This window comes from Fundulus heteroclitus, chromosome 8, assembly GCF_011125445.2.
Source record: "Fundulus heteroclitus isolate FHET01 chromosome 8, MU-UCD_Fhet_4.1, whole genome shotgun sequence".
Taxonomy (NCBI): domain Eukaryota; kingdom Metazoa; phylum Chordata; class Actinopteri; order Cyprinodontiformes; family Fundulidae; genus Fundulus; species Fundulus heteroclitus.
The window spans coordinates 32,980,464-33,052,552 of record NC_046368.1 but is presented as its reverse complement, the minus strand read 5'-3'; the positions used below and the strand labels follow the sequence as shown (position 1 = coordinate 33,052,552).

The window sequence follows — 72,089 nt, the reverse complement described above, 5'->3', positions numbered from 1 at the left end:
TCTAGTAGTTTCTTTGGGGGGAGGGGTTTCTCAGAGCCTTGGTGTAGCTAATAGAGGTCCCTGAAGCATCTCAATAAGAATTCAACCTCAAATTAAAGTCACCTTGGCATATAACTAAGCCATGGGCCCTGGATTTGATTAAGTCAAATATTTCTTTATAGAAAGACAAATTTACCCCTGGTGGAGCGTAAACATTCGGCAAAGTGATGTCCAGACCTTCCAGTCCACCAATAGCCATAGTAAACCTGCTCTCCTTGTCATTGTACTCAGAAATATTCTTATAGACTAACTTGGATGAAATGAGAATGGTAACCCCTCGTCTTCACCCTGCTTTATATAATGAAGAGGATACCATTTTGTCGCCTTATCTGTTAAGCTTAATATGTTCCAACTCAGATGTGTTTCCTGTAAAAATGCTATTTTGACCTGATCTTTTCTTAGTTTTCCCAAGATTTTTGTTAGTTTTACAGGGTTATGAAGGCCCTTGATATTATATGAACAGAATTTATTAGATTCCGGTTTCTGCATTGTTTAGTATAACATGTATCTCTTGTTTATCTCTCCATGCTGCTACTTGAACAAACAACAATGTAAAAGAACTTAGAACAATGAACAGAACTTGAACAATTAGGAAAGAGTCTTCCTAGTGTGGGGTCTGTGATGAAGAGACCCTTGAAGAGCCAGGTTGTTGTATTGGCTCTGAGAGAAGGTCCCCATGATGGACTTGTGGGGGCACTTTTTTACCGTGTTAATATGGTCCATGTTCTTTAGAGCAGTGATTTTCAACCTTTTTTGAGCCACGGCACATTTTTTACACTTACAAAATTCTGGGGCACATCACCAGCCAGAATGACACTCAAACACAGTACATACAATACATATAGTTAATAATGTAGTTTCTAAATGTATTTATACTCACATAGTGTGAAACCTGGGCCTGTTTTGATGAACACAAAATTGATATCCTGGCAGGAATTGTAGAAAAACACAAACAACGCTCTTCCTCAACAGCTCTCAGTCTCTCTCTGTTTTTCGTTTTTATTGCAGTCAAGCTTGAGAAGCTCAGCTCACATAGATATGTGGTTGAAAACGGAAGCAATGTCAAAATAGCTTTGTTGACCAGAATGGAGAACTCCTTGGCAACAGATAACCAAAAACTGTCCAAAGGAAGATCAGCAAAGTTTAGCTTTAAACCACAATCTTGTTTCACTTCAATGAGTTACTCTTGCTCCTTTAAAGTCATGTCCTTTCCAGCAATGGACACTGAGCTGTATGGGTCCCTAACCCAGTCAAGGAATTCTGTGAAGGCTGAAGAGAAATAAAATGACAACTTCTCCTCTGAGTTTTCGAATGTGTGCCAATCACCTCGCACATTACAGCAGTGTTGCCATCATGACGTTTGTCAGTGAGCAGGAACATCTCAAGGTTGCCACGCCGCACATGTTGTTGCCAGAGCTGCACCTTTAAACAGAATCCGTTCATTTTATCAGTGCTTGTAAACAGGTTTTCATTTTGGCCTTGCATCCGTGTGTTCAGTTCATTCAGATGATGAAATATATCAGCCAGGTATGCCAGCTTTGCACACCCCTCATCACTTGCAAGCCGCTTTGAGTAATTGGACCTCTCGTTTGTCAGAAATACTTTAAGTTCCTCTCCCAGCTCATACACACGGGCCAGTACTTTGCCGCGCAACAGTCACCGGACCTCCGTGTGGAGCAATAAGACCTTATGTTCCGCTCCCATTGTAATGGTTTGTTTAGAGTGAACCCGTTATTCAACCAGACTCGGAGGTGCGCTCAAAGAAAAAAGGTTTATTAACAGACTTTGGGGGGAAAACAGGAACACAATCCGGGGTTAACAGGTGCTAGACTCCAAAAACAGAAAACAGGTCGGGCAAAAACAGACAGGACATCAAAAATATAGCAGAGGCTGGGAAGCTCTTACCGATCACTTCAGTGTAGGGACTGAGTTGAGACGTTCTTGCAGAGTGCAGAGAACTAAGGCAGGAATAAATAGGCGTGCAGACAGGTGAACAGGGAGGGACTAATCAACGACAGGCAGGTGGAAACAATAATGACACTGACAGATTGATAAAACTAAGACCGAGAAAAAACTCTAAGCACAGAATAAGAACTAATACAAGGACCGGATTACTTGAGACACTATAGACTAAACCCTAAAACAAGACAGAAACTACAAAGGAAATAAACCCAAAGGCATGAGAGAAGCAACATAATCAAAAACCAAAACAGAACATTACAGAGCCCCCCCCCCCCCCCTCAAGGGCAGATTCTAGACACCCTCCATGTGTACAAAAGTCCAAAACAGAACAAAATAAATAAATAAGCCCGGGTTCCAGGACGGAGGGTCAGGGTCTGAAACAGAAAACTGTTAATAAAGTCAAAAAAGTCCAAACAGAAAACAACCCACATTGGGCGAGTCCAAACTAACAGTCTCTAAGAAAGAATAAGAGTCTGGTGGACGTCCCGGCGGGCAGCCCCGGCGTGACAGGTTCTCCGGCGCGACAGGTTCTCCGGCGCGCGGCCCCGGCATGACAGGTTCTCCGGCGGACGGCCCCGGCGTGACAGGTTCTCCGGCAGACGGCCCAGGCGGAGTAGGGCAACAGAAGGCCGTCGGCGGAGCAGGAACCTCATAGGCCGTCGGCGGAGCAGGAACCTCATAGGCCGTTGGCGGAGCAGGAACCTCGGACCCCGACTCCTGAAGAGAGAGAAGACAGAACCGGGTGCCGGACTACAGGCTAAGGGAGGCGTCGGACTACAGACTAAGGAGGACGCCGGACTACAGGCTAAAGAAGGCGCCGGACTACAGGCTAAAGAAGGCGCTGGACTACAGGCTAAAGAATGCGCCGGGTTAAAGGCTAAGGGAGGCGCCGGGTTAAAGGCTAAGGGAGATTGCGCCTGCTTAATGGCTAAAGAAGGAGCCTGGCTACAGGCGACTGAAGAAGGAGCCTGGCTACAGGCGACTGAGGAAGGAGCCTGGCTACAGGCGACTGAGGAAGGAGCCTGGCTACAGGCGACTGAGGAAGGAGCCTGGCTACAGGCGACTGAGGAAAGAGCCTGGCTACAGGCGACTGACGGGGGAGCCTGGCTACAGACGGCTGAAGGGGGAGCCTGGCTACAGACGGCTGAAGGGGGAGCCTGGCTACAGGCGGCTGAAGGGGGAGCCTGGCTACAGGCTGCTAAAGAGGGGACCTGGCTACAGGCTGCTAAAGAGGGGGCCTGGCTACAGGCTGCTAAAGAGGGGACCTGGCTACAGGCTGCTAAAGAGGGGGCCTGGCTACAGGCTGCTAAAGAGGGGGCCTGGCTACAGGCTGCTAAAGAGGGGACCTGGCTACAGGCTGCTAAAGAGGGGGCCTAGCTACAGGCTGCTAAAGAGGGGACCTGGCTACAGGCTGCTAAAGAGGGGACCTGGCTACAGGCTGCTAAAGAGGGGGCCTGGCTACAGGCTGCTAAAGAGGGGGCCTGGCTACAGGCTTCAGGAGGCCCCGGGCTACAGGCTTCAGGAGGCCCCGGGCTACAGGCTTCAGGAGGCCCCGGGCTACAGGCTTCAGGAGGCCCCGGGCTACAGGCTTCAGGAGGCCCCGGGCTACAGGCTTCAGGGGCTAAAGTCAGACCCTTAGCAACCAGAAGTCTTAGGACCAGCTTCTGGAGGGTCTCGGAAAGCGACATCCAATATAGTCTCTCCCAAAGTTGGCTGTCCATGAGGGTAAGAAGGGGTCTTGGCTTACACACAACTCTGAGAGGCTCAAAGTCTCCAGGGGGCCCCGGTTGTTGAATCCCCTTCTGAGGCCCCGGGTGCCCGAAGAGCGAAGGATCCCCCTGGGTCCCCGCCTCACAGGTCAGCGACGGATCCCTCTGGGTTCCCACGTTGCATGTCTGCGACGGACCCCTCTGGGTTCCCACGTCGCAGCTCTGCGATGGACCCCTTTGGGTTCCCACGTCGCAGGTCTGCGACGGACCCCTCTGGGTTCCCACGTCCCAGGTCTGCAGGGGCAGGTGCTCCTGACCCCTCTCACAGGACTTGGGCAGGGGCAGATCCTCCTGGACCTCCTCTTGTGACTTGACGGGAGCCGAGGCGTCGGCCGGACCCTCGGGGACAGACTCAGGAGCCGAGGAGTCGGCCGGACCCTCGGGAACAGACTCAGGAGCCGAGGTGTCGGCCGGACCCTCTGGGACAGACTCAGGAGCCGAGGAGTCGGCCGGACCCTCGGGGACAGACTCAGGAGCCGAGGAGTCGGCCGGACCCTCGGGGACAGACTCAGGAGCCGAGGCGTCGGCCGGACCCTCGGGGACAGTCTTAGGTCGGCAGTAGAAAGCCTGGAGGGCTGATCTATAGTGTCCCTCAACCTCTTTTAACTTCTCCTCCAAACCCACGGAATAATGACTGAGAAGAGCCTCCCTGAGGCGTTTAATTATTGGGGCAAACGTTCTTATTTTACTCTCCAGGACCACATACTCAGGGTCATTAACACCACCAGGGGGAGCTGTGGGCAACTCCAATGCGGGAGGAGAGAGAGCGGGGTCTGACGAACAGGAAGTGGCCTGTGGTTGAGGTTCGGCCGCAGTCAATGGCCGAGCTGGCTCCTCGACCCGCTGCGCGGTAATAGTGGAAGGTAGAACAGCAGGTAAACGCCTCCTCCTTCGGTGGCGAGACGGCGGATTTGACGGGGATGCTGATCCCTCCTGACGGAGCGGAACCGTCGGAGCGCGCGGCGATTCCTGTGCCTGTTCTTCTGGGGAGGGGGAAAGAGTCGGTTCGGGAAAAAGGTCCGGGCGGAGATCCCGCACCACCTCTGCTTCGACCTCCAGAAAAAAGGGTGGGTCTGGAAGACATCGCTGCGGGGAAGTGCCGCTGATGAGGAGGTGACGTCTGGGTACGACACCGGGGGGACAGATCGCTAGCCGGGTTCCCTCAAAAGAAGATCCCGGCATCGATCCCTCATCTGCCTCCAGGAAAAGATCCGGTGAGTGAATGGCGTGAGCCGGTAAACTGGGCAAGGGACCGGCTTCGCCGAGCGTTGCTCTTTCAGAACAAAAAGGACGAGTCGGTGAAGGGTTCATGGTACTTTTGGCGAGAACGTCCAATTGTCGTTCAATTGTCAATTGTCCAACCTCTAATGGGGCTTTCCTTAAATGACGTCACAGAGTCCCATGGACTACACCTGAGGACAGACTGTTAAGAACGTGAATCAGGCAAACCCAGTATTCAAACCAAACAAGTGAGGTGAAGGCAAAAAACAGAATTTAATAATAAAACAGGGACAGGCAAGGCTCAATGGTCAAAATGGCAGTCCAAAATCCGGTACACAAAAGGCAGTCCAAAATAGGCAGAGGTACAAACAGGGCAAAGCAAGCTCGGATAACCATGGGACAGAAACAAGTCGGTAAACTGGTAAATCAGTCAGACAGGGCAGGAAAAACAGATCAGGGAACAGGCTGGCTCAGAATCAAAAAGGCTCTCGGGTTAGCATCAACAGGTCAATCAATAAAGGAACGCTGGAACAAAACTCACCGTGGCTCGTTAATGATCTGGCGGAGAACTAAAGACTGAGGCAGAACTATATAGTGAAGTGCACAGGTGAAATAGAGTGAAAACTAATTACCGGGAAACAGCTGGAACTAATCAGAGGCAGGGAAGTGACTGACAGTGAACTGAACTGATAGGTTGGTGACTGCTGACAGGGGAGTGACAAGCTAATAGGGTAAAAACAGGGAGGTGAGCTGGCAGGTGAACAGAACTGAGCTAAAAGCTTACAAAACCCTAACAGATAGTATAAAACAAAGAACAAAATCAAACCACAACAAAACTCAAACTATTCCATGATTCAAAACTAAGACAGAACCTAAAATCATGACACAGACTGATATCCACAAGAGCATGAACTGAAGGGCCTACAGTATAGTAAGAAAAACGTCTCTAAATAATCAGTGGAACAGAATTATTTTGAGAACCTCTTGATTTTAAATGACTAGCCATATCCTTCAGAGATGACAGAGTCACAGGTTCAAAGCTATCAAAAATGTGCAGATCAGTGCACAAAGACTGAGGGATCATGAGAAGAAGGTGAGATCTGGGCCCTGATGGAAGTGACTTTCTCAACAAAAATGTGCAAGAAGTTTTCACATATAACAGATGAGGGTTCAATACAATATGTGTGTGTGTGTGTGTGTGGGGGGGGGGGGCATTCGGAACAAAATCAATGGTTTTAAACAGAATTACTACTGTTGGATACAATTAGATTAGACAGGTACTTTTGTTTGGTGTGTTCACAATTTTTGGCAATGACACCAGCAATCCTTTAACATTTGAAACATCACCTGTAAATTTGTCCATTTTCCATCTACACTCTTCTGGGACAGTTTCTCCTCGCAGCCCATGTGTCCTTATTTAACCAAGGCTCAGACATGGTTCTAGGATGCCTAATGTAGAGTCGCTTTAATAGTACAGCCATTTGCTGAGATCCTCAGTTTTTTTGGTCAGTGTCTGGGATGGTACATTACTAATAATTGGTAAACTTTAAATGGGAAAACTCCAAACAGAAGGCATGGGTTTATTATTCTAATCAAATCAGACTCTATGACAGGCAAAAGAAATTTAAAGCCAGCTGTGGGTAAAATATCAAGACAGTAGAAGGAGGGGCTTGATGTATAATTTTATCTAAGTTTTTATAGTACATTTGGTAAAATAGCATATAATTCCAGAAACCGAGGATCCAATAAGTCAGCCAAACACGGGCATTTTCAAAGACTTAATTAAAGATACATGTTTTGATGTAAGACTGGAAACAGCCAGGAGTGCACTTGGGAACCACTGTGAGGGAGAGAGAAAGGTTAGTGATTGTGAGCAACTCAGTGGAAAATAGTGAACACTGAATAAAAGCACCAGAGTTCAGGAGGTTGCTCTAGATCTGAAAAGTAAGTCCTGGGGCAGATAGTGGCACAGCGGGCAGGGCTGCGAGTGTGATTCATACTGATTGTAGACAGGGCTGAGGCAAAGGGGAAAACTCAGCTACATTTACATTGACAAAAGTAATCAGAATAAAGGGCCAATCAGAATAAAAATACATCATGTAGACAAGCCGATCGGAATATGATGATTAGATTAAGCTCAATTGGATATTGTCAGGTGCATAAAAACACACACCATGATCTAATTATGATTGTGTGCCCATATAAACGGTACAATCCGATTATTTCATCCGAATACATTTAATACAGTCATGAAATTTTGTGCATGTAAATTTAGCTATTATTAGGGTGGAATTCACATTTTAAAGACTCATGGTTTTGTTGATAATTTCAGGAAAGAAATCTAGTCCTCCTCTCAAATGCGATCAAAAGAAAAAAAGAAGACAAAAAATCATTTATTGCACTCCATGCAATTGTTGAGGTTAACACAGCTGGACCAGAAAAGGAGGGAATGAGGAATGAATGAGGATTATTTGGTGGTTCCACAAACGGGGACATATACACATAAAATCAATAGGTGGAAGAGCAACAACACACTGAAGACTGATTGTTTCCAGCACAGTTGCCAAGGGGAGGGGTAGCTTTCTTATTGAATCACCGTCAACCTGCTACTCCCCTTACCACAAACTGTATGCTTCTTATCACAGTTACTTGGTGTTTGTGTCTGTGTGTAAGGGGTGGTGGGAGTATGATGGAGAGAAATTCTCAATCAAAAGCATCAGACACAATTTAATCTCCCAGAGCTTTAATGTTGCCTGTTCTCGTTATATCTGTAATCTGTAAGTTACAGATATAACTTACAATTGAAAAATGCAAGGGAATCTTTCTTCTCTGAGATCATCAAGAAAAACATTAATAATGCTTGTGTCTTATTTGCCAAAGTCGACGGGTTAACAAATCCTCCTGGGTCCGTGACTTCCGAACTCCACTCCACTAGGGCCTGCAATGAATTTGCTAACTTCTTTACTGAGAAAATCCTAAAAATTAGAGGATCACTTTGTACTTCCATATCAACACCAGAACCAAACATGTATTCAGATGGAATTTTTTCAGACAAAATGTCCCAATTCAGCCAAATAAACCACAAAAGCTTAGAGCAGATCTTTCAGCAGCTAAGTTCCTCTTCCTTCTGCCTTGATGTTCTCCCCACAGCTTTCTTTAAAAGAGTTTTGCCTGTCATAGCGTCTGAGTTGACTCAGATAATAAACACGTCCCTTCTGTCAGGTGTTTTCCCCTAGTCCCTAAAAACAGCAATTATCAAACCACTGCTGAAAAAAGAACAATTTAGACAAACTTCTACTCCAGAACTACAGGCCCATCTCAAACCTCCCCTTTATCAGTAAGATTATTGAAAAAGCCGTGTTTCAACAATTAAACACCTTCTTAACAACGACCAGCTGCTTTGACGTTTTCCAGTCTGGCTTCCATGCCCACCACAGTACAGAGACCGCCCTTATCAAGGTGTTTTTTTTTTTTTTTTTTTTTTTTTTTTTTTTTTTTTTCCAGTGTCCTGTCTACCAATATGGCAATAGGAATTGATATCTCAATGCCAGGTAGAGCTCGACAGATTTTGCTTTTACAAGTGGGGCAAACAGCTTTCGCCATAGTGCTCCACTTGATTTATGCTTGTAAATAGCTTTATTATGATTCCTGGAAAGAGAATTTCAAATTATATGGACATGACAATGGGAGAGTAAAGGAAGAATTATCAAGGTGTTTAATGACATCCATATAAATGCAGACTGTGGAAGAACCACTGTGCTGGTTCTATTGGACCTCAGTGCGGCATTTGATACTGCCTATCACTCCATTCTGTCATAATGCCTGGAGAACTGGGTTGGCCTCTCTGGTACAACTCTCAACTTGTTTAAATCCTACTTAAAGGACAAGGAATCTTTTGTATCAGTAGGTAACTTTACATCAAAGATGACAATAATCACATGTGGGGTTCCCCAAGGATCCATCCTGGGTCCCCTCCTTTTCAATATCTACATGCTCTCTCTTGCTCAGATAATAAAATACAACAACATCAGCTACCATAACTATGCAGACGATACACAGCTTTACATCACCATGTCACCAGGTGACTATGAACCAGTTCAGGCACTGAGTAAATGCCTAGAAGAAATCAATGCCTAGATGTGCCAAAACTTTCTTCAATTGAATAAAAACCAAACTGAAGTAATAATATTTGGACCAATAGAGGAGAGATCAAAAGTTAACACACAGCTTCAGCTGCTTCAGCTAAAAACCACTGATCAGGCCCGAAATCTGGGAGTAGTGATGGACTCAGATCTGAACCTTTAAAAGCATCTAAAGACAATTACAAGGTCGGCTTTCTATCACCTGAGGAACATTTCCAGGATTAAAGGACTAATGTCTCAGAAGGATCTTGAAAGGATCTTTAGTCGAATTGATTACTGCAACAGTGTCTTCACAGGCCTGCCTAAAAAGTGGATCAGACAGCTGCAGCTGATCCAGAACGCTGCTGCCCGCATCCTCACTAAGACTAAGAAAGTAGAGCACATAACCCTAATTCTAAAGTCATCACTGGCTCCCTGTATCTCAGAGAATAGACTTTAAAATACTTCTGTTAGTCTATAAATCCCTGAATGGCTTAGCACCTAAATATATCACAGACTTGTTATCAGTGTATCAACCCTCCAGACCACTAAGGTCTTCTGGCTCCAGCCTACTCTGCATACCTAGAACCAGAACCAAACACGTAGAAGCAGCATTTAGTTCCTATGTCCGCTTATCTGGAACAAACTTCCAGAAATCTGTAAAAGTGTGGAAAGCCGGAGTTCTTTTAAATGAAGATTAAAAACACATTTGTTTAGGATTGCCTTTGACTGTTCTAGTTAAACTGTTTTACTGTTTTTAATGTTCTTTTTTGTTTCTACATTTTATTCCTACTTGCTTTTATTCTGTTTTATTTTCCTATATTCTAATCATGTAAAGCACTTTGTATTGTCTCTGTACTGAATTGTGCTATATAAATAAATTTGCCTTGCCTTCCTGATAGTAAATAATTACAATAGTCCTGCTTTGAAATAACAAGTGAATTGACTAGTTTTTTAGCATCACTCTGAGACAGAATATTTCTAATTTTGGCAATATTCTGGAGGTGAAATAGGAAAGGTGTCTTTCTTCCCTTGCTGGATATCTGCTGTAATAGGTGTGCAAAAGCCGGAAAAAAACTTCCTACCTCCAGGCTGGAGGGGGGCAGGTGTCAGAAAGCTTTGCCCGTGGAGGGTGACTGGAGCTGGGCTTCGAATACCAGGTGGTTCCCTACCCTTGCTGGAGCTCTGCCATACCAGGTCCACGAAGACGTTTTTGAATGGAAAGGATACGAAATCAACAGGAGTATCCCTAAAGGAACTGCTGGACGTTCAAGTAACAGCCAGCCTAAATGTAATTTAGACTCTCACTCTATAGACATTTTAGGATTTACAGATATCTGAGTTGTGCATGGGATTTATTGATGCTTTTGCTTGTAGTCATTTGGTATTTATACAGTTCTACTATTCTCGGGTGATGTACAGAGTGAAAGGGAATGGTGAGAATACAGTGCCCTGTGGTGCCCCAGTGCTGCTGAAACACCTGCCCCTTTTTTCTCCGTACCCACAAGTGTCCTTTTGGTGAAAAATAATATACATATTATTTATAAGCCCACCTTTGACACTGAATGAAAGCATTAATAATGTTATTAATAATGTTGCATAAAATAAATTATATGCAATGCCCCCCAGTTATCCCATCACTTTTTATCGCTGTGACATGCCCAGTGAGACAGTGAGACTGTGGCGCTTGAGCCTGGGCTCTCTGTCAGTATGTGGGCTTTGTGTTTCAGATTCAAAAAAGGTTTCAAAAACGATAAGTGAGAGGCATGATGAGATATGTGTACTTGTAAGACAACATAGCAATATTGTGTCATTTTTGCTTTAGGCCAGAGGAGCAGACAAGAAGATAGGAGTTAAACACATCACACGCACTGGAGGAGAAAGAAGCCAGGCCTGCACTGTTGTGACGTAGTACTGAGAGGGAGGAGAAGACAGATAAGGAGAAACTATTTTTATCCGGCTATGATCATTCAGACAGTAGTTTGTTTTTGTATCATGAGGTAGCAGTTAGTTAAAGACTTTTAACGGAAGAGACTAAAAAGGCTCTTCCGCCTTTTCCGCCCTTAATAACAGCTGACTCAAATCGGAATTACTAATAGCAGTTTTAGGATATGTGTAATGATAAGATGCATTGGTTCAGCATTTATTTAAAAATATTAAATTCACTACATATGTTATCTCAAGACACTATACAAAGTCAAATCCTATCAAATCATACAGACAGATTGGACAGCAAGTTTTAAATCTAAAGAAATTGAGCTGATTGCATCAATTTGTTGACTTGCACATTCACTCCTCCTGAAAAAAAAAACACAGAAGCAAAGATCCAGGAATGATTTCTATGTTATAATGGGTAATCGCAGACTAGCTCCATAGGTGGCTTATCTAGGAAAGAAACAGTAGTGTTGATAAGTGCTGAGCAAGTTTTCAGGGCAAGAGTTCAAAGGAGAGTACATAAAGTTAGTCACAGTTAAAGCTCAGCCATTAGCTATGTCTAGGAGAGAAACAAAGCTAAACATTGAAAGACAGAACCAAGCCATCATCTATAACATGCATTTGTTCATAGCAGTAGCTCAGCCAGTGTGCCACCTGGGATGTTGTCACAGATAAATAGAGTGCCAGGCCTGGTGTAGCTACAATGAAGGGGGAACATAAAGTTTAAAGTTGAAATAACAAATAATGCAAAATTGGAAAATTGTAGAAGGCAAGTTTATTTGTATAGCACAGTTCAGTAACAAAACAATGCAAAGTGCTGTACATGAACAGAACATAAGAAAAGAAAACATTACAGAGGGAAGTATATAGCAGTACAATAGTAGCAGCAGATCAAGATATAAGACAAGTTGGACAACAAACTTTAAAGGAACTCAGAGTTTGAGTACTTTTACATTCTACTGGGAGTTTGTTCCAGATAAGTGGAACATAATGCTGCTTCTCCGTGTTTAGTTCTGGTTCTGGAGATGCAGAGTAGTTGTGAGCCAGAAGACCTGAGTGGTCTGGAGGGTTGATACACTGACAATACATCTGGGATGTATTTTGGTGCTAAGCTATTTAGTTTAGATTTACAGACTAACAGTATGTTAAAGCCTATTCTTTGAGATACAGTGTAAGGATTTTAGAACTTGGGTGATATGCTGTACTTTCTTAGTCTTAGTGAGGTTGCGGGCAGCATCCTTTGAGCAAGCCATCAGAAGCTGGACTGATCTGAACAGCCGATATCATGAGGGTGGCCAGAGGAGCAGTGATGAGATCACAGAGGGCCTCTTGAAAAGATTTTTCCAACAATCGAATGGAATGAGAAAGCGGAAAACTGCAATGTAAGAAATGAGCATGAATTCCAGAACAGTATGACAGCATGAATTAGCCACAGAAATCAAGGTAGGAAGAAACACAGGAGAAGATAGGCCTGATTATCTCACATGAGAGCAAAACAATCCGGCATCTTCCAAAGGGAATATGGTCCTTTTTAAGTTTCTCGTGATTAGTCTTGATGAGCTGCAGCTGCAGGGACCAATCAATCACACCCTGGAATAAGAGGAGGTGAAGACGCATACACACAGCAACCTGCACATAGATCTGTGGGTATGACAGATGATGTTAATGCCAGGTCAAAACATGGCCTACAAAACAAAGAAAACAACAAAACCATAGGAACATGAAACGCTAAAGAATTTCTGTCAACACTATGTGTTAAAGTCTGACTGATTTATTCCATATGTTCATACATAAACATCTTTAAGAGCTTGTATATCGAGTATAAAAGAAGATGTTATTGGGTTCTGAATCGTCACGTATTCATATTCTGAAAGAACTCTAAAAGAAAAACTATAAAATAAAACATATTTTGCCTTCTCAAAGCCTTATTTCATAAGTGAAAGGTATAAACACTCAAATTATTGCTGACAGAACATTAGATGGAAACAAACTTGATAACAAACCCACTTTAACAAGTGACTGAAAGGTGCAGCTCAAAGCCAATGTGTCACAGTGAAAGCCTTTTCCATCAGACTGTTAAGTTTGTTGTTTGTGTTTGTTTGTCTTACTTAGAGGACAGGCTGTATTTTTGCAACCACTCATCATGTTCTCTTTAGCTGCAGTCCCCAGAGAGGCAAATGACAGCTGGTGAAATGGAGAAACAGATATAAGACGAGACCTTTCAGCTCTCGACTTGGTTAAAGTAAAAAGCTTGATTTCTGCCACATTTTCTCCATATAATTTTTTCCTTTTTTACAATAATCTCTGACTTTACTCACATTTGCATACATATAAAAAGTAATGCAAACAAACAGCACTAATACACACATCCCTTTAAGATCAAAACTCAAAAACTGTAAGGACTCCTGAGGAGTTTCCTGAGATTAAGGGGATTAAAAGCCATAAACGCTCAACAGCAGACAGCAAGAAGAAAATTGTGCACCTGACACACTTCCTCTGCCTCATCTAATGAGCCCCATTAACTTCATTCTAACAACCTTAATCTACTCAAAACCTCACTTTGTCCAAATACAGGTTCTGATCCACCTTCCTGATGGCGTGGATGATACCTGCTCCATAATCTTTTCATCCAATAATTTCCTGAAGCTTCCCAAGCTGTCCTCCAAAAGAAAAAAACAAAAAAGGAAAATAACTCCAAATTAACAAACTACTGAAATACATGTAGGCAAATGAAACCATACATAAAGTTCTGAAATGCTTAAAAGGGTGAATGAAAAAAAACATATACAGTGCCTTGAAAATGTTTTCTCCCCTTAAACATTTCTCCGGTTTTTGATTGTTAAATAATGAATAAACTGTGATTAGCTAGACTTGTGTTAGCTTTACCTAGTCATACCCAAGCATGATCACAACCTAATATATAGATAAATCAACAAATGACATGAATAAAACTGGTCTAACAATATGAAGTAGGCCAAAAGATCTCATAAATGGTAAATGAACTGAAATTGCCGCAAGAGCAGGCAGCTTATGACAGTGGCTCCATATTTTATGAAGTTTGTATGCTTTTTATCTTTTTTATGCGTGTATGTGTCAATGTCTTTTCACCTTGTAGACTAACAATATTGAACTAGCCATTTTGTAGTGAATATTGTTGCACATTTTATTTTACACAGAATTTGTTTTTTGTAGACAACGGAGAGCAACATGTGGCCATTGTATACACAATGGATCAGCTGCTAGCCTTTGCTAATAGCCTAGTCATAGTGGCAGCAACTTGGTCAGATATCCCCTAGGAGAAAAGGAGAAAGCGTTGAGGTAGATGGGCAGGGAAAAGGTGGTGTCCCTGTGGGGGCGGGGGGGGGAGGTAATTCAATTAGGAAAACAACCAACTACACCATCACCATCACATGTGCCCCTTTGAAACAAAGTACTACATCACCTAAATAATTTCTTAACTGTATCCCTTTTTCGCTTTAGGAGGGCAAAAAGAAATAAGAGAATTCCCTTGTCATAGAACATTAGGTCACATTTACTGTACGAAAAAAATGAGAAAACATAACATCCTTTAATAAATGGGTCTCTGCTTAAAACTGTGGTGAGACAACATTTTTCCATATTCAGTCCAAAGTTTTATATAATCAAGTCAATAGGAGTAGCTGTCCAAATCTATGCTGGTTTATGAAATGACTAGTTTTGTACAATGGCTTATTCATAATCCTGATTTCCTCCCTTTTCCCCCTATGTTCATAAAATTCCTGAAAAGATGAATCCCATAACCTTACAGATCTTTGTAAAAGAAAAGGTTATCCACAGCTTCCTCGGGATGTGCACAGCAAGTGGGACCAACAGTGGATCTGCAGAGGCCATCTTCAACAGAAATATCCCAAACTTTGGAAGAAAAGGCCATTCTATGGCATAACTGCGTGGGTTTGTCAGTGGACTATGCAGCAGTAAACAGAGGCCCACACAACTCCATTGCCTCAAGAATCTTGAAGAAACACTCCAACATCTATGTCCATGCCAATGTCACACGGTGCACAATACCACTAAGCGGACAGGGGCTGGGTTTTCAGATGTGAGTACTGGCAAAATTTGTATTCTAATCCCATGCCTTAATTTAATGTGTCTTCTCTCTACTATACAAGTTTCTAAATTTGATCTGGAGGACCTAGTGGTGGATGTTAGCTATTGGTTTAAAAGCAAAAACCGGAACGGTTACCTGATAGGTATGTGCAAGTTTATACAGTGCAGTGTTTCAAATACAAGTGAATAATTAAATGTCTTTAACAGTATTTACTAAAATTTTCTAAAATCTCCTGTTTTTTTTATTCAAGATGAAAATCAGGCAAGGTTCAAAAGACTCCAGAAGACATTCTCTGACCCAATTATGGAGCTATCCTTATTTTCTTTCAAACCAATCTCCCTACATTCACTACTCTTAATCTCCTGCTCCAAAGGGAGGGGGCATCCATTTTCTGTTACATGATGAGTTAAAATCTTTTTGTATATTTATATTATCTACTGTAAGCCTTTACAGGTGCCACCTATTGTTTTACACTGGTATGTGTGTTGTAGATGATGAAATTGATTCGTAAACTTTGTTAAAGGTTTAGGCTTCCTGCAGTGCTGCAAGGCAACCATCCATCCATCCTCTTCTGCTTATCCAGGGTCGGGTCGCGGGGGTAGCAGCTTCATTATTGAGGCCCAGACTTCCCTTTCCCCAGCGAGTTGCGCCAGCTCCTCCGGGGGAATACCAAGGCGTTCCCAGGCCAGCCAAGAAAAAGTCCCTCCAGCGTGTCCTGGGTCTTCCCCTTGGTCTCCTCCCGGTGGGATGTGCCCGGAACACCTCACCAGGGAGGCGTCCAGGAGGCATCCTAACCAAATGCCCGAGTCACCTCAACTGGCTCCTCTCAATGTGGAGGAGCAGTGGCTCTACTCTGAGTCCACCCGGATGACTGAGCTCCTCAGCCTATCTCTAAGGGAGAGTCCAGACACACTATGGAGAAAACTCATTTCGGCCGCTTGTATCCGGGATCTCGTTCATTCGGTCATGACCCAAAGTTCATGACCATAGATGAGGGTAGGAACATAGATCAACCGGTAAATCGAGAGCTTTGCTTTTTGACTCAGCTCTCTCTTTACCACAACGGACCGGTACAGCGCCCGCTCCACAGCAGACACAGCACCAACCCACTTGTTAATCTCCCACTCCATCTTCCCCTCATTTGTGAACAACACCCCAAGATACTTAAACTCCTCCACAAGAGGCAGTACACCCCCCTAACCCGGAGAAGGCACTCTACTCTTTTCCGGCTCAAGACCATGGTCTCGGATTTGGAGGTACCGATCCTCATCCCGGCCACTTCACACTCGGCTGTGAACCGCTCCAGTGAGAACTATAGATCACGCCCTGATGAAGCCAATAAAACCACATCATCCGCAAATAGCAGAGACGCAAATCTAAAGCCACCAAAACAGATCCCCACAACACCTTGGCTGCGTCTAGAAATTCTGTTCGTAAAAGTTAGGAACACAATCGGTTATGAAGGGCAACCTTGGCGGAGTCCAACTCTCACCGGAAACGAGTCCGACTTACTGCCGGCAATGCGGACCAGACTCTGACACCGGTCATACAGAGACCTGACAGCCCTTATTAAAGGGCCTGGTACTCCATACTCCCAGAGTACCCCCCATAGGATCCCTCGAGGGACACGGTCAAATGCCTTCTCCAGGTCCACAAAGCACATGTAGACTGGTTGGGAAAACTCCCATGCACCTTCCAGGATCCTGCTAATGGTAGAGCTGATCCAGTGTTCCACGGCCAGGACGAAAAACACGCTGCTCTTCTTGAATCCGAGATTCGACTATCCGACGGACCCTCCTTTCCAGAACCCCGGAATAGACCTTACCGGGGAGGCTTAAGAGTGTGATTCCTCTATATTTGGAACACACCCTCTGGTCCCCCTTTTTAAATAAGGAGATCACCACCCAAGTCTGCCAATCCAGGGGAACTGCCCCCGATGTCCACGCATAGCTGCAGAGCCGTATTAACAAACACAGCCCCACAACATCCAGAGCCTTAAGGTACACAGGTCGAATCTCATCCACCCCCGGGGCCTTGCCACCGAGGAGCTTTTTAACAACCTAGGCAACCTCAGCACCAGAAATGGGAGAACCCAAGCCAGAGTCCTCCGGCTCTGCTTCCACAATGGAAGATGTATTGGGAGTCCTTGGACCAATTCTATTTACTATGTATATGCTTCCGATTGGCAAAATTATAAGACAGCATGGGATTAATTTCCATTGTTATGCTGATGACACTCAGCTATATTTATCTATAAATCCTGATGAATCCAATCAATTACTTCGACTGCAGTCATGTCTTGATGACATCAAAAGCTGAATGACTTTAAATTTCCTGCATTTAAAGTCTGACAAGACAGAAGTTGTAATCTTTGGGCCAGAGTCCTCAAAAAATAAAGTTCTTAATCAATCACTTAATCTGGATGGCATTAAGTTGGCCTCTGGTAATAAAGTTAAAAATATTGGTGTTGTTTTCGACCAAGACATGTCATTTAAATCCCATATTAAACAGGTTTCCAGAGTTTCCTTATTTCACCTCAGGAATATCGCCAAAATTAGAAACATTCTGTCCAGGGGTGATGCTGAAAAACTAGTCCATGCATTTGTTACTTCAAGGCTGGACTATTGTAATTCTTTACTATCAGGAAGTCCACAAAATGCAGTTCGAAGTCTTCAGCTGATCCAAAATGCTGCGGCAAGAGTTCTGATGAAAATCAACAAGATGGATCATATTTCTCCAATTTTAGCTTCCCTTCATTGGCTTCCTGTTAAATCAAGAATAGAATTTAAAATTCTCCTTCTAACGTATAAAGCCCTTAATAATCAAGCTCCATCATATATCAGAGCTCTGATTACCCCGTATATTCCTAACAGAGCACTTCACTCTCAGACTGCAGGTCTGCTGGTGGTTACTAGAGTCTCTAAAAGTAGAATGGGAGGCAGATCCTTTAGCTATCAGGCTCCTCTCCTGTGGAACCAACTTCCAGTTTTGGTCCGTGAGGCAGACACTATTTTTAAGACTAATCTTAAAACTTTCCTTTTTGACAAAGCTTATAGTTAGAGTGGCTCATGTTACCCTGAGCTACCTCTATAGTTGTGCTGTGATAGGCATAGGCTACTGGAGGACATCAGGGTCTAATTTTCTCACTCTACTGATTTCTACTTCAGTCTACTGTTCTCCAGTTTTGCATTGTATTACATTGAAATGACTGTCGTCATTTCAGCTTTTAACGTTTTGCTCTCTCTCTTTTTCTTCATAGTAGGCACACCTGGTTTGACGTTCTGTTAAACTGTGACATCATCCAGAGAAGACGGCTCACCCGCTACTACCATCTAATGTAGAACCGATTACTGGATCAATGTGTGCTTCTGTGCTTTTTTGTCTGTCTTGTTGTGTCTCTGCTCTGTCTTCTGTAACCCCCAGTCGGTCGAGGCAGATGACGTTCATACTGAGCCCGGTTCTGCTGGAAGTTTTTCCTTCCCGCTAATGGGTGGTTTTTCTTTCTACTGTCGCTTCATGCTTGCGCAGTATGAGGGATTGCTGCAAAGCCATGGACAATGCAGACGACTCTTCCTGTAGCTCTACGCTTCTTCAGGAGTGAATGCTGCTTGTCGGGACTTTGAAGCAATCAACTGGTTCCCTTATATAGGAAATTTTTGATCAATCTGTATAATCTGACTGATTTTGACTTTGTAAAGTGCCTCGAGATGACATGTTTCATGAATTGGTGCTATATAAATAAAATTGAATTGAATTGAATTGAAATAAACAGTGTTGGTACTGCACTGCTTCCCCTCCTGAGACGCCGGATAGTGGACCAGAATCGCTTTAAAGCCGTACGGAAGTCTTTCTCCATGGCCTCTCCAAACTCTTCTCATGCCCGAGTTTTTCCCTCAGCGACCAGCTGAGCCGCTTGCCGCTTTGACTGCCGGTACACATCAGCTGCTTCCGGAGTCCCACAGGCCAATAAGGCCCGATAGGACTCCTTCTTCAGCTTGACGGCTTCCCTCACCGCCAGTGTGGGTTTCGAGGGTTTCCGCCGCGACATGCACCAACAACCTTGCGGCCACAGCTCCGACTAGCCACCTCAACCATAACCATTAATCATCATGGATGATGTGTGAGTGAATGTGCTATTCTTATTTATTAGTTGTTATCAGTTATTTGTTATTTATTTCTTATATTGTGTGTAAATTGTGGTACAGTGATTTTTTTATTTTTTAAACATATGCACTGACTGATGGCACTTTTTTAAATTTCGTTGTTCTTGTGACAGTGACAATAAAGATTAATTCATTCAACATTCAACACTAGAGGCGCTGAACATGGTCCATTCAGACTCAATGTCCCCCTACCAGGTAGTGGTCGGTGGAGAGCTCCGCCCCTCTCTTCACCCGAGTGCCCAAGACATGTGGCCGCAGGTCAAATGAAACAACAACAAAGTCGATCATTGAACTATGGCCTAGGGTGTCCTGGTGCCAAGAGCACATATGGACGCCCTTATGCTTGAACATGGTGTTTATGATGGACAATCCATGATGAGCACAGAAATCCAACAACAGAACACTACTCGAGTTCAGATCAGGAGGGCCATTCCTTCCAACCACGCCCCTCCAGGTCCCACTGTCATTGCCCGCGTGAGCGTTGAAGTCCCCCAGCAAAATGAGGGAGTCCCCTAGAGGGGCACTCTCCAGTACCCCCTCCAAGGACTCCAAAAAGGGTGGGTAATCCGAACTGCTGTTTGGCGCATAAGCACAAACAACAGTCAGAACCTGTCCCCCAACACATATGCGGTGGGAGGCCACCCTCTCGTTCTCCGGGGTGAACCCCAACATGCAGGCACCGAGATGAGGGGCAACAAGTATGCCAACTCCAGCTCTGCGCCTGTCACCAGGGGCAACTCCAGAGTGGAAGAATGTCCAACCCCTCTCAAGGAGACTGGTTCCAGAGCCAGAGCCATGCGTCAAGGTGAGTCCGACTATCTCTAGTCAGAACCGCTCAACCTCGCGCACTAGCTCAGGCTCCTTCCCCACCAGAGAGGTTACATTCCATGTCCCAAGAGCCAGCTTCTGCAGCCGAGGATCGGAACGACAAGGTCCCCGCCCTCGACTCCCACCCATTTCGGATTGCACCTGACCCCTTTGCCCCTCCCATAGGTGGTGAGCCTATTGGAAGGGGGAACCCATGTGTCCTCTTCGGGCTGAGCCCCGCCAGGCTCCATGGGTAAAAGCCTGGCCACCAGGCGCTCGCCAACGTGCCCCACCTGCAGGCCTGGCTCCAGAGTGGGGCCCCGGTGACCCGCGTCCGGGTGAGGGAACATGATGTACATTTATGTAATTCATCATAAGGGGCTTTTTGGGCTGCTCTTTGTCTGGTCCCTCACCTAAGACCTGTCTGTCTTGGGTGACCCCACCGGGGGCATAAAGCCCCTGACAGCATAGCTCCTAGGGTCATTAGGACACTCAAACCCTTCCACCACGGTAAGCTGGCAGCCCAGGGAGGGGGAACATACAGAGTTCTCTGTATGTTCATTTCAAGTTCAAGAATTGTTAATAAATTCTTGAACTTGAAGAGAAGTTGTTACTCATTTATTCTATATGTGTGCAGAGTTTGCTGTTAAAAGAACGCCAGTGCTCAAATAGTCCCTTTCAAGTATTGTCCTGATATCAGCTCGTTATTCACCGGACAATACCTAACAGACAGTTATTTATTAAACATTAAATAACTTTAAACAGTGTGTAATAGCACAACAGTAGGAACGTAGATCGACCGGTAAATCAACCAGCCTCATGAAATTCCTTTCCACGAACAGGACAATCATCTTTCAGGTTAGTGTTTAATCATAATCAACTACTACATTCTTTGTTTATGTATATACAATCAGTGGACTACAGAATTTCTCTTTTATGCCTCGTTGGCATTTTGGATGTTTACACACCTCAAAATACCTGAAGTTTTATTGATTCATTGTAATATGTGATATGTCTTTAGAAGAAGACACCATCTATCTATATAGTGTACTTGAGTACTCAAGCTATTTCCCTTTTTGTTACAGACGGGCAGCTTAATATTAGCTTCACTACCAGGGCCAAAATCAACAGGCTATTGGATGGAGAGGACATTACTCCACAGCAAGTTGACAAGTCTCACGCAGGTAGGCTACATTTATATGGCGTTTTTTTCAGCGGAATGAAAACTTCATGCAATCCATGAGGGGTGTTCATGTGAGCTTCAGTGTTGCATAGTTCACTTATTTTAAACAACTTTGGGTTTGTTTTTCTTTATAGTCGCTTGCATCTTTCGTGAGTCAGCGGTTGTGACATCTTGGGTATTTTTGAATGTGAAATTGCTTTTTTGGGCTTGGCTTTTGTCCGACTGAACACCTTTTTCTGGTTATCGCGCTGTGCAAAAAGGGTTTCTTGCTCGCATTTGATCCATTATGCGAGAGGAGAGGACAGCCTCTCCTGCCTTTTTACTGGTACTGCTTTCTTTCTGCTCATTGATGCTTCTACATTTCAACCAAGGTTTGAGCTGTTCTATTCTGGGTTTCTCGATAAAAGCATGTTTAAATGAAGCTCCTGGGACGTTGTCATATTCCAAAATGATTAGTATTGACGTTTTTGCCATTCTAGTTTGCACTTTACTTGTCCTACCGTTCGGGAAACCTGGGGTGCCTCTGGGTAAATGTGACATCATTTGAGGAATGCCCCATTGTAAACCTATCAAGACAAGGCCATCCACCTAAACTTACAGGCCAAACAAGGAGAGCACTGATCAGAGATGTAGTCAAAAGGTCCAAGGTGACTCTGGACAAACTGCAGAGATCCACAGCTCAGGTGGGAGGAATCTGCCCACAGGACAACTATTAGTCGTACACTGCACAAATGTGATCTTTATGGAAGAGTGGCAGGAAGAAAGCCATTGTTAAGGGAAAACCATGAGAAGTCCCATTTGCAGTTTGCCAGAAGCCATGTTGAGGACACCACAACATGTGGAAGAAGGTGCTTTGGTCAGACGAGACCAAAATTAAACTTTTTGGACAAAATGCAAAAAATGCATGTGTGACTCTGAACACACCATCCGCAGTGTCAAATATGGTGGTGGCAGCATCATGCTCTGGGGTGCTTCTCTTCAGCAGAGACAGGCAAGATGGCCAGAGTTGATAGGAAGATGGATTGAGCCAAATTTATGGAAATCATAGAAGGAGTCTGCAAAAGACATCAACTGGGGAGGAGGATCACCTTCCAGCAGGACAATGAACCGATACATAAAATCAGGACTACTATAAAATGGTTTAAAACAAAACATATTCATTTGTTAGAATGGCCCAGTCAAAGTCCAGACCTGCAAGAAAGAATGTGCAAAAAATTTCAGTCACTAGACGTGCGAAGCTGGCAGAGACATACCCTAAAAGACTTGCAGCTGTAATTGCAGCAAAAGGTGGTTCCATAAAGTATTGACTAAGGGGGACTGAATACTTTTCACAATGCCCATTTCAGTTTTTTTATTTATAAAAATAAATAAATAAATAATCATCATTTTCTTTCTACTTCACAGCTGTATACCACTGTGTTGGTCTTTCACATAAAATTCCAATAATTGTGTTTGAAAGTCAATAAAATCAATTTATGTTTGTGGTTGTAATGTCACAATATGTGGAAATGTTTAAGGGGAATGAATACTTTTGCAAGTCACTGTATCTGTCCTTTTCTGTTTGGGGTCCCTTTTTTGCCTCTTTCAGCAGATTATCTATCTGTTTCTTGTTGAAGCTCAGATTGTCAGGGATGATAATACAATTGTTGTTACATCCACACATGTGCAGGCATGTGGTGTAAGAAGTCAGCAGAGTATTCAGTACATATCAAAGTTTCCCAGCAGGTGCAAAAACAAATCATCAGGACCTCATGAGGTTCATCTTGTTTCTTAAGTTGTGCTGCTTGGAGTGAACAGTGCATCTCCCCCGTCAGACTCCTTCGCATGTGTGTGACACACAGCACACATGCTTTTAAAGCAGCTCCAAAGAGAGAACAGTGACTGCAGTAGAGGATTAATCTTCACATAGAACTGTATTTTATGCTATGCTAGAATTAACTACAACTAACTGGTGCTGACTACCTCCAGGCTGTGCTCAGCTACCTCTGTTTATGGGACTATAACAACCATCAGCAGAGGTGTAACTAAGCCCTTCCATTTGTTTTTGTGAAATTCATCATAAACTAAAGTCAAACAGAAGGCTAATTTGGGTGATGTAATTGTCACACAGACACACACACACACACACACACACACAGACACACTGAAATCTAAACAGCTGAAGAGTGTGATTATTTGATTCACACATGATGTTAAGGAGCAAACAGAAGATGATGTTCAGGAGTTGCCACCTTCTTTTATCTGTAGCCTGAAGTCAAGAGTTGATACAGTCTCTGATCTGCCGCTTCAGCTCTATCATGTCTGACGATGATGCAAAATTGGACTAAAAGTCAGTGTCGAGGAACACAGTGAAGCCTCTGAGAGATCTTCTTTTTTACTGGGGAGGAGGAGCAAAGATGGTGCATACTCCATTTGGCAGGAGCTGCAAGGAAGCCAAACAGTTGGTGTCTGTTTGACTTTGTAAAGTGCCTTGAGATGATGTGTTGTGAATTGGTACTATATAAATACATTTTTATTGACTTAAATGTTGTTTAAAACTCAGAGGTGGTCCACCACAGTTTCATTTTGAGAAATAAATGTTTTCTTCATTGGAAAACGACAGGCTTTTAGTGTCATCATTTAAGATGCAACACTTTCTAGACCAGAACTAAAACATTTATTTAGAGATCCCAGTTTTATGAATAAATACTTCTCAATTTTCCATCTAGTGGAAACAAACTGAAGTGGAATTCCTCAGCAGACTGTACGTTGAATAATACAATAAGAGCCAAAAAATGGCACTGAGGTACTAACCAATAACAATCTAATGCCAGAAATAAACTTTTTTTTGCTAAATATCCTGAGAATACAATGATATTATGCAGCCAGTACATGGTCTTGAACATTTTGTTGTACAGTCCTTCATCATAAAACAAATTCACGGTCATTTGGATAAATATTGCTGTGTTTTTTCTTTCTTTGTGCAGCCCTTTGGTCAATGGAACAAGCCTGAGTTCAGATAACAGACAGATGTTGGTTTGTTTCTACAATTTGCTGTAGTTTTGGTCTGGTACTTGACAACATATATTGTTGAGCAATAAAAGCAGCGTGTTGATTTCCTCAACCTGTCCAATATAAGACTGAGGATTAAGGGGAAGATTTGTACACTTCTTTTGGCAAAGGTAGCTCCCTTGGCGCCAGGACATATAGAAATTCACCCAGATTTACTTGTGGCATTTATGAGCGTGGTGGTGTTATGGTCCTCTGGACTTTAGTTTTGACTTCACTCTCGAGGTTTTCCTATACTTTCAATCAGTGATGGAGTCAAGACCGGTTCTTCCAAGACCAAGAATGGGCCTTCCAAGGCTAAGACCAAGACAGAATATTTACAATTATGCTTTGTTCAGGCCAAATGTTATTTGAGCATCAAAAGGCTGTCCAATACCTCAACTTGGACGCATGTGCACATAAAGGTCCCGTTGGGAGAAAGTACCCCGTTCTTTTCCTCTGCCGGACTCTTTGTAAAATTTGCGGATGAAATCAAGAGTGTTTTTTTCTTTAATTACTGTATAAAGCTAGAAAACCTCGTTGTTGGCCTCTGCGCCGAGTCTGGATTCACCAGATGATACAGAGACCTTTAGAATTTAATGAGTTTCACCACGTACTGCAGGAGCTGCACGTAGTCTAAGGTCGCTTTCAGTGCTATTTACGTTTCACCCGAGCCCAGTTTGACAACCTGCTGACCAGCATCGGTGCCTGCATCTCCAGCCAGGACAACTACAGGCGCCCAATTTCAGCTGAAGAGCATCTGTCCATCTATCTCAGGTTATGGGCATCATTCAGGAGGCTTGATGTTAAAATGTATTAGTGATAAGAAGAAGCAGTATTTTCCCTGTCCGAAAATCTGCAAATACGTCACATACGTCTCTCTGATTGTAATGTAAACCCGATGCCCTTGAACCTCAGAAAACGCTTGGTCTAAGCGCAGAATTAGACTTATATTTTCGGACACTGTTTGTTTTGGGTTTTTTTTAAAAAGTCCCAACAAAAAGTAATAATTTAAAGCACGAAATGCAGAATTAAAAAAAGATCCATTCTTCAACAAAACTACTTCTGGGTATTAAATAATCATCAAAAAAACTAATAAGGATATTTGTAACCTGGTACAACATTTGTAATGAGGGTCAGGGAGGAGTTCTTTTATTATATTGTTTATGCAATCAGTGTATTGAATACCTGATTGCATGAACCTCTGAGTAAATTGTGCATCTACCATGTCTAGGATGCAGTAAAATCCCGGAGCTGATTCAAATGGTAAACTTGGTAGCTTTGTAGTCACTGGTTTTTAGTGCAGCACTTACTGTGCATTAAGTTATGGCTTTATTTAGTCTTGTAATGTTTTTATTTTTGATGTTTTTAACTTTGGATCATTGTTGTAATGGGGATGGTGTGTTCAGAATGATGTGCAGATGTGTCAGTGAGTTTCCTGCAAAATCCTGTGGAATGTTGGTGCCAGAATATTCCAGAATTCTTTATAAAACTCCACTGGATATCCATCAGCGAGGCCATGGTGAGGCGCACCTGAGCTGGGACCTGTCGCTTACGTTGCTACGCATGTTGGCCGGATGGAGGCGGACCCATCCAGGCCAGGGACGAGGGCAGGATAGAGAAGAGGCTCAGGTAGGCGCTGACCCAACCGGCTTGACTGCTGGATTGATAGCTCGGGGGTGGACTGCAGAAGGACGCCAAACAGGAGTGGCTGATCTTCACTACCTTCTGACTGCTGAGACCTCTAGATGTTTTAGTTTTGGTGCTGGACCTTTTAGCCATTTCAACATGCGGTTGCACTTTTAGTAAAGGTTTTAGGGATCATGCACTGTACAGTTTTTAGGGGTTATTTTTATCATAATAGAGTTGTTGAACTTTTAATCTTGTTAGTTTGAAATACACTGCTCACCCTTGCGATATCGAACCTGTTTCATATTCCTAGTTTAACTAGGTGCCGTTGTTGGACTCATTAGTTTTCTGTTACTTGAAATAACATGAAAACTACTCGGCCACAAATACAGGGTCATCATATGATTATCTGATAATTTGGATGTATTATTTTATTCAGCAATTTGTCAATGTCATTATCCGATGGGTCTAAATGTAATGTGTATAAAGCTTTGTAGAAATCTCAGGTGATGTTTATAGTTTCAGGATCATATACTGTATTCCCATTTCAATCTGTAACTGCAAATATAGTTGTTGTTTCTTTATATATTTTAAGTTTATTAGCTAAGAAGCTTCCTGACTTATTGCCATGTTCAAAGTTTTCTTTTCAAAGTCTTGGTGTTAAAATTCATTTTGTAAGTAGAGTCATTAACACCTCCGTCCTCCCCGACAGTTTTCAGAACAGGTGAACGAGAATGTCCAGTGCTGAAAACAGTGGAAATCTACAATTAGTGGGATTCATGGCAGTTTACAGGGACAAAAATCCCATATTTCGCACACAGAAGGCCCCTTTCCTATTACTAAGATGGTGAACCCCAACTTCAACTCCCGCGGCCTATGAGAATCCACTCTACATGTCGGACCCTGGGTCAGACTATTGGTTTAGGCTCATTTTCAGTGAAGACATCTTGATTTCTCTGTCAATCACCTTTTGTATTCAAGCTGAGCCCCAGGAACCGCTGATCAGGATTCCCGCCCCCTCCTGGATTCTGAGGGGGTTGGTGGCTTGTTTTCTGAAATCCTCTCCACTTATTTGTTTCATCACAGTCATTAACCTGTTTCAGTCCCTTGCAGCTGCTTCCTGTGCGAGCTCCCAGCAGATTCCTGGTTCCCACCAGAGATCTCTTTAAATAAGTATCTTAAATATCTGTGTACGACAGAGTTTTTGGATTTGTTTTTTTTTTTTTGTCAGTCGTATTACAGGAATTTGGAGTCATTTGTGTGTGAGGTTATACTCTGCTTATAACTACATAGTTTTCTATTGTGCAAGTTCTTCTTAGGATCTCCCCAGTTTATGTTCACCCCCTTGTCTTCCTTCATAGCTAGAGCCTGTTCACAATCAACCACCTGCTTCTTGTTCTCTAATTACTGCCCCCTGTAACCCACAGTTAACTCTGTTCTTTGTCACATTCTCCTGTTGCCCAGCCTCTTTATGTTCCTGTTTCACTCCTGGCGATGTTCCCTGGAAGAGTTATGTGCTTTTCTGTACTATTTTTAGCTCAGTTGAACACACAGCATTCAACTCAACTCCCTGCTGCATGAATGGGTGATGATAACATGACAGTTTGGACACTGTCTACTTAGAAGAGATTAAAGGAATGAATAAAATAATGTCTCAACAGACAATAAGGTTTTGTGTCCTTGTGGTTCCTAAGATTAATTCTCCAAATGAGGAGAGTAGCAGACCTGCTCACACGTTAACTTTTAAAAACAAGCGCCGTTGTTTGCGGCCAGCCTTCAGAATGGTAGTTGCAATGTCTTTGTCGGTGTGCACAGTAAGCATGGTCAAAAAAATAAGACATCCGGAGAGTCTGTGTGGGCTCTACTGGGTGGTCACAGATGATGACATTTATGTCATCATCTATGACCACACATAGAAAGGCTTCACGTTTAAGCTGACCAAGATATGAATAGGGCAATAAGAACACACACACACACAACATGGTCCTCCCCCATTTTAGGAGTAACAGCTTGCTGTCATGATTGGGTTTGCTACCCCAATTACTGTTCCTTTTATTCTGACTTCCCATTTTCCTTTTATATTTACACTTCATCCAGCCATTACTTTTAATACATATATTTCCTCTTGCTGATTCAATGCTTTCATGTCTCTTACGGAAACAGCGTACAAACATGTTTTTCACGTGGAAAAAAAACAGACTTTCATCTTCTGACTTCTGTCATGTCAGAGCATCCTCCTGCTCTTTGCTCTACTGCGTCCTGCCGAGAGCCACTGTTCTTTAATAAATTACCCAGCAGGTGAGTGGAGACCAACATACACCTGCACACACTGTGGAAACCGTGTGTGTGTGTGTGTGTGTGTGTGTGTGTGTGTGTGTGTGTGTGTGTGTGTGTGTGTGGTTAGGGCCACTGATGTCTGAAGCAACAATGCCCCCTGCAGCCTGTTCTTCTTTGAACTGCAGAAACTGTTTCAGAGTAGTACGTATGTGTGTTGAGATTCACTATGCAAAAATATAGTGGTGGGGCATTGTGAGAGTCACATCAAAGAACAGATTTAGATGCAGCTTTACCTCAAACTGCAACTGAGTGCAGTGAAGAACCTTTTTGTGATGATGAAATGTTAAACTTATCGGAGCAACATGACAGCAATAGGCAGCCAGTCAGCTGGAAGAACAGAGCCAGACAGTCTGGCTGATGTGGGATCAGCTGAAGCTACTCAGTAAAAAAGATGGTTGTGTTACACATGTGGAAACCAGTGTTAAAGTGACAGAAGCAGATATAAAACACCACTAAATGACAAATAAAAAAAGGAAAACTACTGAATTATTAGTGAAAATCAAGAACAGAAACGTTACGTTTCTGTTCTTGATTTTCACTAACTTGGAACGTGTTGTTTTTCAACCGACCTATATGTCTGGAAGAAGAAAACGCATCCTGAAGGTGTGGCTTTAAACCGCCATACCACATCTTCTTTGCAACATTAACATTTTAAGGAAATCTGTGAAAAACAGTAAAGGATAAAAAAAAGTAAATGAATCATTATAAGTAATATAAATTAAACAAAAAACTACAAATAATGTTTGTATAATAGAGAGAGAGAGAGAGAGAGAGAGAGAGAGAGAGAGAGAGAGAGAGACTGATCTGTTTCAAAGTTTGCCTTATGGAGTTAAAATTTATGAGGAGGCTTTATGAGGAGGTTTTTGCCTTAGCCATGGAGGGCGAAAAGTCCACCGTTTAAAATTAAAACAGCAGAATGTTCCTGCAAAACAACTCTTGAAACAGACCAAATGCCTGTATCTTAATGAAAATAAAATTCTGACATACTTATACTTTTGATCGTATCTTTAATACTTCATCGGCTGGTTGTGCTGTTCTTCTTACATCTCTCTTTGCAGGTGAAGAACCAGACTGAGGATGTATCGTTCTCTCCCTTGTTTGTCCTCTTTTTTCACCTTTTCTCCTTTTTTTCTCTTCTACCTTCTTGTTTTAGTGTCCATCCATCCATCCATCCATTTTCCGAACCGCTTTATCCCTCATGGGGTCGCGGGGGGTGCTGGTGCCTATCTCCAGCGTTCACCGGGCGAGAGGCGGGGGTTTTAGTGTCCATATAACATTAAATATTCCCTGCATAAATTATAATAAAGCTACTTGTATATATAAATCAAGCGGAGCACTACAACGAAAGCAGTAAGGCTCCACTTGTGAAAGTAAAATCTGTTGGGCTCTATTTGGCATTTAGACAAAAATTCTTATTGCCACATTGCCAGACAGGACACTATTAAAAAAAAACAGTGTGTAATTGCACAACATTATTATAATCCAGACATTTCCGAGCTGACACATTTTCCCATAATCATTATGTCCAATCGAAGTATCTCAGACTCTGTGCCTCCAGAGCCCGTTGTTTTCTATCTGTAATTTCCATGGTAACTGACTGAAAAGTCAGTTACCTGCCAGACCATAAAATATAATAATAGAAGAAAAAAAGTTGGTTGGGTGGCTGACTTCCAAGTCAATAGGATGAGTTTCTTTGCCACCACCATCCCAAGGTGCACAGCCATATGAACATGGAACGGCAGCTGACGTGCCTCCAAGGAACATCCAAATATTGATATGTTTTGGTCTGGTACAATGTCATAGGAAGATAATCTGAAAAACCACTGAAAGATTGCCAACCAAAATACAGTCAGAGTAGGGCAGAACCAAAATAAATGGGCGAGAGACCCCTCAGTCGAATGGCAACTGTCACACATAGAGGAAATTGTGGGGAATATTGGATTTAGCTTAACTTTAAATAATGGAGTCTGTGCATAACTTTAAATTGTATCAATCTGTATCAAGTATTAACAGAGCAAGAATGGACTCATGACGTTGCTTCTTCCCAAAACTCTTCTGTTATTACTGAACCCAGGTCTCCTGCCCAAGCTTCCCTTATTGAGGATGAGGAGATATTGATGCCAAAGCAGGTATCAAACATTAAGACTAAGTGTCTGGAATCTGGAGAGGATCTTAGGTTTTCATAAATTGGGTTACAATGGGGTTTACATTCAAATTTTGAGAAATGTTTCTTAATATAATGCCTGATTTAGATAACGGAAAAACATGTAATTTGGGACACTAAAGTTGCTATGAAGCTGAGAGAACTGTGGAAATCTACTCTGGGAGTAGATATCTGAGAAGATGACAGAACCTTTCTCCTTCCAGACAGCAAACACCCCATCCAACTGCCCTGGTCTAAATGTGTGGTTCTGGCAGACAGGACCAAATATGGAGACATTAGGGATGTTGCAGGCCTTTCTAATCTGGCTCAAGATTCTTAATGAATGCTTTAAGGTGAAGCTAAGTTTAGTTTGTTATCAGCTGGAAGAGGGCCAGAAAACTGTAGTGCAGAGGGGGATAAATCTTTCCTAAAACAAGCTTCTATCTGTGGCCATACCGGACGATCACCCAAAGCTGGATCAAACGATTTAATCTGGTACAGGTAAATCAGTTCGCTGCCCAATAGTAATGTTTCAGAATGGGGAGACCAAGGCCACCCTTTTTAACAGGTTTATGAAGATAACTCTTAGAAATTCTGTGTGATTTGTATCCACATACAAACGTCACTATGATGAAGTCTAACCTTTGAAAGAATGATGACCATAAAAACACTGGTAAATTCTGAAAAATATATAGCAACCTCTGCGATAGACTGGTGACCTGTCCAGGGTGTACCCTGCCTCTTGTCCATTGACAGCTGGAGATAGGCACCAGCACCCCTCGCGACCCCACAAGGGATAGACATGTTAGAAAATGGATGGATGGATGAATGGATATAGCAACCTTGGTAAGCATAGCATCTTGACAGAGTTAATTCGCCCTATCATTGAGAGCGGCAGGACTCTCCAACTTTCAATACAGGCCTTAACCTTCTCTACAGCTCCAAAAATAATTAACTCGTAAAGAAGCTTAGGCTTCCTGGCCAATTTAAGGCCCCGATAGGTGAAATGATGATTAGTCACAGTGAATGGCCGTGTCTTTAGAAATTCCTCTGTTAAGGTTGCAACTAGTGGCATAAACTCACATTGTCCCCAGTTTACTCTGTAACCAGATATCGTACCAAACAAGTTTACATAGTATAAGAGAGTGGGAACAGAAACCTGTGGCTCATCCAGGCAAATTAATAAGTTGTCTGCATAAAGAGTCACAAGAATTTCATGCCCACCAACTTGAATTCCTTTAATCTCCAGATGCTTTCTGATACCAATGGCCAAGGGCTCTAGTGCTAAATTGAAAAGAAGCGGAGACAAAGAGTCCCCTTGACGAACTCTGCATTTCAGGGAAATAGGTTTAGACTTAGTTCCGTTTGTGATTATGGAGGATTGTGGGTGTGCATACAGCATTTTAACCCATTCTTTAAAGGTGTTACCATATCCAAATTTTTGGAGGGTGGCAAACAAATAGGGCCATACAATCATATGAAATGCTTTGTGGGCGTCCAAGGAGAGTATTGATGCTCTTGCAATCACTGTGTGGTCTGTGTATAGAACATTAAGGATTTTCCGCACATTACAGAACGAATATCTACTAGAAATAAAACTTGTTTGGTCTGGGTGAATTACTTCACTTTCCTAATCTTGTTGCTAGTAATTATGTTATAACTTTGAAGTCATAATTTAGCAGAGCAATCGGTCGATAGCTTCCCTTATCCGTTTCATCTTTGCCTTTTTTAAATAGGAGACAGATATTAGCATCATTGAAAGAAGGATGAACAAGCTTATTTCTGACTGTATCAGAAATTATTCTATGGAGTAAGGGAGCGAGAATAGCCTGGAAAGCCTGATAAAACTCCGGACCAAATCCATCTGGGCCAGGAATTGCCTCTTTTATTTCAACTAGGGAAAAACCTTGTTTTTCCTTAAAGTCTGGATTTATTTATTGAAAAGGCAGATGATAATAATTCTTCAAAATCTTCTTGTTGTGTAAGTGACTTAGTAAATTATGGAGTAAAATTACCTAAAAGGTCCATCAATATCCTCAAGATAATGCATGATTTTGATTTTAACCCGTGTATAGCCCATTTAGTTTGCTCTTTCTTTAATTACCTAGATAGTAGTTTTTGAGGCTAATCCCCCAGTTCAAAATGTTTTTGCTTTAACTTTAGTAACATATTACCTACTGTTCGTCATAGTTTGGGTTTTGTTTAGTCTTTAGTTTTGAACTTTTCTTTATTTAACCTTTTCACTGTTCTGTCACCAGCCAGTAATCAAGTCAGTTTTGTTCACCTCTCAGCCACCAGTCACCGACCAGTTGGTTCCACTCCCAGTCACCACCCTTCCTTAGATCAGTTCCACTTGTTGCCAGCAATTAGTTTTCAACTCCGGTCATCTGTTCACTCCTCTATTTATACTTGCCTCAGTCCACTCTTCAGGGCCAGATTATTTCGAGCCATTTGGTGAGTCTAATCCAGCATTTTCTGTTTGCCTGCCTACCTGTGATTCCGACCCAATGCGGCCTCCTGATTATCTGAACCAGCCTGATCCCTGTCAAACCTGATTACTTGCCTGTTGCCTGACCTGTATTCTGTCTTCTGACTGTCTGATTATCTAACTTGCCTGATACCAGACCTGGATCTGTTCCCTGACTCTGCTCCTGGATTCAGTTCTGGACTACCCTGCACTTCTTTTTATCCGGTTTGTCTTTGGACTATGGTTTGGATTACAAACTCTCTTTATTCCCTTACATCATTCTGCCTGTCTGTCACTCTGATTCCTACCCATTATCTGTCCTTTTAATAAATCGTCTTAAAACGTCTGTCTGGTTGAATGCTGGGTCCTCCGTTTCTGTGCATGACACTGTTTTTCCAAAATGGAATTGTATTCAAATTTAATTTTAAGAATATTGTAGTCTGATTGGAGACAAAGAGCTTCTATAAATCTTTTCCGCAGCAAAAAAATCACAATTTATTTTATTCTTCTGTGCTAGTTTTTGTTTAACAAAGCTTCATAACAGATTATTTACCCCCCTGAGTGCCCTTTGTTCTCAAGGTGCAAATGGACTGCTGAATCTTGCCCCAAGCTGCTGGCCCTCCTGTGAGAGGGCCACCAAGAATCAGCAGCACAAAGGATTTAGCAGAGGTGGCGAGGACAGTATAGGGGATTGTGGGATGCCGTTTATAAGATCTGGACATGGTTTCTTCTGCACAAGTCCAGAACAGGGCAAGATGCATTGCCACTGATCCCACCCACCTGGGCAATGCACTGCTGACCCACTTCTATCTGGTAAATGCTTCATAAACATTAAATCAAAAACTAATAGATAAAAAAATGCATCATTAAGGGAACATTAGGTGGTTGGTTTGTACAGGAACACAGTGGTTCATGTCATTCGCTGAGGGTCAAGTGTTGGATTTTTTGGACTTAGATGCAAGCCTTGTCAGACCCTGAGGTCTGTTTGCATGTGTTCAGCTTCGAGGGAGGGATGTTGGTCAGTCCAATCAACTGATTTAATTTGCAGAAAAAAAAGGGAAAATATGTGGAGAGGTTGGGTCTTCTTGTGTCTGCGTGTTGTATGCTGTCTGTGTGCATTGCTCAGCTGGTGTCTCTCTAAAAAAAATCACTATGGTAACACATGGTATAAAGATTCTTTATACTTAAATTTTTACCTGTTTTTGGCACCAAGCATGCATCATTAACGGGAGGTGGTACACAATAACTGGTATAGTAGTAGTGGCAGTAGATTAATAAGGAAGTTAGTCTCACTGTGAGAAAAAAAATCTATTTCTTGTATATCACAATTAAAATGTCTTCATTGAAAGCAGAATGAAACCAAAATCAAATTCCTTGTTATACAAAGCAACTTGGCAATTAAAATAGATTCTAAAATTGACTTCCAGAAGAAAGAGGCATTTTCTAGCTAATAGGCTAGAAAATGTCATCAGTGGTCCTGACTTCAACAAATACATGCTACCTGTGGAACTTCCTGATCATTTGGACAAACTTCCATTTGTGTTTGTCAGTCCGGTCAGCTATCTGCCCTCCTGAAGAAATACAGTTAGGCCCAGAAATATTTGGACAGTGACACAATCTTTATGATTTGAGCTCTGCTCTACAATGTAACTGAAGTGCAGACTTTAAGGTTTAATACAAGGGGTTGAACAAAAACATATGATTAAACACGTAATTGTAGCTATTTTTATACAAACGCTCCTCATTTCAAGGGCTCAAACTAGTTGGACGAATACACATAACTCTAAGTAAAATGTTCTTCAATATTTTGTTGAGAATCCTTTGCAGGCAATGAGTGCCTGAAGTCTGGAACCCAAAGACATCACCAAAAACGGGGGTTTCCTCCTTTGTGATGCTTTGCCAGGCCTTTACTGCAGCTGTCTTCAGTTGGTGTTTGCTTGAGGATCTTTCTGCCTTACGTTTTGTCTTGAGCAAGTAAACTGCATGCTCGACTGGGTTGAGATTTGGTCATTGACTTTGCCATCGCAGAAGATTTCACTTCTTTGCTTTAAAAAATCTTGGGCTGCTTTCGCAGTATGTTTTGGATCATAGTCCATCTGTACTGAGAATGGCATTCCAATCAACCTTGTTGCATTTTGCTGAATCTGAGCAGAAAATACATCCCTATACACTTCGGAATTCACCTGGCTGCTTCTGTCTTTTGTCACAGCATCAATAAATACAATTGACCCAGTGCCACTGGAAGCCATGCATGCCAATGCCATCACACTGCCTCCACCATGTTTTACAGAAGATGTGGCGTGCTTTGAATCATGAGATGTGCTAATTCTTCACCAAACTTTCTTCTTCCCATCATTCTGGTACAGATTGGTCTTGGTGTCCTCTGTCCAAAGGATGCTGTTCCAGAACTGGGCTGGCTTTTTCAGGTGTTTTTTGGCAAAGTAAATTCTGGCCTTCCTATTTTTTAAGCTGATTAATGGTTTGCACCAGGTTTGTATTTACTCTCATGAAGTCTTCTCTTTATAGTAGACTTAGATATCGATACACCTAATTCCTGGAGAGCGTTTTTCACCATGGGAAGGATTCTGCAATCATCCACCACCATTGTCTTCCATTGACGCCGAAGCCTCCGAGTTCCCAAGCTCACCAGTGCACTCTTTTTCTTAGAATGTACCAAACTGGTGATTTGGCCACACCGCACATTTCTGCTAGCTCTCTGATGGATTTCTTCTTTTTTTCAGCCTCAGGATGGTCTGTTTCACCTCCATGGAGAGCTCCTTTGACCACATGTTCCATGTTCACTGCAACAGCTTCCAAATGCAAACACCAGACCTGGAATCAACTTGACCTTTTAATTGCTTGATTGATGACAGGTTAACAGGGGAAGAGCCCATGCAGCCATGCTATTTATTTTGCTGTCTTCTGAGTCAATTGTCCAATTACTTTTGGTCCCTTGAAAAAGAGACGACTACATATTAAAGAACTGTAATTCCTGAACCCTTGACGTGAATACTCTCAAATTACAGCTGAGAGTCTGCGCTTTAAGCCCATATTGATTATATAATTGCATCCTGAATGTGTTTTTATAAACAGCTAAAGTAACAAAACTTGTGTCACTGTCCAAATACCTCTGGGCCTAACTGTATGTTTTGTCTTATGTATTCCAATGTGTGGAGATTTTGAGTAAACATCCTCCCCTTTTGCTGTGAACTGCATAAGTCCAAGTGCTGCCTTCAGCCAGAACCCTTTTACTGAGAGATAAAACTGTTGCGGCCCTCTCTCAATAGATCTCCAATGCCGGGTAAAAGGACCTTGTGACAACATTCCACAGCCTTGAGATGGGGTGGCTGGTTAGTGGAGCACTTTGCCAGTTTCTCCTTCGTTGAACAAACCCAGGAAAACACTGTTGGGAGCAAACCAAAAACATCCCATCAGCCCTAGAACACCATCCCCACAGTGAAACATGGTGGTGGCAGCATCATGCTGTGGGTTTTTCAGCAGCAGGGACTGGGAAACTGATCCGAGTGGAATCAATATGAATCCAACTATCTACAGCTTTGAATGCGAGTATTGTAACGCTCGTCGTTTTTAAATTTATATAAAGGAGCACCAGTAACTGTGCACACACACTGTATCAAATTTTGTGACACTCAAGCAATTTCCTTTCTTCTTGGAAATGATTAACAGCTAAATGTTTAAAAAGAAAACAACCATACAGAATATTGGCTTTATTATGAAACCTGGGGCATTATTTCACAGAGAGCCATCCTACATTTTTACAGACCCATGAAGCTGATTTTGATGCAATCACAAAAAAGGAGTCACTGTATCCAGAGCAGGCTGGCTGCCTGCTCTGGATACAGTGTCTGCTCGCCAAAGATTTTTAATACAAAACTGAAGCATATTTTGTTACATGCAACACTCAGTGACTGCCGCATATGTAGCTTTTACACAGTGGCATCCTCCTGACAGCTGCATGTTACTCAACAGGCTCCAGAAATAAAATATGGAAAATATTTTAAAACAGTATCATTGTGAAACCAAAAACCCTGATAACTGTAGAACTAAGCACAACAAAAATATATCAAGTGTACAAACTCCTCCTCCCCCCAACCCAAATCAACATGTAACATAGATTTCAGTATTCAATCACACTTTGTTTTGGAGCTCCAACAGCTCAGTTAAAATCTGACCCTCAGGTCCTGCAGTCAAGTTTTAAATTGAGTAAAAATGAACTATGTATGTGGTCAAGTCATCTGGTCAGATTTTCTTAACAGGGAGTAGGAACAGACCATCTCCATGAAAACAATATCCACTGAAGCCCCCCCCCCCCCGGTCGGTTTCACTTTTAATCCAATGACAGTGGTAGAGGTTGTCTAATGTTTCATAAAGACCAGCTACAACAGGAATCCTTCAGACTCACCCAAGGAGTGCAATTAGTGGCTGCAGAGCTCAAGAACACAGGGAAATTTGACACTAGAAATAGCCACCTGTCTCTTGGATAATGGGTTCCAATTTCCTTTTAGCCCATTTAAATATGACTCCATACATGCCCTTCCATTTATATGCATTTTTGAGTATTTCTTGTGTTGCAGTTACAGAAACCTCAGTGACTTGCACAACCAAAATGTACTAGGACTAGTAACTGGTGCTGAACTATAATAAACTCAAAAACTTGTTAAGCCCAAAAAAGAAGGAAAAACTAATGAATTTGACATCTAACTCTTTTGGCCATTCATTTCCAATCATACAATTAAAGAGGGAAGTAAACAGGCAACAGAATAAATGAAAAAACAAAAACATCTGAGATCAAATCAGGTGTTGGCTTTTCTCAAAACTGCCAGTCTTGTCTTTCTGAGTGTAAATAACTGTCTTGGTGTTGGAGAAAACAGTGGAGGACACAGGGATGGATTAACACAACTACACCACTCGTCGCACTTCAAAAAATCTTTTCAAGTAGTAAATCTGTCCAAGCGTCATGGCCACCAGAACCAGAGCTTCGAAGAAGGACCACAAGACCACTCTGCTGTTTGTGTTGTCGTTAACTAGAGGAAAAAGAACAAGAGCCAGGTTGTCAAGGATACCGTTTACTCCATTTACAAAATCACATTGTTCTCCATTTGCGTTCTTACTTGCTCTGTGTATCCTCTCGCGAACCTCCATGTATTCCTGCTCATGTTTCACCGCAGTCATAGCTACAGCTAGCTCGTTGATCATCTCCTCCAGCTTGTTTTGGTGAGCTGAAACAATCAGTGAATATATGATCATCAATGATCAATCAAGACAACCGTCCTGCACAGAAGACATGCATCAGGTTTATGCAGTACATGCAAAACCCTCTTACATCTGTGACCTGAGTGGCAGATGATTCCTTTCCATTTACAGCTCTGTGGAACAGTATTTGGCCCCTTACACATTTCCTGTTTTAGCTCTGCTGTCACACTTAAATGATTCAGATCAAACGCATTTTAAAAAGAAAATACAAAATGCAATTTTCAAATGATTTATTCATCCAGGGTAAAAAATAAATAAATAAAAAAAGTACCAAACTGGCCTTATACAAAAAGTAATTACGCCTCCTTGTTAAATCATGAAGTAACTGATTAATAATATTTTGTGGAAAGATGAGTTTAATTTCACGAGCCACATCTAGGCTTGATTAACATCCAACCTGTTGAATCAAGCAAGCACCGCAGGTCTCACTTGCCACAGTTGAGGTCAGTGTTTATGATTCACCAATAAGAGAGGCCAAAAATGGCCTCCATGCAAGAATTTTCAAGGAAGAAAAAAAGGCTGAACAAAAGAACACAAGGGCCCCTATTCCACTCCCTGCTTGATGAACCTCAAGACCGTCTGGAAAGTATTCTGTGGACTGACAGGACAATAGTAGAACTTTATAGAAGGTGTATGTCCTTTTGTATCTGGTGTTAAACGAGCATTTCAGAACAACAACATTAAACCAACAATAACGGTAGTATTATTGTCTGAGGCCGTTTTGCTACGTGAAGAACCGAATCACCTGCTTTAATTGACAGTACCATGAATTTTCCTTTGAAAAGGAAACTGGTATACAGGTGTTAAAACACTGTATTTATGCAGCAGGACAAGAATCCAATCGACAAAAACCTTGGCATCGAATTTCGTTATCGATTCGTTGTGTTGCGCAATTAACGCGTTACACTCCATGTTGGAGCCGTTTACCTCATGCAGACGGTAGTCAATGCTAGCTGACGCACACTCACCAGTTGGTGGTGGTAATCCACACTGAAAAGATGTTTGCTAACCGCCAAGAAACTCAAGAAGAAGAAGAATGCTAGCTGACTGGCTGCAGAGCGACGTAAACACAGCGAGCCGGAGTGGAGGCGGCATTTTCCAAATACTGCTTTTTGTAGTAAATTCTACAAATGACAATAGCACCACAGTAGCACAGGACCTAAAATAACATGGAGTCACTGATGAGAGTGAAGAGAGCTAAACAGCAGGGTAAGTCGTTACTATATCTAGCATTTGTTCATTTTCAATGTGAGGAAACGCAAACAGCGCTTGGCTCGGCCCTGTGAGTGGAGTTCAAAGGAGAAACTCTGACTTTAGCAGAGATGTTGAATTTCCATAAAACAACCGCAGAGGATTTGTACTTCATCCGGAAAAAAACCTGAGTGAAGGTACTGTATGGGAGAGAAGAGCAGGTCTCTGAACTAACTTTTCAAGAATCAAGAGTCTTTATTGTTGTTATGTAACCATAGTGAAATTTTGGTGAGACACTCATTCCTAAAAACAAGACATAAGCATCCCTAAAGGACACCCTCAATAATGTAAAACCATCAGAAGAAATAAAAAGTATTTGGAAGAAAAATATGGCAGAAAAATATGTAGAAGGACAAATGTAGCATGTAGTTTTTACATAAAGGGGAGCTTGTGCTGAAACAGTCTGAAACGGGCTGGTGGTTTATTTGTCTGAAGTGGTGTTTTTGCACTGGTTGCATTGGTATGCCCAATTATTTCCCTAGATGCATTAGTTCAAGGGTGAGGTTCAACCAAACTGCATTTACACCCCAGCTTTACAGCTTCCCCTTTGTTGTGTTAAATCACTGTTCATACAGACATTGTCTATTAAATGATAGACTAAGAATATAGTCAACACTTCTTTATTTAAAGCAAAATTATTTGAAGCAAAATTATGAATTACCTAATATTATTGTAACAGAACACCTAAATAGCAACTTGTGTTTTGTGCGCTTATTTGCTCTTTTATTCCAAATGTTCAATTTTGGAAAAAAATTAACATTTAAAAAAATAAATAAATAAATCATCCGATTCATCGATTATTAAAATAATCATTAGTTGCAGTCCTAGCTGAATTAACACAATTCTGCAAGGAAGAGTGGGCCAGAATCCCTCCGTAACCTTGCAAAGGACCTTTCGCAAAGGTGAGAAAACTAGTGATTAGAGAGATTTTCACACAGGGCCAGGTTGGTTTAGGGATCCCTCCAAAACAACATTTTGTATTTAATCAGTTAATTTCTGTCCAATATCAAAATGTGTTTGATAATCTTAAACATTTAAGAAAGACAAACATGCTAAACCTGTAGAAATGTGTAAAAGGACCAAATACATTTGCATAGCGCTGTACTTCTCTAAAATTGAGTGCAAGCAGTCAAACCATTAAAACAAACACTAAAACCTGCCTCTTTCGCAGCAAAAATGTAATATTAGTTTATACTACTACAAAAACAACACTGGTTATTGAAAACTTCACAGTGCATCCAAAACTCAACATATTGCAATTTTAACAGTCGTTTTATTCCCCTACCATCCCAGCTGTCACCACCTACAGAGAAAGGAAATGTTCCCAAAATAAAGTCAAAACAAAACTCATTTTAAAAGCAAGACAAAAAAGCAGAATCTATCAAATAAAAAGTTACAGCAACGCTCTTCAATCAAACATTGCCAGTACCAGTACCTTCTGTCTCCATGTCTTGGCCTTTAGGTGCCTCTCCGATGTCGATAGTGAACATGACGATCTTGGGTGTCATGGTGGACATCTTGTTGCTGAAGCAGAACTTGTAGGTCCCATCCATGTGTGCAGCCACGGAATATTTTCCACTGGACTCTCTGTCCCCTTTGTAAATCTGCTTACCATCAGGTCCTGTTATCTAAAAAGAGAAAAACGTCCGGGTAAAAAAAACATACCAATGGTGTTTATTTTCCGTTTAAAGGGGACTAGTCAGTTTTTTTTTCCTCTTTACAAAACAAAAAAATTTAAAAATAAATAAAATACGCACAAAAGACCTTATAGTCATCTTCAAATAAAACAATACACACCAGGCACTGGGCATGATCAGCATACAAACGTTTTGACATATGCAGGCAGTACTGCAGAACCATTAGACGTAGGGATACAGGTTAACGATTCATTATTAAATATAAAGTCTACAAAAGTCTAAAAAAAAAAACTTACGATCATCAATAAGCGGCCATTTTCTCAAAAAAAAAAAGAGTTTTCTCTTGTATCAAGAGGGTCTTTCCAAAACAGGAGGTGCTCTTTTTTATAATTTGCAGAATTTAAAGAGTTGCATCATTATATTCTAACAATTTATTGTGCCACCTGTAACCAAATTGTAGTTTTCTCACACATTATTAAACATATTTATAAAATATTACAAAACAGGAACCTATTAGTTTACTGACCAGAAACAAATAAGAAGAATAGAATAAAATGTGTGAAACACTTAAAATACTCAACGCCCTCACCAGCAGTGCTTTTGGCATCATGTCTTTTTCTATCATTTTACAATTTTGCGTGAAAACATACAACACTAGGTGCAAATTAGGTCATAACTTAAAGAGCTTGTTAAGTGTTTATATTTAAAAACAGAACTGGGTGCATTATGCATCCTTGTCATTAAACGGTGTAAAATAATCCCACATGGACTCTGTTTGGACCGCTTCACATTTCCTCCTCCATGATTGTTTTTCTCCTAGTACTGTGGTCTGGCTCCACATTAGAATGAGGGCCAGGGCCCTCCTCTGGATGCCATGCATCTAAAAAAGTAGTGCACCGACACACCAGCACGCGCACCAGCCTCCTGACAAACACGTGCACACCCGTGCCACCAGCCATTGACCGTTACGCTGCAAAAAAATCCTGCTGAAGACCCCGCAGGACCATTTTCTTACCATCACAGCACACTATATAGCGGAGGGCAAAATGCAGCAAACAGGGCTTAAAACAAATGTGGTGTACAGAGTCCAGACTGGTTGTGTTGTGGCAGAAGAAACCAAAGATGTTCTTTCAGAATTTGGCATTTCTGACAAAATTGTAGCAGTCACTGTAGATAACGCTGTCAATATGGATGTGGCCATCAAGCGGCTGCAATTTGTGAAACTTTGCTCCTTTGCCCACACACTTAATCTAGCAGCACAAAGTCTGTACTCCCCAAATCCAATGAGTCATTTGGTGGCCACGGTCCGAACTATTGTTGTGTGGATAAAGAGGTGCTTGATGGCAAAGGTGGTTCTACAGGAAAAGCAACAGCTTTTACACAAGGAGCTCAAAGTTCATGTTATTTAACCATAGTGTACTATATAGCTTGTTAATGTACTGACTGAGTAACGGGTATCCTCCTCATTGTGCCTTCAGCAGGCGGGCTGCAGGCAGCAGCACAACCAGGCGCTGCCTTCAGTGCATGGAAGGTGGGAGGGGCAGTGTCTGCGGCAGCACTTACTACTCGCTAAAAAAAGTAACTGCAGACCGATCAATACTTTTGCGTGTTGTCAGTTTCAGCAGTATCCATTTACAGCTGTTTGTCAAAAAAAAATGTGCCTGAGACATTTGGGATAAAGCTTTGATTCAGACATGACTTTTTATAATTACTTTAAGAAAAGAAAAACCTATCGAGATAAATACAGTATGTCAGCATTCAGCCAAAAAATATTGAGATACTGTTTTTGGTCCATACTGACCAGCATTAACACACACACATGCACACACACACACAGGTACTGTGTCCCCAGGTGGGAACACCTGGGGACATCTGTGATGCTATTAAGTACAGGCGCACTGGATTGTCTAGATATCAAAAACGACTCCAATTTAATATTAACTGAAGGTCGACATAATCTTGTTTAAGAAATGATTCAATAAACTCAACCATTTAAGTCATTACAGTGTATAGTAAATTGATTAACTGACAAAAATCTAACCAAATTTCCAGTCTTTTATGCCTTTTATACAGGCCATCAAATTTTTGTAAGTCCCTAACTGGACAACTTTTGCACAACCGGGGCTACCTCTGAAGCAAGCATCATGGGAAAAGTGTTTCAGCTATTTCCTGAAATGGTGACATCATTTAAAAATCTTAGGCTTAAAGTAACGATCTACTACCTAAATAGAACATTTGAAGTGGAAATAGAACTTTTTTTGTTCGATTCATTGATTAATTGTGAAAATAATCGACAGAATTATCAATTATTAAAGTAATCGTTAGTTGCAGCCTAGTCATAAAAGCGAGATTAATTTTGGGGTAGTTATTATTGGAACAACAACTAAACAATATGTTTTTCAGGAATGGTGGTGGGTGGGTCGTTTCCTGGTAGCTTTTCTAGACTTATCCCTCGCGAGATCTGGCAACAGTTATTTGTACCTAATCATGGAGACGTTGCCTAGTAGAGAATACATATGGCAGCCGCCAAGTGGAGCAAGAACGAGTACAGCTAGCTACTTTAGCTGCAAGCAGATCTGCAGAACAGCTTCGAAACAGTCATGGACCCCACGTTAACGATGCATGTTCCGAAATAACACTGAGAGGCATACTTAGTAGCTCAGCCAGACGCTAATGCTGCACTCAATTTATCAACACATCACACTTCAAATGCCGTGGTAAAAACATCATTGTGGCTTTATGGTATATTACGAGATGAATGTTAATAACCTGAAAATTTCTAAAATACCAGAAAATCCGGATCATAGCTACTTCGCTTCAGGTGACGTTTCATTGCGAGACGGCTAATCGCTAGCAGCTAACCTTAGCGTAGGGCCTGCCTAGCCAGTTTGTAGTTTGAGCAGTCAAAGCACTAACTAATACACATAACATAACCTAACATGACATGACTGTGTTGGTTGGTCGCATTTGATGAAGCATATTACCTCTACATCGATATCCAGGAAGCCTCCCTCGGCCACCTCGAACATGAGGCCCATCTTCGTGCCGGAGTTGACCCGCTCGTAGAAGCACTCCTCAGCATGAGCGTCTATGCTAACAAAGTAGCCGGACGCGGTAGCAGTGAGGACTGCCAGCAAAACAACCAGCTCCGATGCAGTAAACATTACTTCAGTGGTCTGACAACACCGAAGCTATAAACAGTGTCTTTTTTTACAGAATAACCTGTAAACGATGGTGTGTTCCTGGGAGTGCACACTCGGAATAGAAGAGGCGCACCACTCTCTACAGCCGTGTTCCGCTCTCTGACTGCCACGTACGGTTAATGGAACGACAAGCGGAAAGGGCCAAACTTTACGACAGCGCCTTTCATCTGACTATTTCGACAAGAGTTCACTTCCAAGTTACAACAGGAAAAAATTCCAACCCAAGTCGAAGAAAAAAAGAAAACAATATTTAACAAGGGGGCAATTATTTTTTTCACATACTAATTTTTCTTCTTGAAAGTAATTGTTCCAAGAATCCTAGATGTATTTACTTGAGTTATCCTTGTCTGAAATTAGTTTGAGTTTTTAAAATATTTAAGTATGATAAAAAACAAACAAAGAAACCTGTAGTATGTTAAATATGATTAAACAGTACTCTGCTTCCCACACAAACAACATACTTGTCTTTTTATTATCAAAATGTAATATTTAACTCCTTTTTTGTGTTAGTTTTAAATGTTTAGTCTCCTATTAAGGCAAAGGAACAGAATAAAATACAATAGAATCCTTTGCTTGTTCCACTGTGCAGAGATTTTTTTATGTATCAGCAGCAAAAAGATAAAACCAAAAAGAAAAATACACTATACATTTGTTAAAGAATAATAACAAAACTTGCAAACCCAATAGGGATAAAGCGTGTAGGAAAATGATTGGATGGATGGATAATAACGTCACTTCATACTTAAGACTAAAATACAGGGGGTGCAACAACCTATTATGCACACATTACAGCCCTCTGCCCAAAACACACACACAATCACTAGCCACGTTTCTTTTTATTGTTTCCGTGTATAAATCTTATTCTTTCATTGACTTACAAATACAAGAATATTATTCCAGACTTTTATGTAACATATTACAGAATGTGATCAGCTCAGTCAAAAAAAAAAGTATAATAATGTGATAACATATTGGAGTAAAGAACAGTTTGGACTTTACGTAACAATTTTAACACTATCATTACATGTTGTGCCTTTGCACTTGCCCATTTGTCAAGTATGGCATCGAATGAAATAGACCGTGCCACAGTGTTTTCGATAGAGAGATCACTGCTAACTGGGTCAAACGGTCAAACAAAGGTATGTTTTGATAAGCTTCCGCTTATCAAAGGATCTCTCCACAGATACAACGATCAGATGCAAGATCAAGGGCTACTGTTAAATTTGAGAAAACAAAATTAAGATAAAACTGTATGAGACAGTTTACGTTCTCAAGAGCCCTGTAAGTATACAGCTTTTTTGGGTATATTTCTTTAATAATATCTCTGGAAACATCACAGGTAGTCAGGGCATATGTGGTAACAGATTCCTCAAGCTCGAGTGATGAATTTACATTTTTCAGACATAAACTGAAGACTGGAAAACCTGTCAGAGAGCTCTTGCAGGATTGTGTCGACAACGACATTGAAAACCATGCACCTAAAGTGCCTTTCAGGTTCCTTTTCATGATGACCAGTGCAGGATATGTCATCTTGGAAAATATTTAACTTCTTAAAAGGTCTCTCTTTGAATTCTGAGTAGCATCGATTAATCTAATGGCTGTGTCCATTGAGAGATCTGCTGCTTGTAGTGTCTTGCTTGCAAAGTTGATCTCCAAAAGTAAGTCATACCAAACTAAGAGACACACAAGGAACCCCATACAGACAATCTTCTCAGATAGTGACTTTGCCTCTGAAAATTCTTTGCTGTCTCCTGCCACTTCTTCAAGCTTTTCTAGCACATCTAGAATCCCCCCAACTGGAAACATACAGCTGTGACAGACTCTAGCTTTGCTTCCCCCCTGATGTCACTCAGAGGCCTCAGTGTGATGTCAACAAATTCAGTGAGAATATCATACCTCTTCACAGACAATGAAAATATGGTATACAATCTCTGAAGGGTGCCAAAGAAGGTCAGACATTCTCTGTTGGATGAGGCTACATCACATAACAAAAGTTTCAGGCTGTGGCTACAGCGGGGGATAAACAGAGCCTCTGGACATCTCTGTTGTATCAAAGCTTGAATACCTTTGTTTATACTCTCCTCATATTGGAGCCATTGTCATAACTTTGACCCCTACAATTAGCCAACTCCAACCCCAGGCTATCCAGTACCCTTGTCAGTATATTTGTGAGGCTTTTCTCACACTGCCAGTTATTACACCCCACCACAAGGTGTGTGTCGACAACTCTAGCCTCCCCAAAAGCTTACATGCAAAAGAAAAGACTCTGTTAGTACTTTTGGAGTAGAGTAACCAATTCCATTCAACTTTCTCTCCATTGGACAGTAAACAAAAACAGCAGGCTTAGGAAAAACACTGTCTACTCTTATCTGAATTTGGATATGGCCCATCAAATCATTTCTGTGGGTCATTTTCAACAATGTACTGGCTCAGTGAGTCCCCCATTTCTTTTTCAATATAAATAATAATTAAAAATACATAATTTGGTATTAAGTAGCTGTTCCTACACTTCCAATATTAGACCAACCTGTTGTCTTCTGCTGTCTGTTTCAGTTTGTTCTCTCTCTCCCTCTCTCTCTCTCTCTCTCTCTCTCTCTCTCTCTCTCTCTCCATCCTCACAGCTGAATTACATGACTTTTGTGTTGAGGATGTGTTAAAATTACAGCAGTCAAACACATGAACAGCATAACATCTTCATTTTACATTATATAGTTGTTGGACATCAGTCACTGATTTGACACTTCATCTGATCAGAATTAGATACATCACAACAGCATTGTAGTGTTATATCCTAAGTTCACCCAAGTTCAAAAATGTATGTTTTATGATTTATCATCTAGTTAAATGACTCGCTGAACAACAAAAATAATCACATACAGGGTATTTTAATAGTCATGGTCTATTATATACTGATCACTAGACATAAACTGAATATTTACAAGCATTCCCTTGATGCTCCTCTTGGCTAAACTTACCTACTTTCTTTCAACCACTTTGAAAAGCTTTTTTTCATCCCTCTGACATATCTTTCTCCATCTTTAGCTCCCAATGACCGCACAACTTGAATGAAAACGATCGCGTTCCAGCGCGTTCTCGAGGGGGCGCGCACCGGTGTTGTGTGAAATTCAGTCCCCCCCCCCCCCCCCCCCCCCCCCCGACATAATCTGTTTCCAATGTGTCGGGAGCGCGCTTTGCAGCCCTTTTCGCGGCGCTACTAATTGATTTGTCGGTAAAACAACTCATATAATTATGTCAAGGTTGTAACATTCAGTTTAATCGGCAGCTGTTGTTTACAAAATTGTTAAATAAAAATAAATAAACGAGTTTTTCTTACCCTGTGTTGTGTTATTTTAAACGCCAAGATAATCGGTATTTTTCCAACTTTTGTCACGTTTAGTGTGACAAATAAAAGTAAGCCACCAAACACAGTATTCCAACACGTAGTGTGTATTTATGATTTTTCATTGCTGAAAAAAGAGGATGGAAACTGGCTGATAGCAGGGCACAAAAATGAAGACTTCCTGAAAAGATAAGAGTGTAGACTTTAAATCCCGTTGTAATGTAAAATATGACGGATTACTGGATTAAGGAAATTTCTAGTATACTACATGCTATCACACATATTTTTTGAGAATTTAGAAACAGTTGCTCTTTATTTCCCAAAGTTATGGTGGGAGGACAGGACGGAATGAATATTCCAGCTGCCTGAAAGACCACGTTTATTTATTTTTATTTTTATTTTTAGAAGCGCCGTGAAAAGGGATGCAAAGCGCGCTCCCGACACAGGGGGAACAGATTTTCACAGGGGAACTGAATTTCACACAACACCTGAACGGCTGGTGTGCGCGCGCAGGACGGGGTAGGGAGGGGGCGACAGAAGGGGAAGTGATGAGACTTGTCATCACAGACATTAATCTGTTATTAACATTTAAACATGCCCAAATAGCTGTTAAATACACAAAATGGTGACTAGACATAATTTTTCCGCCCTTGCTTTTGGCGCCCTCTCTAGTGTGGCCCCCTAATGCACCGCATTTAGTACATGGGGAGTGGCAATGATACAGTTTTGAGGACATCCAACAATAATGAAATATTGTGGACCTTCAAAAAATTTATATATTTTAATATAAAGATGGCGACTCCAAAACACTGACTTCAGTGTCTTTAAGACACTTTGTAACTCATCTATTATTAATGGTCATTGTTCATATGGAGTACTCATTTGTGCTCAAGCTTTAACTTCCTGGCTGATGCTTTGAGATGTTACTTCAACGTTTTCACACAATGCGCTTCCCTCATGATGTCATCCATTTGGGGAAATGCACTGGTCTCTCCTGAAACAGAACACCAACATACTGCCACCCATTAGATTGGGCATTTTCTTCTGCAAAACAATTTTATGGGCAAAACCGTCAGATTAATTTTTATTGGACCACAGTAAATGTCTCCAAAAATTATGTTTTGCTTCTGAGAACATTTTCTTTGCATTTTGGCTTATTATGTTACTTTCATAGTAATACCTATAGGAATTGTTTCACTGGGATTATAGAATCTCCAACCTCAGCGTCTTCATAAGGTCTTTTGCTTGTGTTCTGGGATTCTGGAACCGCACATTTTGCAGATTCATCTCTGTGACACAGAATCCATCTCCTTCCTGAACATGGTGGCTAGACATTCATGTGGTGTCTACGCTTGCTTTGCTCTAACAGATGAAGGGGACACCTGCAGACATCGGGAAATTGGAGTCGAGGATAAACAAGACTTGTGGAGGACTACAATTCTCTGTGTTATGTCTTGCCTGACTTTTTATTTTTTTTTGTGTGACAGAAGAAAGCAGTGTGCTTAAGGTTTTGCCTTTTATAAAATAATAATAATTTAAATAAATGTTGACTAGCCTAAAACAGAAAAAGTTGAATCTGATTTATTGTCAAAAACGTTTTTAGAACAAAAGTCTGTTCATCCAATTTAAATGTCTGGTGTCAACTGTACTTATTTAAATATACTAAAACAAAATGAAACAAACAAAACAACAGTATATACACATCAACAAGCAGAGCACTTATCAGACAATTGCTTTCTTAAAACCTCCGGAGACAATAATACCTTGCTTGGATCTGACACACTAAAAGCCCAGACATTTCTAGTTTTCTGCTGAAGAATCTCCTCAGCTAAATAAAAAAAAGGTTGTATTGGGCATGCGCTACGTAAGTGTTATCGGAACGTTTCATTTTTGTCACACTGTCTGCCGGCGAGCAACGCTCGGGCGGAGACTGCACAGAAACCAACTTTATGTCAAGGCGCTCCGCTGAGGCCGCCCGCGGTCATAAAACCCGTGCAGCCTCTGTGGCGTCGCAGGTTTGGTGACGTCTAACAGTCGACTGGCTGTGGAGTCTTCAGGGCCGAGGCCTAGAGGCTTTTTGCAGCTGACGCTACTGTCATTTTCTGTGGATGTGTAACTCCTTTTCCGTGCCCGTTCCGATCGGGTGTTGGTCGATGAAGCGCCTAATTGATTAGCTGAAGCGGAAACGGTCCTAAACGTTCGCTAGCTTGTTGACGCTACCGCTTAGTGCCAGCGAGGAAGTGAAGAACGGGGGGAAAATGACATCTCGGAGGTAAGGGGGTCTGCCTGGGAAACAATGTCTGGTGGCGATGTTAGCGGAGCCAGCTAAGTTTAACTGCGCTCAGCTGTTTGGGGCTCGGTTTGGGGGGGTAGGAAGCTTCTTTGGGGAGGGGGGGAGGTGAAGATAATAAAACCGCTAGCTTGTTGTGGTTGCCGGGGGAGTGGAGAAGGGGGCGCTACATCTAAAGCCAAATCTGTAAACACTTTTACACCGTTATCGGCAACTCCTTTACCGTAATCATGTATCATTTAGAAGCTGGAAAAACCTGTCTTGGTTATTAAATTGGCTTTTTATTTGAGTTGTATAGGTTGCACATTTTCATCAGGTTTTGCACCACGTAAACATCTGTCAAAAAAACCTCTAGATATTTTCTCACACATCTAGACAAATCTTAGAGAAACTATGCAAGTTCAATGGGGCATAGCCTTCCCTCTAGTATTTGATTATCGAATGAGCTCCGAAATGATGAAACGCTGTCACTTCTATTTCAAGTTTTATTGGGACGCTAATTAAGGGTTGCACAGGGGTGGGGAAAACATTTTATTTGTGATTTAATTTCCAAGTATTGCAATATCCATGTCGGTTGTGATCGACAGATCCGTTTTGATGCTCATCTCGTTTTCTTTTTTTCTTTTCGTATATATTTTGGTTTTCTTTTGTCAGCAGTGTTGCAACGATTTTTTTTGTAAGTCTTTGCATTTGGGTCAGCGACATGTACGTCGCCCGTGGGCATGCCGGGACAGTAACGCCCACCTTGCTAAACGTACTCAGCAAGCAGCTTGAACATGTCATGCCTAGTACCTGGAGTTAGAGATGCACCGATCAGGCTTTTCCTGCCTAATATGGCTCTCTTTAAAATTTCTTTTAGGGCTACTACTAGTTTTTGTTTTTATATTTATTGATGTAATTCCACCTACAGCACATACACATAAAAATAGACCACAAGTTCCGTAATGGGGGCAGTAAATTTGAATACCATGCAAAATTAAGATATTATAGTATTTTCCTCATATCTTTATTAATTCTTTATCTGAATTTAAATTAAGTTGAACAAAAAGTGATGGCATCAGAGTACATGCTGTTGGTTAATGTGTTCTTTTATAGTTCAAGAATAATGATAGTTCTTAATTTTGGTCAATACAAACCAGCATTTATTCACATTTGTAGGTATTTGACCTGCCTCTCAGATCACAGCTAATCAATCAAAAGTAAAATGGCCGATTCCGATTAGTGACTGATTAATTGGCATATGTCTACTTGAAGGATAGCATTCCAAATATTGAATCCATACAGTTTAGGGTTGTCGTGATACTAAAATTTCAAACTCAATATCGATAACCAGGAAAAGATTCAATACTCAATACATTTTTCGATACCACGGGATAAAAAAAGACAAATAATTAAAGGCATAAACATCTCAACACAGAATATGCATTCTCAACAGAATCACAGATGATAGTTAAATAAGTGTGCAAATATTGCTACCAAATAGCTGGTTATTTGTAATCAACCCTTGTTCAGCCCATCTTTTAAAGGCTTTATCATATAGGGACGGTAAGATACAAGTTGCTTTGATGGAAGTCTGATATTATTTATTTATTTATTTATTTTTTTATCTATACCTGTGTTTCAGTGTGATAACATACTTTATTATCACCCAAAAAAACAAACAAAATGAATTTGAAGGTTTAGGGCTTGTCTTCTACTTTTTTATTTATTTATTTATTTATTTTTTTGTCAAATTCATATTTATAAAAAAAATTCAACTAATAAAGGAATTCATATCTGACTCAAATTATGTATCAACAACTAAGTTAGGTGTGAAATTTCAATTGGTGTGAATGTTTGCAGGGGGCTGAATGGCAGGATTAAAAATAGATTTTCTCTACATTGTGTCGAGTAGAATAAGGAGGTTAAATGTTAGAGGGGAGAGGTGCAGAAGGCTGATAGGATGACTTGAGTTGCTGACCTCTGCTCACAGAGGATTGAATGGAAGACATGACAGAAACCAAGTTCTGGGAAACCGAGTCGGCTGAAGAGAAGGTGGAAAAATACAGAGTCAGCGTTGCATGCAAAGCATCATCTTGCTCAGCATACATTTATGTCTCGTCTAAAAGGGTGGATGGAAAATGTTTCTTAGAACTGTTCAGTAATAATCCGTTTCATCTCAAAATGAACAAAACTGTTTTTTTCAAATGTTCCTTCAAAGGAAAATACGACTTGAAATAAGAGTTTTGTGTTTTCATTACTGGTTGGAAGTTATTGAACTGGATGCAGAAATACCTGCTTTTTTATGCATCGTTTTCACCGTGTTAGTCCCCATCCTGCATCACCTCAGAGTTGTTCTGGTCCAGCTGCCATCATGAGTCGCTTCGGCTCAACGCGATCTCTTGAGTCCGACGGTTTCCAGCATCGGACAGGAAGCATAACATTCACAATCTCAATCAACGTTTTAAATGTAACAAGATTGCTGCATCTCTATCACTCACCATAAGTGAAGGGATCAGGTGGTTCAGGCCTGTTGCTAATCTGCAGTAGAGCTTCCTGCAAACCTTACTACTCGTAGAAAGAGCATAGCATGAATCCCCCCCAACTAAATCTCTCTAAATTTGTTTAAAAATCAGGATATAACTGACGTGACAAAAATGTATATACTGAGGGTCAATTGGACCTCTACACCAGTATTACCATATATCACTTCCTGGACTATATGGAAGGGATAATGCTATTTGAGGTGTCCGGTATCAGAAATAAATTAATTAGGCCGGCAAAGTCCATTCATTTCTGATAATAAACACCTCAAAGAGCATCATCTTACTTATACTATGGTCACTTATGAAATGAATATTAAATCAATTATTAACACTGTAATGTCTTTTCTTTCGGCATCATAATCGTACAGTTTTCTATAGGTGTCCTAAATCACTTTTTCTTTTTAACGGACACCCTGCAGCCAATCAGAATCGAGCATTCACCCAGACCATGGTATAATAATAGTTCACTCTTAGCATTATGAGGTGTTTGAGGTGTTAGATGAGTAATTTATATGTAGGTGGGTCATGTTGGAGGGTTTTGGGTGGTGGTGGGGAGATGATCCATTTTGCTCTCACAATCTGTTCCCCATTTTACCGCAAAGTCAGTCACGGCTTATCCTTATTTATCCGTCTCCTAGGTGGTTTCACCCCAACATCTCAGGCGTGGAGGCTGAAAACCTCCTGCTGACTCGGGGAGTGGATGGGAGCTTTTTAGCCAGACCAAGCAAAAGCAATCCTGGAGATTTCACCCTCTCAGTACGGTAAGTGTTGATGCTCAGGGCACAGTGTGACTCCTGTCTCTGGGATTCAGAATAAATGGCTAAACCAGTACATTGACTTATTATTATTATTATTATTATTATTATTATTATTATTATTATTATTATTACTATTTTATTTATTATTCCTTGCAGAAAACATGAAGTTGTTCAATACCTGGAGTATGTCGCCACAAGGGAGTTTTCTGAACACAGTTGCATCAATAAAAAAATTATTTTTCTAAATGAATAATAAAAAAATAAATAATAAAAAAATCTTCTGGATATGGAATTAAAACAAAAAACGTATTTTTTTTCGTCCAACCTAGGGTCTGCTTATGTCTTTTTATTTCTTTTTTGTCTCTGCGAGCAGCAGACGGGTGTAAAAATGTCGTTTAGCATATTTCGCTACTCTAAACTAAGAGACATGGTTGACTACTAGCTGGTCGTCACGTAGCAGATGGTTCACCCAGGAGCTTGTTAAGAGCAACCCGGGCTGAAAGGAGAGCAAATATTAGACTTTCATTTACAAAGCAGACGCAAACCGGACTTGGAATGAAGGCCGCTTTTGCTCAGTGTCTTCTGGGTAGGTGGCTAGGCTTTACTTAAAGCAATAACATGTTAGAGTGGGCCTCTCCCTGTCCCCATAGGGGTGTTTAGAGAATTAAATGACGGTGAAATCATTCTAGAAATTCCCACATCGAATTCTGCTCCTCTCTTAGAAGAATGAATGATGGGGAGAAAACCAGTGGCATCCATTTTGTCTTGTAAACAGGGCGTACATTTTTCAGATGAACTATCATTAAGTCAGTGCAGCTGACATAGACAATATTTTAGTGGTCGGCTCATATTTTAACAGCACGCCGTCTCATCTGTCTCTGTATCTAAAAAAAGAAACCCATCAGTTTATATTCAGGTTAGGGTTAAGTGGCTAGACTTCATAAAACTCAAAAGGTTTTGGCTTAGTCCGACGTTTTGCTCTGTTCTTTAACAAGATTGAAAAAGTGGGACAAGTTTAATGATGAGGAATTAAAGTGTTTGTTTTTTGGGGTTTTTTTTAATGGAGAGGGTGGGTTGCTTCCTCCTAGGGCTTGTTCTTCGTACGTCGCTAACTCAGTTAGCTGGATTTGATTGTTGACGATTTGGCATGATCTTGGATCGTTTGGTTCTTCGAAACTCATCCTGAACTTGCTGTCATAGCAACATGTGCGCCAGCTTAAACCTGCTAGAGAGCAGGCTTATTTCATGTAAACAGGATTAGATCACAGCTGTATAAGCGGAGGAGATGTGGAAGTCTGTCGTATCCATGTCTTGTCCATTTTTACGACAGCAACCTGTTGTGGAAGGTGCAAGAATAATTTGCAGAGTTTTTTTTTAATTAATCGCGTATTGCGCAATAGACAGGATCCTTTAGTGCAGCGCGACAGTGTAATTGTAGAGAGATTTTTCTTGGTGGCTGTTATAAACAGACAAACATCATTTAACAGTGGCTTTTAAAGAGGAAAAAGTGATGTTGGAGCCAGAAATAGAAAATATTTAAGTTATTTATATGATGGTTTGCTTTTTATTTTTATCCTATTCAGTAAGAAGATTTGTTCAGGCCATTTTATTGTGAAGTTTAGTTTTACTTTGAAAGGCTTGCTTCCTGTCGAGCCTTATATTGTATTAGAAAAAACTATGGATGGATTATTTAGACACGGAGCAATACAGTTTTACCATGTAAACTGTGTATGACTAGGAAAAGTAAGAACTTCATTTTTTATAGATAAAGAATTTTTTTTGTTAAAATTCCCAGTTTGCACACGTCCTTTACTTCCAGTGTCTAAGGAATGACACCGAAATTTGGATCTCTTGACATAACAAGTGGCTTTTTAAAATACAGTATAATAATTAAAGGCTACCATTTTGTAGAATTATATTCTTGTATTTCACTTTTACTTGTTCCCATGTTCTAGTGGGTCCCGTGGAGGCTCTGACATAAAAGAACAAAGTAAATATGAAATTATTAAAATGCAAAAATTCATACTGTAGAAAGTGATAGAAACATCTACCATGGACAGTATTTACGCATTAATGTGTCTGCTACTGTTTACCAGCCCTCTCTCCTGGCTTTAGCAGATTTTGAGGTGTTACCTGTCGTTTTAATTAATGACTCAAATTCGGCATAACCTTCCATTAAAATCTCGTGTTCTGCTTGAGAGAAAAACTGTGGCCGCTCTTTGGCCATGCTGAACAGCGTTGCTGCAATGTAAAGGAGGTCTGACAGATGTGGAGGAGCAAGGTTATGGATGGCTTTGAAAGTATATAGAAGGATTTTAAATCGTATTCTGAATTGAACTTGGAGCCAATGGAGTTGGTGAAGGACAGGGGTAATATGATAAGAGAGGGTTCTGCTGAGGACACGAGCTGCTGAGTCCTGAAGAAGTTGGAGTTTATGGAGGGATTTATGAGGGAGGCCTTAAAGAAGAGAGTTACAATAATCAATAAACAATAATAAGACGTGAGGTGATGAGGCTGTGGATAAGGACAGGTGCAGTGCGCGTTGTGAGGGAGGAACGGAGGTGGTGAATGTTGCAAAAGTGGAAGTATGCAGACCGGGTAATGTTATTTATATGTGACTGAAAGGATAAGGAGGAGTCGAGGATGACACCCAGACTCTTGACCTGAGCGGAGGGGGAGACCAAGGAGTTGTCAATGGGTAGTGAGAAACTATGGATTTTGGATAGGGTGGATTTGGTGGCAACGAGGAGGAGTTCGGTTTTATCACCGTTTAGTTTAAGGAAGTTTGAAGGGAACGAGTCTTTAATTTCAAGTAAGCAGTTAGTAAGGGACAAGGGGGGGAGTGAGGAAGTGGGTTTACTGGATAAATAAAGCTGGATGTCATCTGCGTAACAGTGAAAATGAATGTTGAATTTGCGAAAAATACTGCCAAGGGGAAGGAGGTAGGTGATGAAGAGGAAGGGGCCAAGAACTGAGCCTTGAGGGACACCAGTAGTGACAAGGGAAGGGTGGGATGCGAAAGATTTGAGTTGAATAAACTGAGTGCGGTTGGAGAGATATGAGCGGAACCAGTCAAAGGGGGTGTGAGAGATGCCAAGAGTGGATAATCTATTGAGGAGAATGGGGTGAGAAATGGTATCAAAGGCCACACTAAGATCGAGGAGGATGGAGAGGAGTCCAGAATCAGCTGCAATGAGGAGATCATTTGTGATTTTTTTATTAGGGCGGTTTCAATACTATGGGAGGGGCGAAAACCAGACTGCAAAGGCTCGTAAAGACTGTTGAGGGTAAGAAAGACGTGGAGTTGAGCAGACACTATTTTTTTTCGAGTATTTTAGGAATAAAGGGAAGATTTGAGATGGGACGAAGATTATTAGTTAGTGGGATCAGAACAAGTTTTTTCAGAATCGGGGAGACAGATGCAGTTTTGAAAAGTGAGGGGAGGATGCCAGAGGAGAGAGAGGAATGAATAATGGAAGTTGTGGGCAGGAGGGATATCTGGGTTTTATTACTAGACCTGTAACCCCAATCCGTGATATCCAGGCGACAACGATGGATGGATGAGAGTGCACCTTGGTAAAACAATAAAATGATGAGGATTACTTCATCAGCCTTTCTCAAACTCCACGTTCTGAGGATCAAACCTAATTTCTAGATGAGGTCTAAATCTGGAACAGTTGGTAAAGAGTAAATCCCTTTTTATAAACTTTGCTTCAGCAAACGAGCAAAAGAAGCAGCACTCCATGGCTGCATTTGTTTTCTGACTAAGGTGCTCTATTTTGACACGTTTCAAATTTGACAGTTCTCTGATTTTAAAAATAAATTTCGCTCAAACTTAATGACTTAGTTTTCTCGTCTGAACTAATGTGAGCTTCTCTTTACTAACAAAACCCCCAAAACGATTAAACTGAACTGAAAGTGCCACAAGACCCTGTAACATCAACCTACTGGTAAAAGACAGAATGGCTATGGCCTGATGAAAGTGGATTGATTTCATCCTATTATAATTTTTCAATGTTTACATTTTTAATGAGTATGGAAATCCTTAAAAACTATTTTCTATAGCTCTTAAAATCTGCCTGTCAGTTATAGATTGGTTGAATCGATCCAATTTTTCCTCCGTAGGAGCAAATGTTTTTCATAGGAATGTGTGGTGCCAATGAACACAGCTGTCTCTGTAGTTCAGTTTATTTGTCTGTTTAAACCCGAGACAATCTGATCAGTTCAGTTGTAAACCCCATTGTCTGATGTTGGCTTTGATTAGTTCTTCAACTTGGAGGTGTACATTTTCTTAATGTTGCTTTATTTATTTATTTTTTTCTCTTTAGGCGAAATGGAGCAGTCACCCACATTAAGATCCAGAACACAGGGGATTACTATGACCTGTACGGTGGGGAGAAGTTTGCCACTCTTGCTGAGCTGGTGCAGTATTACATGGAGCATCATGGGCAGCTGAAAGAGAAAAATGGAGATGTTATTGAGCTCAAGTATCCACTCAACTGTGCGGACCCTACATCAGAGAGGTGGGAGAAGAATGTTTGATAATGTTGTAATTCCACATGTATGAATCCCTGCAGTGAATATACAAAAATGATGTTTGTTTATTTTTTATTTATTTTATTTTTTTTCATCATGTCAATTTAACAGTAGGTTGTAGAAATCTCTGACAGTCTCCAACTTAAACTGAGTGCTGTGAGTTTGGTTTGGAGACTAACGCACCGTTAAGTATTTCTCAGATGTTGGAGCTCGAAAGGACATCGCAACAGAGTTGAAAGCGTTTACCCTTTCGGACTATAAGGCGCACTTAAAAACCCTTACATTTTCTCAAAAATTGATGATGCGTCTTATAATCCGGTGCGCCTTTTATATATATATATAATTACTGTTTTGCTTCCTGACCTATTTTATGTGGTACAATGCACTCAAAAATCTGTTAAAATGTGTAAGTAAGACATTGGTTAGCAAAGAAGCCGCTCCGCTCAATGGATATTTGGAGCATTACGGTACACTGTGTCACTACCTGACCGGACCCCTGAGCTGTCTACAAGACTGCCTGACTGTAATGTCTAAACTTGATGTGCATTCATGTTTGGCAGCCCTTGCCCGGAGTACGCACTAGCAACAATAAACTAGATAAGCTAATTCAATATAAAAGTTGTTTATTTTGGCCTTATGTTAGAAACAGGGCAGTGTAGTCCACCAACTCTGTCCTCCTGATACAGACGGATAGCTCTCCCTCTCAGAGCTGTGTATACAGAGAGGCGCACTGCAAAAAGGGAACTAAAAGTAAGTAAAATGTTCTTGAAATTAGTCTTATTTAGCTGTTCAAATCAAGGGAAAAAAACACTATTTGCCAATTGAATGAGTATTCTTTGCCCTAAAATTAGATTTCCACTTAAAATAAGATGATGGAGATGAATTGTTCCTATTTTAAGTGCAAAAATCTTCTTCCTTTAGCAAATCTTATTCACCTGATGAAATCAAGGAAAGCTACACTCATTTCAAGAAAATTTTACTTACTTTTAGTTCCCTTTTTTGTAGTGCGGAGTGATATTAGAATATTTGATGCGCCTTTATAATTATAGTCCAAAAAAACAGTAAGTTGCAAGACAGAAAACCAGTGGAACCTCCAGTTTGTTTTGGTGGAAACTGATGTTAACAGTACAAGCCGACAATAATGTGTTTATTTCCATTTAAAACACTCAAACACAAAAGCAACATGTTGCTTATCTCTTAGCCCATTTTTCTTGCCTTGCCTTCTCGTAAAGTAGTTCAAACACGTTCCCATTTCCTTTTTCATAAATCCTTCAAGGATGAGGCTTTAATGTTTCTTAAACAAGTTGCTGAAATAGTTTTTTCACAAATACTATTAGGTTTACAGCACTTTAAACACAGAAGATGTAATTTAACGGTCTATCAAACATGGCGGACACTTCTGGAAAAATGCTTCAGGACACAAATGTTCTTGCTTCGTCCCTCATGGATGGTATCCTGAGAAACTAGTCATACATTTCCAACAACCTATGGCACGTTCTGTGAGTGATGGAGGTTATGAAAGTTTTGTAACCTCTGTGCTTTACCTACTACACACTATCTGAGGTGTCCTAGGTTTTCAAAATAACTTTTATAGTATTTTCCACAAAGAAATACATTTTTATTCTTTGTTTAATCACAAATAAATCAGACATAGTAACAGTTGTAATAGTGGTTCCACTGGAAAAATATATATATTTTGTCTTATTTTTATACTAATACCAGAAGGACCTGATAACTGTGCAGCTTTTCTAGATTTACGGTAGTTCATTTGTCTATTTTCAGGCAGAAATTGCTTCTGAAACCCTCTGGGCTTAACCGGTTTTAAAAGTAGATATTTTACACAACGATATGCATCTCTGGTTTAATGATACAAGCGTGAGGGGTGCTAAGAAATGGTTTATACCTGCAGCTTTTTCTGTATACTAAAAGAACAGTAGCCATTTTGGATGCTAAGTTTGGAATCGCTAAATTTGAGAGCGCTCCAGTGGGAACACAGGGGATGTTACGCTAATGCTGCTATTACAGCAGTTTCCCATCTTGTGGGGTTTTGGAACACACTAGTCTAAATTTGAGGAAACAAAGTGGATTTAGTGGAAAATGAAGTCCCTCATGTCTTTGGTGTACTGTTAATGTGGCTCTCTTTGGTGTGTGTGTGTGTGTGTGTGTGTACTGAGACTCAGGGCCTAGAATGTAATATATTCTGCCACATCAGGACAGGATATATTACTTTAGCCCTATTGTCTGCTTTAATTGAGATTTTGGTTTTAGTGAAAAGGAACAAATGGTTTCAGGAAGTTGAATCGAACTTCTGTTTAATCTAACGGGCACAAATGTGTCAAATCCTGAAGGTTGTTCTTTATTTTAATTTTATTTGTTACACTAAGTGTGGAAAATTATATAATATTAAAATAAAGCTTTGAGGGTAATAAAGTGTTTATACTGGAGGATGTAATGTAGTTCTATCGCTAACAGTTCCAGTGTTAATAAAGGATATACCACCACAGTTTGATCAGTCAGGTTGGAAGAAGATCTATTCTGTGCGCCGCTCTCTTGGTTTGGATGTTTCAGGGTTTTTTTTTTGTTTTGTTTTTTGCTTTCCTCCAGATGGTTCCACGGTCACCTCTCAGGCCGAGATGCAGAGAAGCTGCTGACGGAGAAAGGCAAGAACGGCAGCTTCCTGGTGAGAGAGAGCCAGAGCCACCCTGGAGACTTTGTGCTGTCGGTCCGCACCGGAGACGACAAGACGGACACCAACGATGGCAAACCCAAAGTCACTCATGTCATGATCCGCTGCCAGGTGAGCGAGGTCAGCTCTTCTCTCACTCTTACTGCCCTCCATCTTCTGTAGCATTGAATTCTGTAAATTTATAAACTCTGTTAATGAGTTCAGCTTTTAGGCTGTTCAAGTTTGGAAAAAGAAAAAAGTGTATTTCCTCATGTAAGTGTGCTTTTTGTCTTGCCATGCTTGTTGGATGCCAGGCTTCTGTTGGGATTAGCTGTATCTCACTGACTGACTTTACGTAATGTTTTACACCTGAATACCTAACTGCTAAAGTCTGTCTTGTCTTTCTAATCTGCCAAATCCACAGCAGCACTGTTAGGTCTGTCTTTGTAAGAAGCCACCCGCTAAAAGCAATTTGTGCCAGCTACTGCTGTAAAATAAAGCCCTGTTTTGTTTTTTCTGGAAAATCCTCCCATAAATTTTTATTTCGCATTCCAAACCGAGGAAAACCTCTCCAGGAAACTGGTTCATAATGAACATAGTTTTAACTTTCTTAGTTTAAAAAAAGGCAAAAAATATTTATAGATATTTAAAATATCTATAAATATAGATGTAAAATAATTGATAAAACAATTTAAGTTGTATTAAAAAAAAGATAATTTATCAGTAGAAACTTCACTTGTGTGTTCTTGCACAGGGGGATCTGAAGTACGACGTGGGTGGGGGGGAGAAGTTTGACTCCCTCACAGACTTGGTGGAGCACTACAAGAAAAACCCCATGGTGGAAACGCTTGGCACCGTCCTTCAGCTTAAACAGGTCTGCTTCTGTTTTAATTCAATAAGTTTGCATAACAGTACTGCATTTGTGCTCTTTAGTTGGCTAAAGAACCCCTCTGTTGGTCCTGCCCCCTGCAGCCCCTCAACACTACTCGTATTAACGCAGCAGAGATTGAAAGTCGAGTTCGGGAGCTGAGTAAGCTGGCAGAGGCCACGGACAAGGTCAAACAAGGCTTCTGGGAAGAATTTGAGGTAACTGATTTTGTGATTTACGGAACAATTAAGTTTTAAGTTTTCTGTTTCAGTATTGAATCGTGGATGGAGATCATGCTAGTCAGAGGTGGGCAGTTGTTTTCCCAAAGAATCAGATAAGCAACAACGACTATTCAAAGCAAAACTATTGGCTAAGCACAGTGTTTCCCTGTAAATATTGGATAATAATCTTTAAATTAAGATTTAGTATCTTGTGGCAACAGTAAAGGTGGCAACTGAACAATAAAATGTGCCCCATCATAGCAGTAAATGAACCCTTCCGACATAACCGTTGTCTTTTCAACATATCAAAAAAATTTTTTAAACATTTATCATAGAAATATATCAACAAATTTTCCCCCAAAGTTTTTCATGAATGCTGTCATTAACTAAAGTCTGTGCCATACATACATTTTTTTTTTTTTTTTTTTTTTAGCGAAATTTACATTTTTAGTGCTTTAATTTCAGCAGGTATTGAGAAAAATCGTATTCCCCACCTTTATATTTGTGCCAATTAGGGCTGCAATAATTAGTCGACATTGTTGATAATGAAAAATTGACGCAAAAATTCATGCTTTGACGCGTCGTTTAGAAATATATAAACATAACTGCCGTCTCCATGTTTAACTTTCAGTTAGTTTAAATCACATGCAGTTCACTAAGGCTGCAGAAGAGGGCAGTATAGCATCAGTTCCCTGGTGAGCAAAGAGCACACCTATCACATGACCCTTTCGCATGACTGCAGCTCCAGCATGAAGAAGATGAAACTAAAATTTGTAAAGTTTCGTAAATTATACTTTCTTTGATGAAACATTGACTTTTAGATTGATTTTAGACAAGGATGTTGCTGTGTAAAGCTGAAATATCTGCTTGGTTTATCAACATATGGCTTAATTGTGAAATGTCCGTTACATCCGTTTTCACTGCTCTTCACCCAGCTGTAGCTGAGGGGACGATCGAGATCCTCAGCCCCGCAGTAGGCAGCCTCAGGGGGGCAGACTGTTTTGAATCTCCCGCTGCAATTAAATCAGATGATATCCAAAGATTGTTATTGGGTTTATTTCAGTGTTTCATTTGTCGTTGAGGTTAAACTGAAGCTACGTGACGGGATAGTTTTAACTTTAATGTCTGAATAGAACGATGGGGTTTATTTGGAAATTAGTAAATCACTTGTTTTTAATATTGATGCTGGGGATATTCTCTAATTAAAGAGAACAAGCCTGACTGCAAGCTTGATAATATGCTCCTGTTTTTGACACTCGAGCTTAAAATCTTTTTAGGCATTAAGCAATGTTAAAAGCTTGAAGGTTGAAAGGTTTTTAAAATAATTTTTACAGCAAAAATTTTTTACTTTGGTTACAAATAAACTAAGCCAGTTAAAATTAAAATTAATATGTTATGGAGAATCCTTTATAAAGCTAATAAAGGAAAGTGACAACAAGAGGCAATAAAAAGGCATTGTGTAGACAAGAACAGTCAAAATATTCTAGCAAGCAGCTCAAGCGATGATGGAGATCATACAAAAGATAATCGTGATTAGTCGACTGAAAAAATAACCGATGGATTAGTTGACTATTAAATATTCGTTAGTTGCAGCCCTAATGCCAATAGCTTAACAGTGGACCAATGGTCAGTTGGTAAGATTTCCATAAAAATATTGCGTTAATACATTATCCAACTAGTGCTCGCCACATACAAGAGATTCAGACGCTTTCTGAAATTTTAACCCCTAGAATGACAACGCTGGCAATTAGAGGCCTTTTTAGAGGGTCTTTTTCTGTTTTTTTTTTTTTTTTTTCTAAGCCCAGAAAAACACATTTTCAGGTAATCATATATAAAATGCATATTGCAAGTAATTTTTTTTTTTTAGAAACAACCAACCATTGAAAGCATTCATGAAATGGATCCAAGTTCTCCTTAGCAAGTCCCATCTTTTTGTAACACCCTGTTCCAAAGACTAAGTGGGGCTTAGATAAATGTAACGCTATTGTAAAAAAAAAAAAATAAAATACAAATATTTTGTCTTTCCTTTTTTTCCCTCCCTTCAGACTTTGCAGCAGCAAGAGTGCAAGCTGCTCTACAGTCGCAAAGAGGGTCAACGACCAGAAAACAAAAACAAGAACAGATACAAGAACATCTTGCCTTGTGAGTAACCCAGATGGCGCTCCTAAATAAGCCGGAGTGTAACACGTCAGGTATTAACTTAGGAGACTAGAGCACCAACACACAATGTGTTTCTGTTCCTGTTGACAGTCGACCACTCGCGTGTAGTGCTGGATGATGGCGACCCAAGCGAGGCAGGCTCCGACTACATCAACGCCAACATTATCATGGTAGCGTCCTCCGTCGTCATAAAGTCACTTTTTCCTCTTTCACTTTTTCATCAGTCTGTTTGTCCTTACAGACACAGACTGATGTTTTCAGCATTTGATTTCAGTTAACTGTGGATTTTTCTGCATACAGCCGATTAGAACATTAGGACATTTAGGATTAGAATATTACATCAGATCAATAAACAAAACATTTCGAAAACAGAAATGTGTGCTTAATTGAGGTTTGACACCTGCTCAAAGGTAATTTTAAGTTAACCATTGAGCCTCTGTGTGTGTGTGTGTGTGTGTGTGTGTGTGTGTGTGTGTGTGTGTGTGTGTGTGTGTATACAGCCGGAGGCAGACATCAAGTGTAACAACGCCAAGCCGAAGAAGAGCTACATTGCCACTCAGGGCTGTTTGCAGAACACCATCAGTGACTTCTGGAGGATGGTTTTTCAGGAGAACTCTCGAGTCATTGTTATGACCACCAAAGAGGTGGAAAGGGGGAAGGTGAGCACAAGATTCATCAACGGGTGCTTCCTTTTCAGGCAGGATTGGTTAAAAAAATCCTTTTCGTGAACTTGGACTCGTTTGTTCCGTTAATGGTTTGTTTTCATCTGTCAGACTCAAAATGGTATAATTGTTTCCACAGAGTAAGTGTGTGAAGTACTGGCCCGAGATGTCGGCTCTAAAGGAATACGGGGCCATGCGTGTTCGCAACGTCAGGGAGACGAACGCTCATGACTACATTCTCCGAGAACTGAAGCTGTCCAAAGTTGGTCAGGTGAGTTGCCGGTATGTCTGTCTGATTTTGAGCAAAAGCAACACAAGTGTTCGTTAGAGTTGCACCATAAATATTTTCAAATTGAAAGGTTTTAAGCAATGACAGTGTCACATTTTCTGCCCTGAAAACATTCTGGTGACACTCCTTGGGTCTTAAAACCGATTTCAGGGTAACACAGAACGCACAGTGTGGCAGTACCACTTCAGAACCTGGCCGGACCACGGCGTCCCCACAGACCCGGGTGGTGTGCTGGACTTCTTGGAGGAAGTCAACCTGAAACAGGAGGGCATTCTGGACGCTGGGCCCATAACAGTTCACTGCAGGTACCCACAGATCTGCTCTAAAATGTCTGGCTGAATGAAAGCAATCAGAGTACTGAAAGCAGTAGAAATACCATTAACTCCCATCCACCTCAGTGCAGGGATCGGACGGACAGGGACCTTTATAGTGATCGACATCCTGATTGATGTGATCCGAGAAAAAGGTGAGAACAACCGCTTCACAGAACGGCAGGAGAAGGATACAGAACCGTTAAAAATGTCACAAAAACACACACGCATATTTTGGTACATAAAAATGTCACCGTTAAAGCAAAAAAGAACAAAGTTCCAAAGTGTTAAATTTCAATGTGAACCTTGATAGAACAGACCCGCTACTGAGTTTCTTGAGCTGATAGTTTTGAATGATTTAACTGTATTGTTTTGTAGGATGTTTAATGTAATGAAATATGGAGAAAAAAAGACAATACTTCATTCTAGTGTGCCCTATAGTGTTTTAAAGCAAACCGATACAGTAGCTAAAAGTCCCAACAGTGTCTTGCAAAAGACTCCAGCTACACAGGCTAAATTTAATTCCTTGCGCCTTATTTTTTAGCTCCAAGCCATCGTTTTGAAGTGGATCTCCTCAGTAGTTTCTTTGGAGTAGGGTGCGGGTGAAAGGGCACAGCTTTCTAGCCCACAGGTTTTTCAGTGGAATGCTTGGAAATTAAAGGGTAATGATGGTACTGTTCATTCCACACAATATGGCACAATAACCTCCGCAATAGCTGGTCCAAAGTGTGAAGTCGTCTTTGCCCATTCCTGTTACTGGAGGAGAGTCTGGGCCGTGTTTAGGCAGAGCAGTCAAAAGGCTTTTAGAGCAGGCTTTCAGAATAAAGATGAGGAACAAGCTTCCTGTATTTGGAAGCAATCCTTAAACATCTATACAATACTTTTCATCTGCTTAAGTAAATGTTTGCAGCTCATAGCAAAAGTAATAATGTTAAATTATTTTGCACCAACTTAAGTAGAAACTAAAATTCATGAAAAGAAATTCTAGTTAAAGTAAAACATTCTATTTATCTGTCATAAACTGTTATTGGCATATTCTTAGATTTCTTTTATGTATCTTTAATAGGGATAACAGATTGCTTGATTTGATAGGAACCTGTTTCTTCAGGTTTTCTCCTCTAATCTTCCTGGAGAATTCTGAAGGCGTTACTTATTCAGTTATGGTACAGACACTAAGAAAAGCTAATGTAGGAGATGGTGTGTTGTCCACATGCAAATAGATACATGAACATGTGAACTACATAATATCTGATTCTGTTTTTACCATTTATCAAAGGTAAGTGTTACATGGGCAGATATTGGCTGATCGTTGTTTTTATTGGTGGTTATCTTAGCATTTGCTGTAGTTTTCAGCTGAAAATTGCTGACAATCCACTGTTTGGTTTGGATAACTGTTTTACTCTGTAGTTTAGTTTCATTCTCTCACATTTTCATACGTAGGTTTTTAAACAAGGTTGTTTGATTATGTCTCTCATCATAAAAAGCAGCAAAGATGTAAATATGATTTGTGCGAGGTGCTGACATCTGAACGTGTCGCTGTCCTTGCTGCAGGGGTCGACTGTGACATCGATGTGCCAAAGACCATTCAGATGGTTCGCTCACAGCGCTCAGGGATGGTGCAGACCGAGGCGCAGTACCGATTCATCTACATGGCTGTGCAGCACTACATAGAAACGCTGCAGAGACGCATAGAGGAGGAGCAGGTTTGCAGAAAGCCACATCATGTCTTCGGTTTTACAGTTTTGTCGTTTGTGTTAAAGTTTTGTTCATCACGCCTCTGCAGAAAAGTAAGATTAAAGGACGCGAGTACACCAACATTAAATATTCTCTGTCCGACCTGTCCGGTGGAGAGCAGAGCCCTCTACCTCTTTGCTCACCCATTCCTACTCCCGTCTGCACAGAGTGAGTAACGCTGAGAGAAAATGTAAAATAATGAAATCACTTTTCGAAAGCCTAAGCAGTTGTTTCTCCCTGAATTGTGTTGCTGGGGTCAGGATGAGGGATGACAGCTCCAGAGTGTATGAGAATGTGGGTCTGATGCAACAGCAGAAGACCTTCAGATGAGACCTGCCTTTAATTCCAGGACTCATCAGTTCCAGGTAAGTACCATAAATGGCATATTGTGTTTTTTGTTTTTTGTTTTTATCCAGTGGTGGGTACAGTCAGGCTGATACCCAAACAGATGACTGTAGAGCTAATGTTCTGTTCATCGCATTAGGCAAGGAGACTTTATATGTGTAGCTTAATTCAGTAACAAGACTATTCGTAGTGCTAAACTTATCGTTATTCCAAAAAAAAGGTAAAAAAGCAAAGCAACTGGACTGGTTTTCTGTAGTTTGAAGACGTTTCGCTTCCTATCCAGGAAGCTTTCTCAATTCAAAAAGTCTGGAGTAATGTAGAGTATAAAGTTTTATACTACTGCCCAACAAAGGCCTATTAACATGCAAATTCAACAGAAACAGGTCCACCCCTTAGTAATGGGCAGTCGTTAAAGTCATTAAGACTGCAGATTGAACCTGAATTGAATTGGTCCACTCCTCTGTAACGGGGAGTCGTTAGGGTCGTTATTGGCCTGGCTTGTAGGAACGATGTTTTGATCACCCGTATGAGGGTGAGGATTGAGGTGATGATTGGCCGGAATTAATCCTATAGCTGTATTATAAGTTTTTGAGAGTTAGAACCTAAGGCCTCCTCCTCTGTTTAAGGTTGGTTTTTCTCTCTTAATGTAGATGGCTTCCTTCACACCCCTTTCAAACCATCTGTCTTCTTTGTCCAAAATGTGAACATTTTATTCCTCAAAGGAGTGTCCTTTGTCCTTAAGGTGTAGGTGGACAGCAGAGTCTTGTCCTGAGGAGGTAGCTCTCCTGTGTTAAGCTATGTGTCTGTGGAGAGGTTGTTTGGTTCCTCACTGCACTGAACTGCATACACCACTCCGCTCATCTTAGGCTTGGGGGTTTTGTCCTTAGGATGCACCAGCCTCTGTCTGAGGGTCCTGTTTGGTTTGAAATGTACTGGGATTTTGTGTTTGGAGAAAATCCTCTTGAGTTTTTCAGAGACTCCAGCAACATATGGGATGACGATGTTTTTGCGTTTATTCTTCTCACCATCATGTTTTCAGCAGTGGGTCTTTTGGATTTTCTTGCTGATTTGACAAAAGCCCAGTTAGGGTACCCACAGGTTTGGAAAGCATCTTTGATGTGTTTCTGTTCCCTGTGCTTCCCTTCTTTTTTAGTTGGGACATGCTCGGCCCGGTGTTATAAGGTTCTGATAGCTGAAAGTTATACTTATCGTTCAAGCTAAGCTTAGAAATTGTTTGCAGACTGGTAGTGTCCATTTTATTGGGTTTCGATTAGAGCTGGACGATATATAAACAAAAGCATATTGATATAATAGAAATGTTCATATTGATCAATATAAATTATTATCAACAAATTCAAAACATATTTTAGGTGCAGCTTTGGCCATTTTATGCTGTTGCTTAGTGACCTATTTTTAGATACAGAAAACACAAACACTGAATTCAAACTCAACCCTTTATTTAACTAACTTTATACCAAAACTGCAAGTTTTTAAAAAAAGAAAAAATGTGCTCTCTCAACTCTTTGAAGGGGGTGGAGCTTGGTTCCTGGGGCTGCATTTTTGATTGGTTGGGAGGATGTAAGGACTGTAATGTTGATCTAGAATGCAAAAGGAAGAAAAACTGTTATTCTATTGAACCTATTGACCCTAGTTTTGATAATTGAGTATGATAACGTTCACAACAAGATGTTGATTTGACTTGCATTTCTCTATTCTGGCTCTCTTCTTCTTATGATACGGTCGTACATCAAAATTACGCTGAAGTTAGACCGTGAGCGTAACAGTGCTACTTGCTAAGCCAACAGTATGACACAAATGTTTGACAGCATCATAAAGCTGTTGTGCATCAGCGAAATTGTAAAACGCCCGGACAACAGAGCTGTAAGCTAGCGCTAGCTGTTATTAGCTGTTGGTCAGTATGATTTAGCATTTTAAATCGATATAGAACTTACACCTGAGCACAAGTCACAGGATCAAGCAAACTATGGAAAAAAAAAAAAAAGAAAAGTATGACTTATAGTCTGAAAAATACAGTAAATGCTGTGTCATGATGCAGCCTAAAGCTGCATTCTTAGCAGTCCCTGCCTCCTCTTTCCCAGCGCAGCCTGATTAGGAGCACCCGTCAGGCTGTAATTATCTCTTGACTGGTTCCACCTGTTCACACCCCTTTTAAGCTCACCTCAGTTTGTTCCTCGTTGCCGGCTCGTAATGTTCAGCTACTCCAACACCATGCCTGTCTGCTCCTGTACTCCCGTCTTGGTTCCCGTCTGGGTTCCCGTCTGGTCAGTTTAGTTTCTGTTTGCTGCGCTGCTGGTTTCCGCTCCTGTGTTCTTGGTCTCTGGTCTTCACTCCCGATTCTGCAGCAGCGCAGCTCCTTCGTTCTGTTCCTGCATCCTCCATCTCCGTCTGGTAACTGACTCTGGTTCTTTATGTCATCACCATCCACTGCTGTAATAAACTCTCTTAAACCAGGTTTGTCCAAAGACAAAATCATGATACTGTGCCTCTGACTTCAGAAACTGGCGGAGAAATAAGACAAAAACCGTTTTGAATATGATACAACCCTTCTTTTATTTTATTTTTTGGAGATTTTTCACGGCTCTAGTGGCTCGCTTTTTAACACAGTAGGCTGAGAGGAAGGGAGTGGAAGAGGGGGAGAGGCATGCGGGAAAAGCCCATGGGTGGAACCCGGGTCGACCACGTCGAGGACTAAGGCCTCCGTACATGGGTCGCGCTACCCGCTGCCCCACCAGCGCTCCCACAGCCCTTTCTTCTATCCAATTTATTCATTTCTTGTTTATGAACCAATGTTGCTTTTAAGGAAATTATTCCAGGAATGACAGCACTTTGAATCGTCTTGTTACTGAAAAGTGCTTTGTAAATAAACTTGCCTTGATGGTTATGTTCTGTTTTTTGCTATTCTTTCCAGGATCCGGATACCTGAACGTTTTTCGCCAGCTACACCTTGACGCCTGAGACTTGACCATAAGGAACAATGGGTGGGGTTTGGGGGGGGGTGGGTTGAGGGGGGGCAGGGGACAGACACAATGAAAACCAAACTAAAACCTGAGGGACACCAGACGGCGAGCTCATAATCTTGTTGCGCTTTCTACTCGACCATTTTCCCTCAAGTTGAATTCTTAACCACTGTGATCATCAGAGGAGCCTTTGAGAAGCCAAACACGTCACCTGCTAAACTACAGCTCGAGTTCAGCCTTGGGGATAATACCCAACAAGGGCTGCTGACAGAGTGCACTCTTCTCAGAGGGAAAACTACCCAGTTAACTTTTGCTCATCTTTATTTTTATGTTTATTCTTTTCGTTATTAACCAAAGTAATGTAGTGTTTAGAAAAACATGAGGAATTTCTTGAAAAAGGCCTGTGCCAAACCCACAAGTAATTATTTTTTTAAATCTTTTTTTTTTTTTTTCCTTCAGCTTTTTTTGTTTTTTTTGTTTTAAAACTATATGTGAACAGTTGAAGTCCTTTAACCGGTTAGCCTTTAATACAGAGCGAGATGATGGTTTCTGGGTTATAGGGCAAAATTAGCGTCTATTAATGTTTATAATTTAAAAATTAAACCATATTAATTTTCGTCTCTAACCCTGTGACTTCTAAAATGAGGGTTTTGCTTTTTTGGTTGTTGAACCACCTGAAATGCACTCAAATCAAAAATGTTTTGGGTGTAAATTATGTATTTTTTTTCTGTCTTCTAGTTTACATAGGCTTAATATGCTCTCAGTGGAATTCAGTCTGTTTATTAACCATTCCTCAGCTGGAGCCGAATATCCTTAACGCTGCACTTTTCTTTAGCAGCAGAGCAGTTTCAGTCTTGAATTAGCTTTTATAAATGATCTATTGCGCGGTTTAGGGAGGAGTCACCATGGCGGCCTGTATTTCTGTCGCACTCAGTATGTTGACATACTGAGATTTCAGGGGAATCTGTTATGTATCTCACCTGCAGGTGTTGCTACAGGTCCATGGCTGCCACAGTTTTTTTTTTGTTTTTTTTTTAAGTGCATTTCATTTTTTTTTTTCTTTTTGAAAACTAATGCCTGTTGTGTACCATTGCCTTTTTATGAACACCGCATGTACTTAAGTTTGAGAGTCACTGTTTAACAAAACAATCGCACATCTCTCAGCTTCTGAAACATATATTAGTCCTTAATGTGGTTGTAGTCTTGAATTGGATGGTTGGTGCACATGTGCAAAACAACTATACAACTTTTTAGGGGAGTCTATTCAACTACTAGTGTTTAAAAAAACGTTTGACATTTTGTGAAAAGAATTCATTTACTCTATCACAGCGTACATTCAAGTAGTAATTAGCCTATTTTTTACATTGTCATTTCAAATTGTATTCAGAAACTGCTGAATCTAGAATTTAGTGGTACTTTATACAACTAGATCATGAATTTTTCCACCAACATATATTGAAACGTGAATCAGAAGAAACATGGTGCCCTTGACATTGGTGTTCCACAGGGCTTCATCTTGAGCCCACTTCGCTATTTGTTTATATATGTATGGATACACAGAAAACATTGATTAAAATTTACACCCCGACAGAGATCCTGGTCCCCCAATCTAGAGGGTTGTCCAACAACAAGCAGGCAAGAGCATAACTTGTTTCAGCATCAGCAAAGTTAAGCCTGTAGTTTCAACAAATATTGGTGGTGAGACTGTTTTAGAGGGTCAGTAGCTTCAGGAATCCCAACATTTTCCGTTATGTCCTCTACAGTCTGCACCAGCCTAGGAGGACACTGAAGCCACGCCGTTTAAACTGGGGATTCCATCTGAGCAGCAACTGATTAGCTTGACCCCAAAATTGGCGTGAGTGCGTTTGGTGTCACATTAAACCGAGATGCGTCTACAAGACACATTTCAGCCTTGCAATACTTTCTGCTCCAACAATTTCAAGTTGTATATTATCACTATACAGTATATTGTTCTTCATAAAGTAGTTTTACTAAACTTCAGCCAACAAAAACGGACTGAGATATGTAGCTGTGGTGCAGAGGAGCCTAAAAACGAGAAGTGGTTTCGTGAGGAAGTTGTATGCTGGATTTATTTTGGGCTAGTTTCATATGTCAGATGAACTGTTAACAGGGCTCATCAGCATCATTATAT

At 41.0% G+C, this 72,089-nt stretch overlaps 2 protein-coding genes across 4 annotated transcripts; one reads left to right on the top strand and one right to left on the bottom strand.

Moving 5' to 3' along the window:
• Positions 1 to 36,603: 36,603 nt before the first annotated feature.
• tmed2 (transmembrane p24 trafficking protein 2) lies at positions 36,604 to 44,381 on the bottom strand. 2 transcript variants are annotated; one of them, XM_036140656.1, is made up of 5 exons: positions 44,037 to 44,381; positions 40,851 to 41,043; positions 40,701 to 40,718; positions 38,023 to 38,130; positions 36,604 to 37,935 (listed from the first exon to the last, which is right to left on the bottom strand). In XM_036140656.1, exons 1-5 carry the CDS (start codon positions 44,214 to 44,216, stop codon positions 37,811 to 37,813), a joined length of 624 nt encoding a protein of 207 aa, XP_035996549.1. In that variant the 5' UTR covers positions 44,217 to 44,381; the 3' UTR covers positions 36,604 to 37,810. The 2 variants fall into 2 exon arrangements, with proteins under 2 accessions (XP_035996549.1, XP_035996550.1); XM_036140657.1 differs by lacking the exon at positions 40,701 to 40,718 and having other exon boundaries at positions 44,037 to 44,378.
• A 5,211-nt stretch (positions 44,382 to 49,592) lies between these two features.
• Positions 49,593 to 69,967, top strand: ptpn11a (protein tyrosine phosphatase non-receptor type 11a). Of its 2 annotated transcripts, none has more exons than XM_036140655.1 (16): positions 49,593 to 49,867; positions 53,049 to 53,171; positions 57,497 to 57,691; positions 60,309 to 60,501; positions 61,124 to 61,243; positions 61,342 to 61,455; positions 63,504 to 63,600; positions 63,709 to 63,788; positions 64,119 to 64,277; positions 64,420 to 64,551; positions 64,720 to 64,874; positions 64,968 to 65,035; positions 66,432 to 66,583; positions 66,664 to 66,782; positions 66,875 to 66,979; positions 69,889 to 69,967. In XM_036140655.1, exons 1-15 carry the CDS (start codon positions 49,854 to 49,856, stop codon positions 66,942 to 66,944), a joined length of 1,791 nt encoding a protein of 596 aa, XP_035996548.1. In that variant the 5' UTR covers positions 49,593 to 49,853; the 3' UTR covers positions 66,945 to 66,979; positions 69,889 to 69,967. The 2 variants fall into 2 exon arrangements, with proteins under 2 accessions (XP_035996548.1, XP_035996547.1); XM_036140654.1 differs by having other exon boundaries at positions 60,309 to 60,510.
• The last annotated feature ends 2,122 nt before the right edge of the window (positions 69,968 to 72,089 follow it).

Coding starts and splice junctions, on each gene's coding strand:
- tmed2 (XM_036140656.1), bottom strand. CDS start 44,216: ATGTTTACTGCATCGGAGCTGGTTGTTTTGCTGGCAGTCCTCACTGCT. Junction 41,044..44,036: donor TCCTGGATATCGATGTAGAG/GTAATATGCTTC, acceptor TTCTCTTTTTAG/ATAACAGGACCTGATGGTAA. Junction 37,936..38,022: donor CGAGAGGATACACAGAGCAA/GTAAGAACGCAA, acceptor TTTTTCCTCTAG/TTAACGACAACACAAACAGC.
- ptpn11a (XM_036140654.1), top strand. Junction 53,172..57,496: donor GATTTCACCCTCTCAGTACG/GTAAGTGTTGAT, acceptor TTTTCTCTTTAG/GCGAAATGGAGCAGTCACCC. Junction 63,789..64,118: donor TCAACGCCAACATTATCATG/GTAGCGTCCTCC, acceptor GTGTGTATACAG/CCGGAGGCAGACATCAAGTG.